This window comes from Gastrolobium bilobum, unplaced genomic scaffold (assembly GCF_033153095.1).
Source record: "Gastrolobium bilobum isolate Gb01-03AN ecotype WA unplaced genomic scaffold, APGP_CSIRO_Gbil_v1 utg728, whole genome shotgun sequence".
Lineage (NCBI taxonomy): Eukaryota > Viridiplantae > Streptophyta > Magnoliopsida > Fabales > Fabaceae > Gastrolobium > Gastrolobium bilobum.
The window spans coordinates 378,293-450,381 of record NW_026899225.1 but is presented as its reverse complement, the minus strand read 5'-3'; the positions used below and the strand labels follow the sequence as shown (position 1 = coordinate 450,381).

The 72,089-nt window shown below is 33.3% G+C and overlaps 3 protein-coding genes and 1 long non-coding RNA gene across 8 annotated transcripts; 3 read left to right on the top strand and 1 right to left on the bottom strand.

The window, feature by feature from the left end:
• The first annotated feature begins 4,992 nt into the window (after positions 1 to 4,992).
• On the top strand, positions 4,993 to 9,081 carry LOC133288593 (cholesterol 22-monohydroxylase CYP90B51). 4 transcript variants are annotated; one of them, XM_061486394.1, is made up of 10 exons: positions 4,993 to 5,201; positions 5,292 to 5,616; positions 5,724 to 5,876; positions 6,038 to 6,289; positions 6,448 to 6,540; positions 6,812 to 6,890; positions 7,066 to 7,172; positions 7,494 to 7,519; positions 7,733 to 7,745; positions 8,836 to 9,081. In XM_061486394.1, the coding sequence occupies exons 1-10, from the start codon at positions 4,993 to 4,995 to the stop codon at positions 9,079 to 9,081; spliced, it is 1,503 nt and encodes a 500-aa protein (XP_061342378.1). The 4 variants fall into 4 exon arrangements, with proteins under 4 accessions (XP_061342378.1, XP_061342379.1, XP_061342377.1 ...); XM_061486395.1 differs by lacking the exons at positions 7,494 to 7,519; positions 7,733 to 7,745 and adding an exon at positions 7,579 to 7,590; XM_061486393.1 differs by lacking the exons at positions 7,494 to 7,519; positions 7,733 to 7,745.
• A 10,473-nt stretch (positions 9,082 to 19,554) lies between these two features.
• LOC133288568 (succinate dehydrogenase [ubiquinone] flavoprotein subunit, mitochondrial) lies at positions 19,555 to 28,495 on the top strand. 2 transcript variants are annotated; one of them, XM_061486360.1, is made up of 16 exons: positions 19,555 to 19,715; positions 20,008 to 20,175; positions 20,975 to 21,062; positions 21,418 to 21,564; positions 21,652 to 21,792; positions 22,053 to 22,138; positions 22,229 to 22,321; positions 22,413 to 22,476; positions 22,595 to 22,738; positions 23,364 to 23,551; positions 24,358 to 24,532; positions 24,726 to 24,896; positions 25,027 to 25,096; positions 25,187 to 25,307; positions 25,385 to 25,422; positions 28,236 to 28,495. In XM_061486360.1, the coding sequence occupies exons 1-16, from the start codon at positions 19,638 to 19,640 to the stop codon at positions 28,336 to 28,338; spliced, it is 1,875 nt and encodes a 624-aa protein (XP_061342344.1). In that variant the 5' UTR covers positions 19,555 to 19,637; the 3' UTR covers positions 28,339 to 28,495. The 2 variants fall into 2 exon arrangements, with proteins under 2 accessions (XP_061342344.1, XP_061342343.1); XM_061486359.1 differs by having other exon boundaries at positions 19,555 to 19,733.
• A 270-nt stretch (positions 28,496 to 28,765) lies between these two features.
• On the bottom strand, positions 28,766 to 29,705 carry LOC133288594 (uncharacterized). Its single transcript, XM_061486397.1, has 3 exons — positions 29,437 to 29,705; positions 29,204 to 29,337; positions 28,766 to 29,040 (listed from the first exon to the last, which is right to left on the bottom strand). The coding sequence occupies exons 1-3, from the start codon at positions 29,607 to 29,609 to the stop codon at positions 28,967 to 28,969; spliced, it is 381 nt and encodes a 126-aa protein (XP_061342381.1). The 5' UTR covers positions 29,610 to 29,705; the 3' UTR covers positions 28,766 to 28,966.
• A 14,855-nt stretch (positions 29,706 to 44,560) lies between these two features.
• LOC133288552 (uncharacterized) lies at positions 44,561 to 46,675 on the top strand. Its single transcript, XR_009748375.1, has 2 exons — positions 44,561 to 46,195; positions 46,366 to 46,675. It is a non-coding gene; the product is annotated as an uncharacterized LOC133288552 (long non-coding RNA).
• Positions 46,676 to 72,089: the final 25,414 nt, after the last annotated feature.

Sequence of the window (72,089 nt, the reverse complement as noted above, 5' to 3'; positions counted from 1 at the left end):
CGTCACCGCCGACGACCTATGACTACTGTAACTACTGGTGTCCTCTAACCATTGTTGTTGCCGCTATTATATTATGATCGTCGCCGTTGGTGTTCTCAGACCATGCCATTGCCGGAGTCCTTCACCGCCACCGTCGCAATAATCCTCCAATGAATCTCAATTCTTTATTTTTTTCACAAACATAAAAATTATATTTTGTGATCAACTCCAATTCTAATAGATTTGGAATTAAAATTAAAACTTGAAAGCCTTTTTGAATACTATTTCTAAAAATAATTTTTTGATTTTCTAAACAAAAGAAAAATAAAAAAAAATCAGTTTGACAAAACCTATTTTGAAAAAAATAAATAAATAATTGTAACATGTTAGGCCACCAGGCCCATTTACACACTGATCTTATGACATTGAATTCATTAGTCATTTATTAAGATATTAGGTTCAAGGATCCGTGAAAAGTTGAAGCAGGCACAGAATCGCCAGAAGAGTTATATGATGTCAAGCATCGTCCACTGGAGTTCAGTGAGGGTAGCACATGTTTGTGAGACTTTCACTTGTCACCGGTGTTGGTCGGGCACTCGGAGTGAGGAAGCTGAGCCCGCGATATATTGGGTCATACCAGATTTTTGGTAGAGTAAGACTTGTTGCCTACCGGCTTGCCTTGCCTCCGAACTTGGCCAACAACCACGACGTGTTTCACGTGTCTCAGCTTCGGAAGTACATAGCAGATCCTTCGCATGTGGTGCAACCTGATGATGTGGAGGTTCGGGAGAACCTAAAGACTCCCGTTGGACCACTCAAGATTCTCGATCGTGGCGAGAAGCAGCTGAGGAGCAAGATCATTCTGATGATCAAAGTGCAATGGACCGGAAGAACTCCTGAGGAGTGTACTTGGGAGCGTGAGAACGAGCTTCTCCGGCAGTACCCCGAGTTTCGAGAGAGGTATGTTTTATAATTTTGAGGACAAAATCCTAAAAAGGTGAGGTGAATGTAAGAAGCCACACCGTTAATTAAGGAAATTATTTAATTAATTATGTTAAATTAGAAAATGATTCCATAATTGACCCTAATAATTATTAAGAGGCTTTAATAATTATGATAAGTGATTAAGAATGCTGAAAGTCGCTTTTCGGAAGAAAAGTGCAAATACCGATTCTGCTAGTCGGTATAAATGCGTAACGAAAAAATATCCCAGAAAATTATAATAAGTGCATGATAATTCCTAGAATAATTTATAGTACTTGTAAAACGAGTTTCAAGTCAAAATAATGAGAGCTGATGCCAGAAACTGATACTGGCTAGGAAAAGCGCGTACCGGAAAGGTGCTCCGAAAAATATAATAAAAATATGATAATTCTTGAAAAATTGAGTAGGTTAAGAATCCTAAGTTTGGGATTAAAATGCTAAGTGTAGCAATTAAAGTTAATACTGTGTGTTTAAGTGTTAAACCGCTATAAATAGGCTTGCTTAGCCCAAAACCCTAGGTAACTACCATTTCCTTCGTGAGACCCCTTGTGTGGCTGACCATAATACTGCTCCATTGGTCTTCTTCACCTTCTCTTGAGCAAAGTTGATACCTTTTTGCATTGATTCTTCTTTTTTCTTCCTGTAAACACTTGAGAATCATCATTGTGAGGGTGTGAGGGTGCATTTCTTGAGGCTTTGGCCACTGTTTGTAGTCAGTGAGTGTGCTGAGTTGGAGTTTGGGTTGAGAGCCACCTTGTTCTTGGCTTGTGAAGCTTCAAGGAGCTTCCTTTGTGTAGAAAGGTCCAAGCTTGTGCGGTCATTTTCGTTCCTCTTCATAGTCAGAACCTTGGAGTTGTCTAGTGAGCTCCAAGAGCATCTCCCTTTGCTATTTTGAGCTTGTGGTATGATCATCACACTTGAACTTAAGTTTTTATGCTTAAAAATGGAACCTTGATGCATGTAATGATTAAAAGATGATAACCTAACGTTGGGTAATGTCAAACACACCTAGAAATGCATGTTTAGGTTTCTGTAATCGGTAAAAATGGAACCTTTGAAGGATATCTTCGCGAAATGCAGAAACTACATTCTGTCGCGAAATATCCGGATATGGGGATCTGGATATCCGGATATTGATATCTGGATATAAGGATCTAGATTGCCAGAGAGATATTCGGATATTGGATATCCGGATATGCCCCCGAGGAATATCCGAATATTTTGGGATTTCGTAGAACAGCAGCGGTGCTGTGTGTACAGTAGGCTATTGGGGGTTTGTGGACCCTAGATTGATGAAGTTGAACTTCTGTAATTAATGAACTAAGTCAGAATCATGTGATTTGGGGCTTGTGGCTTTGTTAGAAGCCTTAAGACGTAAAACGTAAAGGAAAGACGTTGTCTTTAAGTGTATGCTTGTAGAGTTTGATTAATGATGTATTATTGGTCCATAACAGATTGTGATACTGCTGTGTTTGGGCTTTGAGATTGTGGACTCTTGGCTGGGATAGCTAGCTTGCAAGGTAAGTTTTCGTGTCCTCGGTTTAGCCATGTTGTGGTTCCACCATGTCCTATGGGGGTATGGTTATATGCATGCTGTGTTACATGCTTTTGATGTTTTGGAAGTGCTATTGAGCTGTTATATGCTAGTGCCTTTATGATATGCACGTGGCGTTCCACCTATATGGTAAGCTTGAGTATGTGGTACATACGATATGGTGAGGTTGTGGGTGAGGTGCAAGCGGTGTTCCTTGTACTATCTGTAGGTAATAGACCTATTCCTGTATTTCTCTGGCCTGTAGAATAGTATTGACACACATGGCATGAATATCTGTTGCACTACACTGAGTTTTGGAACTTATAATGAGTTACTGCTTTTAGAACTTATATTGCACATGCAAGGGAGCTTGGGGTGGAAGATCCTTGAGGACCCCTTGTCTTACTGAGATTTCTGGTTTAGAGATCTCACCCCATGTTTGGGGAATGCTTATTTCAGGTTCAGGTAATGCGGGGGTTGAGACCTCTAGTGGCAGGAGACCAGAGCTTAGCTGATAGATGTTGCATGTTTATGCTGCTATGTTGGATGCGAGATTCTGTTTACTGTCTTATGCTTTTAGCTTCAGTTTATGGATTTATATGTAGAGACCTTGTTGGTTATGCTGTTGATTTGGTGAGCATGAGAATTGTCCATGCCACATAGACTTGATTATGCCTTGTTTTATTTGGAGTAGTATTAATGTATCAAGATATTATCCGGATTACGTGTTGTAATGTCGTGACTTAGATACTCATTATATCTATATTTTGAGGTATTTCAGTTAGACGTCTTATTGCAATTTACATACATGCGATATTTTATGAAATTGATTAAGTAATCAACTTGACTAAGTATAATGACGTCATAATTGAAAAAAAAAATTGCATTTTTAATTAAGCGCAGCTTAATACGATATTATGATAACAATACCGGATATACACAGGGTGTTACAATAGGGAGCTCATGGAGAAGGACCATCATCAATATGGGATAAGTTAGACCAATTACAACAAGTGTGTCTAACAACATATCTCAACGAAAAACTTTAAAGCATTGAGTTTACAAGTCCTTCCACTTATATGAATTTCACTTAGTTCATTACCAACCAAAGTGAAACTCCATCACACTTAAATATCCCAGTAATATCAATTATTGACTGATATTTCCAATCAATCTACTTTTTACATTATCTCTCATGTAGACATCTTTGTATTTATCATTCAGATATTAATCCAAATTTCAAATTATTTGGTTCATTTTGTCTTTTCTCTGTTGACTTTATTTTTTCACATTTTACTTTTTTCTTAATTAATTTCTCGTACCGACACAATTATATTATTTCTAAGCCTTATTTTTATTTTTGATTGTACTTGATTTCAACATCTCGAAAGTTATTCTTAATGAAAATTTATAAATTATTTTATCACAAAAAAAGAATATCTCACAAGTTCAACTGTCTTAATGCATATTTGACCGCCAAGATAAAACCATCTACGGGTAGTAAGCAATTCAATTAGTGAATTATTAAAATGTATATACTTCTAACATTTCGAGGAAAGAAAGAATTAAAACAAACGCATATGATAATATATCAGCAATCTTTTAATAATATATACTTTACGGCCCTTCAAAATAATGGGAGCTAGTAATTAACACCTAAATAAAAACTGAGGAACTAATTGAAGCCCTTTCGATCATTGTCTGGGTATTTTTAGTTCCTGATATTTCCAAAAGGGCAGTGATAAATTTTCTGCCTTCATTGCGCAAACACGTTAACATAAGCCCATATCACTTTCGTAATAACGCGTTTCTACTTTCTATCCACCCAGCCATTTCAGAAAAAGGAAGAAGAAAAAAAAAAAAAAAAAAGAAGTTGAAGTAAGAAAGAAGCAGAAAGGCAAAGAGAAAGTATTCATTAATTCTTGCATGCCTTCAACAGTTCAACCTCTCTCCGAAGATCAGAATAAGGCAGAGCAAGGGGGAAAAATAAAATAAAAAGCTTCTCGGTTATTTCTAAATTAAGCATTTAAAATGAAGGTAGGGTGGGTTTAGCCTAAAGATAACTAAAGTAAAATGGAATAGAAGAAGGTAGCACATATATAGAATTAAAGAAAAGATAATTGATTAGTTAATGAAATTGGAATTAAGCATAAACAAAATTAAATTTGTAAAAGCACACTGTTTTCCAAGTGTAAAGCCAATTTGGTTGCTACTTTCCGCTGTTTTAGCTTAAAGACAGAAGAGAAGCTTATAAAAGCAGCCTATTGGCTTGACGCTTTCATTAGGTCCGATTTCATTGAAAACACCTGCTTTGGTGATTTTATTACGCCACAAAATGGATGCTCCTTTTCAGCATATGTAAAACCTTTTCTCCTTTTCTTTTCTTATAGCAAACTGCACATACCAGGCTACATTTTTTTTTTTTTTTTTCCTGCTTAGAACAAAGAGAGAGAGTTTGGTTAAGATAGATTAGAAAGATCAGACAGGGTAGCTCCATGTCTGAGACACACCCAACTTTGTGTACTCTTTCATCCATTCTTGCTCTTCTTCTAATCTTCCTTCTCATCAAAAGAAAGCAAGCCAGACCCAGGCTTAATCTTCCCCCAGGAAAAATGGGCTGGCCCTTTGTGGGGGAAACCATTGGGTATTTGAAGCCTTACTCTGCTACTACAATTGGAGACTTTATGGAGCAGCACATAGCAAGGTAAAATAACCATCACTCACAAAATTACAAAACTTCTTTTTTTTCCATTGAAAAGAGAGCAGACTCTTAACTCTCACCCAATATCAGCAGGTACGGTAAAATTTATAAGTCGAAATTGTTTGGTGAGCCAGCAATAGTTTCGGCAGATGCAGGGTTGAATAGGTTCATATTACAGAACGAAGGGAAATTGTTCGAGTGCAGCTACCCTAGAAGCATTGGTGGAATACTCGGAAAATGGTCCATGTTAGTGTTAGTTGGCGACATGCATAGGGACATGCGGGTTATATCACTCAACTTTCTAAGCCATGCCAGGCTCAGAACACATCTCTTGAAAGAGGTAGAGAAGCATACCCTTCTGGTTCTAAGCTCTTGGAAGGATAATTCCACATTCTCAGCTCAAGATGAAGCCAAGAAGGTAATTTTATTCTATTTTTTTTTTTTTTTTCATATTTAATAGATAAAGAGCACACGAATCAAAGTAAAGGATTGAAGTAAAAGCTACTTGGCTTTATTATATTGCAGTTCACCTTCAATTTGATGGCAAAGCATATCATGAGTCTGGATCCTGGGAATATGGAGACAGAGGAACTAAAGAAAGAGTATATCACTTTCATGAAAGGGGTGGTATCGGCTCCATTGAATTTTCCTGGAACTGCATACTGGAAGGCATTAAAGGTAATATTAATGTTAGAGAAGTATATAAAAAAAACATGTGATAAGAGGCACCAAATGTTTATATACTTCTCTAACAAATAATAATTTAAAGAACCCCATTTTGTTTTTCTAATTAGCTAGGAGTACTGAATTTTTAATCCTGTCCTGTAAATTTTTTACAGTCCAGGTCCACCATACTAAAGTTCATAGAGGGGAAAATGGAAGAAAGAGTCAAAAGAATCCAAGAGGGAAATGAGAGTTTGGAGGAAGATGATCTTCTAAACTGGGTTCTGAAGCATTCAAATCTTTCAACCGAACAAATTCTTGACTTGATCCTCAGCTTGCTCTTCGCTGGCCATGAAACTTCATCGGTAGCCATAGCTCTAGCTATTTACTTCTTGCCCGGTTGTCCTCAAGCTATGAAGCAGTTAAGGGTAAGCTTGTATGAAGATGCTACGTGGAATATTATCTCTTAACAGTTTTCAGAAGAATATATACATATTTTCCCAGTTCAGCTTCTAACGCAAAAGATTTGAAATTTTACTGCTAATAATTAGTTTTTTTTTTTTTTCATTTTTGTGAAAAATAATAGGAAGAACACAGAGAAATTGCCAGAGCCAAGAAGCAAGCAGGGGAAGTTGAACTGACTTGGGATGATTACAAACGAATGGAATTTACTCACTGCGTAAGCCACATATAATATAATAATTGGTGGTCCTGTCCCTTTTTTTTTTTTGAAAATAAACTATGTATTGTTTGATAAATATTAGCAATATTATATGGGATGATGGAGCCCTTTAAAGTGTTTACAACAGAACTGCATTATCAGTAAATTTGATAACACAAAATTAGAAAGAAAGAAGAAAAAATATAATTTTATGCAAAGTAATTAGATTATATACAAGTATATAAAGTATTGTATGTATAAAATTATTTGCTCTTTTTTTTTTGCGAAGGTTGTGAACGAGACACTTCGGCTGGGAAATGTTGTTAGGTTCCTTCACAGGAAGGCTCTGAAAGATGTTCGGTACAAAGGTATATTGGAGGATATAGTATTATTGTTCTTTATTAGTAGAAAGATCAAAATATCTTTTGTGGAAAAAAGAAAGAAAGATAAAAGGTAGTTTAGGTGTCAAAATATAGTAAATGTAAAGTCGCCGGAAATGCAATGCGTTTTTCCATATTGAAAATGTTATTTTGTGTTTGAAAGGTTATGACATTCCATGTGGGTGGAAAGTCCTTCCGGTGATTGCAGCCGTGCATCTGGATCCTTCACTTTTTGACGAACCTCAACACTTCAATCCATGGAGATGGCAGGTCAGTTCTACTAATAACTATAGACAGCACGCCTTGTATAATTATTATCCATCCATCCTTTTTCTTCTTCTTCTTTTCTTAAAGCCAAAGCTTAATTTAAAATATATAGCTATTAGGAAAAGGGAGAAAGAATAATAAGAAGAGGTCCCCAAGCACTTCAATTGGTCCTTGCGGTGGATCCCCACATGCAATCACTGCCTCACTGGCTTCCTTTTCCTTGGAGTTGGAGGTGTGATGTGAGCAGTTGGTGTAACAAAATTTAGTTGAATTTGGGGATTGGGATTTTTGCTAAAAATGTTAGCATGGAATAGTTACATATAGTTTCTAGTCTCAGCTCATTCAGCTTCGTAAGTTATCTTCCTTTCCAGAACACAACAGGTCTTTACGTTCGGCGTTTCAGAATCAGACCCAACATAACGTACAAACGCCGTACGGCTTTGACAAAACTGAAAAGAATGCTTCATCCGTTGATTATTGTTGTTGACTTGGTCCTATGGCTATAGCGCTAGTAGTAGTCCCAAACGTACGCTTATTCATCACCAATGCACATGCTTCTAAAGTTCTAACTCTACGGTAGTACCCTAACTAAATTATTCGGTGCGAGGTCAACATTCTGATGATTAATTAATTAACGAGTAAATATGTTTTTGGTCCTAGCAAATTTTACTATGCCCCCGCTTTAGTCCCGAGCAAATAAAAAGGCTCATCGTGGTCTTTAAAAAATTCAAAATAAACTCATTTAGTTGAGATCGTAGTTCTTCACAAATTCAAAAAAGACCCATATTAGTCCCTTAGGACCACAATAGACATTTATATTTGCTAGAGACTAGAGCGGGCATCTGAAATTTGCTAAGGACCAAAAAGAATATTTCCTATTAATTAATTAAGGGGAGGGTCATTGTGTCAAGTTTCACAAATAGGAAGGTGATAAGGGAAGAGTGCACTCGAGAGGTCCTCATGAGAGTTTTGGGGTAGCCAGCTACATACATGACCAATTACCATTACCAACGATCTGGTCGCGTGAGATGATGAACTGTCATGATCAGCGAAGGGGATGTTGTGAACAGTACGGATGTGGGTCCCAATGGATGCGATGATGATGAGCATGGCTCTTTTGTGAACGTGTGGGCAGTGCCTGAGGTTCCAGATCATTAAAGCCCATGTGGATGTGGGGCTCTCACATGCACGTGCAATTGTGCTTTTCCTTTTTTCTCAACCTGGTCCTAATTCCTCACCCAAATTTATTTATTTATTTATTTATCTATTACTTTAATCATGTATGTAGCCAAGTGGGAAAAGTGATCGAATTGAGGATAACAATATGATGGTGACAAGTAGCGTAACCCGCTCCAGCACCAGAAATCATCAATCTAAATTCTAAAGTTGCTTATCCTCAGCCTTGGGTTGTTGGATATGGCCACGTTCTCCTGATATATATATAATCTGCTACCTGTTTTCCTATGTTATTATTGTAGAGAACCATATGATATCCATGAGAAATAGACAGTTCCATAAATCAAATGCATTTTTCACATCATTATGATGTTAGTATTCCCTGTCTTTTTCATTATTATAGATAACCATAAACGTTTCTTATTCTATTATTTTATTTTGATAATTTGATATCTGATATCTGATATTGATATTGAGTTTGGTGGTGCAGAACAGTGGTAGTCTTGGAAGTTGCCCAAGTTCGAGCACAGCAAGCAGTAACTTCTTACCGTTCGGGGGAGGACCAAGACTATGCGCGGGATCAGAGTTAGCTAAGCTTGAAATGGCTGTTTTCATCCACCATCTCATTCTCAATTACCATTGGGAATTGGCTGATACCGATGAAGCTTTTGCATACCCTTTTGTTGATTTTCCAAAAGGCCTATCTATCAGAGTCCAAACCCACTCTTTGATTTGAGGTCAAAAATCCACCCCTTAATTAGTACAGCTCACCCATTTATATATAATAACTCCAAGCCAAGCCTATAACAGAGACTTCATCAGACTTAATTTGCAGCTGCCTGCTATAGCCTCTCGTGTTGGATTTGGAGACCAATCAAAAGCCAAAGCTACGTGAAGAATTTTTTAAGTTCAAATCTTACAATGGCATCCCTTAATCAAATTAAAGCCTTTTGACTTTCTCGCGTAGCGCAAATGTCTGAAGGGAAGACAAATTAAAAAAACCAATTAAGTACAAAGTCATGCATTAGGACCACTTCTTCCCTTCTCCATTTTCTTCTCCCTCTATGCTAAAGCAGAATTTTACTGCTCCCCACCCCACCCACATTGTACATTTTATATATTCCTCCCAAAAGGCCAGATCGAGTGAACATTTATTCATTTTTATCATCCGAGTACTGTAATCTACCTTTCCTACGATATATAATAATCCAATTTTCTTTTGTGTATGATCTATTACTTTCTTTCCTTTAAGCAAAGAGATGTTATTCACATTTAAATCCAAGATTGTGAATCATATTATATATATACCTTGCAAAATAGTACTTTTAAAACAATTTAAGTTAATTGTATATTTCTGAAAAGAATAAAAGGTTAAGACCAATGATACCATGAATGCTGGGTTTTTTGGGTACATATTTGTTGTAGTTTATTTTTTATTATTAACCCATTACTTTTCCTTTAATTCAATACATATGCATGGTGCGAGGTCCAAGTTGGGATAAAGGTTAAATATTCCAACGTCTAAGAAGGATAGGTTTACAATTTGGGAGGCAGTCCTATTGGTGACTAATGGCTATAAATGTTGTAACGGGGTTTTGGACGGACACGCCCCAGTCATGGAAATTTAGTACAATCGCAAACTACAAACCAAAATAAGTTCTGAACTTTTTTGCGTGAGCCATCTCCGTAATGATGGCTGTTGCGGGCACAAGTTGCACATTTTGACTTTGCTGTAATGTGATTAATTAAGTAGACAGCGAAAAGAGGAATTCATGAAGGCCCCACACAAGACTCCTCCATTCATCAACATTCAGAATGTCGGGCACTCAGTTTGCTGCTCCTTCTTTCCTTCTTTCTTTTTTAAAATATTATTTATTATTCACATCGATGTTGGATTCATGAATCTTATTATATTGAATTATGAATTTATATAATTGTTTTATAATTTTAAAGGGATGAGTTTATTATATGACAGAATAGCGATTATATATGCTATTCACGATCTATAATCAACGATCATATTAATTAACTCAAATTGAACATAGATCTAGACCTCCTTTTTTTTGTTATCGTATTGTATGGCATATATGATGAAGCATATATATTAGTTAAAATATTCATTTTAATCAACCAGTAAATCATCTTGACGGGCTCAAAAATTAGTGTTTGTCATTCTATTACAATGGTATCAAATTGGAGAAAAATGATATCTAATCTCATTTAATCTGGAATCAGTTTATGTACCAGCTAAGTAACTAAGAGAGAACAACATAATCTCCCTCTAAGTAAATAACTAATTAACTATATGTATATCCATGCTTTAATCGTAAATAGCGCCAGACGACAGCATTCTTGTCAGGTTATATTTGACATGTAGCGTCCTTGTTAGGTTAACTTTCGCTTTCAGATCTTCTTTAATTGTGATCGTATTGATGTGTCTTCGTCCTCTCTTTCAATATCTGTGGTCTATGAAGCTGCACGTTATGGAACCAAATGAGGATTCTTCGAAAAATGATGAATACGTAGTTTCTCGATGTCATAAAAAAATTTAGAAGGAAAAACGTAAAGGAAGGTTAGGACTTAGGACCCTACCAACAGTCTTCTTCAACCAGACAAAAGCCAAAAATTGGCTGTTTCGTGCTTCTACTCTTTATAGTTTCAGGAACAACAATTATCAAGTTAAGAAAAGATGGACACGGAAGGAAATTAATCTTATTTTGTATTTTAACAAGTTTTACAAAATATCCAACCTAAACAATGATGACGATGATTCTGAATCAATTAACCAAGGAAGAAAGCTACTACTGCTTCGCTCAAAATCAAACAAAGTGTTGGGTTCAGTCCAATCAGAGCATAAGTTCACAGAAAAATCCAATTTGTTAATTTGGCTGTTATTTCTAGTTAGATAATTAGATACAACTCAATGCAATTCAACTCATTTTCTTCAATGAATTAGCATTATCTTAGAGGCATAATGCAAGACATAAACGGATAAGATTTTTTGTTTTAAGTGAAAATCGCATAAGCATTTGTGAATTGACATCTGACAAGTTGTGGTATTCATGGCACACTTGTTCTTTTCTTTCTATGGTTCAATAATTCATGGAATTCACATTAAGTCTAAAGGGACAGTACCTGGCCGAACAAAGTGTGATTCAGGGGCGCTGTAGATCTATATATGATGACAAAAACAAAATCTAGATTCAGTGCTAGGCAATGGATACCTCAGCAAGAAGATTAATTCATCTAATAACAATTACCACTTTTCATTCGTTTATTTTTTCAGGGTCTTCGGCTCTAAATCTTTGGTGCTATTATTATAACAAAGATTCAGTGCATCCCACGAATGAAAATATTACATGTCAGTCAAAAAAATTTTTTTGTCAACTTCTCTCTTTCTCCTCTTACGTAATGCTCTCATTAATGAAATATATTGAATCTAGATTCAACAGTAGTACCAAAGATTTATTCACAACTGCCTCTCCTAAAAAATGTAAAACATCAAAATTGGGTTTTGAGAGGCCTTTGTTCTAATTAACAAGTTGTGGTATTCATGATGGCACACTTATTCTTTCTTTTCTATGGTTCAATAGCTCATGGACTTCTCATTAATTCTAAAGGGACACCTGGCCCAACAAAATGTGATTCAAGGGTATATGGATCCATGTCATATGGTGTCTAAATAGAGACTATAGACCTACATACGAGATATGGTGCCTACACAATAGATACCTCAACTACGAGAATATCTTTTGTTTTACACGAATACCTATTCCTTTACTAAAAAACAATAGAAAATAAAATTCAGGTGTCAATAATCATAAAAAGATGAAAAAAAAGTAAAATTAAGTATATTAATTTTTTCTAATTTTGACAAGGATACTGAGTTTTCAATACCCTCGTACTATTGAAAATATTTTCCTCAATTACCAAATTAAGTGCGTATTTGAATTAGTGTATTTCAAAATTAGAATAAATTTAATAAAAAGTTTTTTTAATAAATTAATTGTTCCTTCAAAATAATCATTACAACACATGTTATAAATTATCTAATAATGTAAAACATTAAAATTTGGTTTTCAGAGGCCCTTCTCTGCTCAACCTAGAGCCTGCGCCTTCACCAAAATACTTGGGCTTTTTGGCTAAATCCCTTTCCCTCAAACTTACGTGAAACATTAGGTCACCCCACAATGTTACCTCTAGCCTAGCCCACTCCAATTTTATGTCCCTTTTCAAAATAAAAATAAAAATAAAAATTAATCGCTGGATTTTATAGAAACCATACTTGTCATTTCACCAACAAATAATTGACAAGTAGTTCTAGATACACTGATTTTTTTTTTTTCATATTTTCTTTTTTAATAATAGAGGAAAGGAGGGGGAAGAAAGAGGCAAACTACACCTTACAAAAAAATTATATGGAAAACATAATTCAGATTTTTTCAACATTGCTGTTTGAACTCAGTAATACGAAACAATAAGATATGCAATCAAGATTTTTTCACGGCAAGTGGACATATACAACGTAACACGAAACGGTATGACTTTTTAATGAATTTATTATTTCAAAATTAGTAATCACAAGCGATATTTCAGTAGCGTAATAACGTTGACCTGATTGTAAGGGAAAATGAATTTAAACTGATTAAAAACTTTGATTTGGACCGATTTGGTTTAATAAATTTTTTTTGAGCGATTTGAATCGAATTATCTACATTAAATTCGAGTTGATTTAGGACAGGTCGATATATATTTATATTTTTCATTCTTCAAAACCGCAAGCATTGGTATAGTGATTAAAGATTTTGATATCAGTGATATAAGATTTTGATTAACCATGAGCACGACGTTATAAGTTCGAATATCAGTGATATTATTGTATTAAAAACAATATTTTCCTTTCTTGTAATAAATATATGTTTATACTTTTTTAACAAATTTTATTAATTAGTAAAATTAAATTTAAAAATATTAAGAAAAATCCTAAAAAAGTTATACTCCTAGTGAGGACTTTAACCAAAATAATATTTTTTTAACAAACAATTTACTAAAATTAAATAAAAATTTATTAATTATTATAGTTAGTGATAGGTCATTAAATTCATGTTTTCAGTTGGTTTTTTTTATTATTCTTAAATATTTTTTTTATAATGGGTGTCATTTTTTTTATTCTGGATTTTATATTGTTTGTAATGGGGATTACATATTTGGAGCTTAAATTTTGATCTTTTCACAAACCGGTGTCATGGATTTTAAAATCTTCCTGTTTAATTCATAAATTATAACTATGCCACTAATTAATCCTTCCTTTTCATATATATTATATACTTGAGGAGGACAAAGTCCAGAAACAAAAGGCTAAAGTAGAGGCCGTATCATTCATTAAGAGATTTCAGGAATATTTTGAATATAATTGTCGATTCTTGTCAAATAAGAATTGATGAGGATTTATTGTAATTTGGTCCGATTTAGGAATTATCATAATAAATAGTTCTAATATTCCATTCTTTTTCCATTTTGATTTTTAGGTAACAAATTCGGTTGGGTAATATGTCCAACTCTTATACGTAATAAAATTCGATCGTGTCTGTAGTGGAATTAAGCACATATTATCTCATTTTTTACAAATGTCTTATCTCATTAAGAGGTATAATCATGAGAAACTGATCACTGCGTCCATGAAGGACGAGGTTTATCGCCTTCTAAGGAGAAAGAAGCCTCGTCATTTCGTCCTCGACGATATCCTCTTGCCGAGAAACAAGAAGATATCTAGGTAAACTTGGCGGAGTTGGGTTCTCTTTGAGTTCCTTGAATATCACCTTCTCCCTCTAGTCTGTCACATTTTGATTTTAGAGTTCGTTTTTCTAAAGTTATTTTAAACAAATTCATCTAATATTTTGGATCAGAAATCATAATGTATTTATAATTTTTATTTATTTTAAGGTAATAATAGTTTTTATCATTTTAATTTTTTAATAAAAAAAATTCTACAATTACGTCGTTTTGTTGAACATTAAACAATTTTTTTAAAGTAATTTTAAAAATTTTATTCCCTTGATTTTATTGTTTGCGGTTTTGTTCCTTAATATTACCAAACAAATGAAATTTTTTCTTCAAGTTTTAATTATTATTAGATTCAATTGAATTTAATGTCAAATTTCAAATAATTATATCAATTAAATTCCATTGACACCTATGCATTATTATTTTGTATGTTAATTTAAATAAATTACGATTATGAACGATAAATTTAAATACATAAATGAAATTTTGTATGTTAATAATTATTATTTAATGAATTTAATTTAATAATAAAATAATAATGTCAGTTTAATATAATTTATGAGAAACGACAAGATAGTGATGGGTGAAGGAATTAAATTTAATATCTGCGACATTTGGAAAATTGTTTCCACACAGTGACATATGAGTACAAAAATTTAAGAAGTTTGGTGGTACGGTATTTGTCCAAAAATATTTTTTTTTTCGTTTGACAAAAATATTTGGCCTTTAACTTTTTTCACTCAATGTTGGGCCACAAACCTTATTGGACCCAAGCATAATGAAGTACATTCACACGAGCCCAGTTATCACCTTCAATAATCTCAAGGCCGAACAGATTTTATTCTAGATTTTATTATATCTTTTTATGATTTTTCTACCTATTCGTCGACTATCTCCCTGATCCGATATACTCGAGATATAGAATTACTATTACCCATTAGCAAAATGGAATGGAATAGTAATTAGTGTGTAACACTGAGGCGCTTTCTGTCTAATGAATACTGTTATTTTGGCTATCAAAATTTGTTATATTGAGGGGAAGGATATTGTAACAATTAATTAGGGTTACTATTAATATTATTATCAATCAATTTACCGTTAGATCGATTAGTTTAATTCAGCGGTTATATTTATTTCTATCTTTATATAATTATGATTTCCTATATTTAATACTTTTATATTTATTTTTTCACCTTTGTATGGTTATGATTTCACATATTAAGCATTAAATATGAAAAATCATAACCATATAAAGATGAAAATAAATATAATCATTGATCAAATAATCGATCTAACAGTACAATTGATTGGTAGTAACCGTAATTAATTGTTACAATATCCTACCTCTTTTGATAATAATATATTTATCTATATCAAATTTTGCTACTAGGTTAACCTTTACTTTAGGGGTGATAAGTTCCTCTTATTGCAAGAGAAAATTATCAGGTGCAACAAGCAATGGCATAGCCAGAACATATTTATAGCTGGTGTCAACAATGTACACAGAACATAAATTAATCCCATGGTTGGATAACAATGGTGGAATTTTTTTACTTTTTATTTTACTAATTTTTCGTATGTATCAAACCTAACACGAGGAAAATATGTACACGGAATACAAAAGTTGAAAACTTTTTGAGTAACTTAAGGAGGCGTTTGGTTAAGGAGAATTTTTTTGAATAATAGGTAAATGTAATTGATAGTGAAATGGTAAGAAAGTGAGATAAAGGGAGATAGATAGGAAAATGTAAAAAAAAGTTGTTTGGTGGGAAAAAAATTACTGGGGAAATTAGATAACTTTTGTAAAGTCTATGTTTGGGTGTAAGTAATATATAGATGGGAAAATGTGTGCAAGTTTACAAAATTAACCCTCACTTTACAAAGACAAGCTTCTTTCTTCAAAAAATCCAAGTGGGGGGCTGCTGACCACACAACGAGGGTAATTTGGGGAACTTCGATTTTGCACTTTTCAATTTAGATGGCTATCACCAAAAACCCATGTCCAAGTTGGCTTTTTAAACAGTGCAAATGCCCATCTTTCATCGACCAAAAGGAGACATGCCATGCAAATGGGATACATGGGCAACTCTCTGCAAGCCTGTGTACCAAACGAAGGCAAGCTGGATTGCCAAGTTCATTTTCCTAGCAAAATTATAGAATCTCCTCAACCAAATAGGGCCTAAGAGACAAACACAGATAAAAAAGTTCAAAAGTTTCCTTTTTAGAGTGAAACAAAGAGACTTACAAAAAAAAAGACTTTCAAGTGTTATTGAGTTTGCTTTGTTTGAAACATACCCAAATGGCTTGTGGGTGCTGAAAATGGAGAGTGGTCACCATGAAAGGTGGCACCCACAGCAGGTGGTGGTGGGCCAAAAGTTAACACCCCTCTGGAGTATTAAAATAGATGAAAGTTAAACAATATAGTTTAAAAATAAGGTTATTGTCTTAAAAAATACAAAAACAAAAGTTATTGGCAATCACAAAAGTAAAAGTACGCCGCTGACAGCAATATCATATACAAATAATGAAAATTCCAAAAAATGAAAAAGTGTATTGTTTTTATCCCTAAAAAATGAAAATGTTGGAGAAAAAATAAAATAAAAACAATTGTTCTATCTAGTGAGCCTTTTTTGCATTTGTGCTTTGCTTTTTCTTATTTGTACTTTGTGTATTAATTCTTTAAAAAAAATGAGGAAGCATGGATGACAATTACTCAGCCACCTTACCATCTAGGGCTTGAGGTTGAAGAAGGAGCGAAGAGAGAGAAACATCCCTGTGAGAGCAACAAGGAGGAAGTTGTGGTGATAATACAGAAGCCATAGTACTTAATGAAAACTAGTCAACTATTGTGTCAAGGAGCAATTGGTTTCAACTACGGGTGCCAAGGCACATGCTGGTACTAAAGTGGCTTCGCCACTCACAACTGGCACAAGAAAAAAAGTGGAGCCCATAAAATTAAATAAAAAAAAGGTCGAGCAGAATTCTGATGCTAATGCAGAAGAAAGAAAAAATCTCTCCAACAAGAGAGTTGTTTTCCCTTGTTTTAGATATGTAATCATTGTATATAAAAAAAAATAGATATGTAATCAAGATTCTTTAAACATTTTCACGGCTAAAAGATTTTTTTTCTAACATTGCTGTTTGAACTCCCCTCTTTAAAAGTATGCTTCAAACCCACTTCATACTTCAACCACCTGGTATATGTATCTCACTTTATTTTTAGAGTAAATATCCAATTAGTCCCTGACAAAAAACTCGGTACCCAAATTAGTCCCTAACAAAAATTAATTTGTTGGATAGTTCCCAACAAAGACAAACAACACTCACGTTAGTCCTTCTATTAGTCCAAAATTGACGGTGTCACTAACGGTGTTGAGGTGTAACATTAAGGGAGATGCTAAGGGCCACGTGTGAGGCTGAACGACGTCGTCTGGAATGTAAAGATACACGTTGCTCAGGGGCATTTCAATAAACCCAAAAAAGTCCCTCACCTAACCATTGTTCACTTTATCGTTTTCCTCTCTTGAAAGTCCGATGCTCCATTGCAGAACAGTTTTCTTCCTTCTTAGCAGTGGAGCATCGAACTTTGAAGAGAGGAAAATTACAAAGTGAACAATGGTTAGGCGAGGGGCTTTTTTGGGTTTATTGAAATGCCCCTAAGCAACGTGGATCTTTACACTCCAGACGACGTCGTTCAGCTTCACACGTGGCCCTTAGGATCTCCCTTGACGTTACACCTCAGCAGTGACACTGTCCATTTTGAACTAACAGAAGGACTAATATAGGTGCTGTTTGTCTTTGTTGGGAACTATCCAACGAATTAATTTTTGTTAGAGACTAATTTGGATTCCAAAATTTTTGTCAAAGACCAATTTAGATATTTACTCTTATTTTTATTTTAATTAGTACACGGTGCATTGAGTAATGTTGGTCTATTTGGAAAAATAAAAAAGAAGGCTCTTTTTAGCATAAAAGATGAGACTGTACAATGATGGCGTAATCCATAAGGACAAACTCCCATATATTGTCACAAAGGTTTTTCGGAGTTTCAGGCAAAGCAGATTTGTGTTAAAGTTGCAGGGAGTGTGGACCAAGGAAGCACGGACACTTGTAAAAACAAGAAGAGTCGAGTCCGACACGCTCCGACACGGTGTCGGACACGCGGTTGACTTTTTCCGACACGTTGACCATTCCGACACGCGAATTTGACCGTGTCCGACACGGTCAAATGGCATTTTCGTAATTTTTTTTTATTTTTTTTTTTAATTTTTTTTAAAAAAGTTAAAATATATTAATAAAGTTTTCACCTGATCATATCAATTTTTTTTTTTTTCTTTTTTCCCCTTAAGTAGATAAGAGATCATCTCAGCATCATTGTTGTCAATTCCTATCACGCTCTTGTTGTATCTTCTTCTCTCTGATCTCTCTCTAATATGATTTGATCTCTCTATCTGATATTATATCTCTCATCCCAGTTCTTATTTTTTTTATTAAAGCTTCCATCTTTATAACGTGTTGATGGGTATTATTAATTTAGTTTCATTTTTTTGTTAAATTATTAAATATTAAATAAAATATACACTATATAAATTAAAAATATTATTTAATATTAAAACGTGTCTCAACATGTCGAAATCCATAATTTTTTAGGATTGACGTGTCGGAGTGTCATGTCACGTGTCGTGTGTCGTATCGGTGCTACATAGGTACGGACTACATATCATATCAGTCGTCACCTAAAGAGTTCGTGTGTAACGTCACGCAGACAAAAAACATAAAATCGGACACATGAGATGAAATAAAATTGTAATGATTTGATTAAGACTTGAGCAAAGTCAAATTTCAATTTATTTTTTTGTATGGTAGAAGCGAAGTCGAATTAGATGCCTCCTTTATTGCTCCACGTGTACGGGGTTGTACCATCATCCCCTTGCCCTTCGCCGTGAAAACAAACCCGTCATAACGCCAGGAACAATAACACTATATTTATAAGGAAAAATATATTTTTTTATTATAGAAAAAAAATTTCCGTGATATTCACATATAAAATAGGGTGTGTGTCATTTTAAAAGAGGTAAAATTGTGTCATTTTAAGAGAGAAATAAATAGATAAAAAAGAAGAGAGTTGACAAAATAAAAATAAAAGTGTAGGTCTCATCTCTTTGTGAGAGTGAAAAAATATAAATTGTGTCATTTAAAATGATAAACACTCCTTCCTACAAAATATTATAAGATCATCATTCATCACTTATATATAAATGTGATAGAAAAAAAATCTTACGCAATAAAAGTAAAAATATTAAATCTATATTTATATATTGTAAGAAAAATATTTCTACATTGCGGAAATTATTTGTCTGACACACGCATATAAATATTTCATGCACCAAAACAGAGATCTTAAACCCTGAAAAAAATGCCCAGAGAGATCATAAAACAAAAGTAAACGAAGAGAGTAAAAGACTCTGAATCGGAAACAAAGCGAGCTCGGCAGAGTGTGGTGCGAAAATGTGGCGGTGCATCGCTCGTGGACTTGGCTTACAAGCTTCCAACAGATCCACTCCTAATTACCCATTTAGATCTCACGTCTCTAGATTTTTCTCTGTATGAACTCCTCTCTTTATCACCATACCAATCTTAGGTTTTCCATTTTTGTTTTGTAATTGAATTTTAATTACTTGTGTTTTCGCTTTTCCTTTTCCTTCAAATTTTATTATAAATTAGGATGACTTTGACCTATTGTATCTGTTTGATCATTGTTCCCCGCTAGAATTCATAATTTGATTGTTCCAGTTTTTATGGATTTGAATTGAATTTGCCTTGCTTCTTATAGGGTTACGTGTTTTACTGAAGCCGAATCGTTTTGTTTGTTGTGCAGAGTGGGGTAAACTCCTCATACACTGTGGTGGACCATACTTATGATGCAGTTGTCGTAGGTGCTGGTGGCGCAGGGTTGAGAGCTGCTATTGGACTTTCAGAACATGGGTTCAATACGGCTTGCATTACCAAGCTCTTCCCAACTCGTTCACACACTGTTGCAGCTCAGGTATCGGAGATATTTTCGAGTTTTATCAACAATTTTTTGGCTTGTTTCTTATGCATATTTATATGGATAGCTCTCTGTCACGTTGTTGCTTGTCTTTGGGTCGTTTGGCTGTTGTACTGGTATATTACGAGTATGCATACTAGTTTTTTTTTTTTTTTTTTAACTATATGCATATGTAGTAGAAATTATTCCATCGAGGTATAGATTTATATTTATATATAAAAAAATAAATAGAATATAAACAACTAAACGAGGGCTATTGGTGATGTGTTCAACTAGATGAAAGGGATAGTAATTTACTGTCTATTTTTATTTATCTATCTGATGATTATATTCGGAAGATTTGTATGACTTGGAAGAAACCTTTAATTGTGTTATAAATTTTATATTAGTCATTTGTTGTAGTATGTTTTGTTGTGTAATTATCCCATGAGTACAGTCTTGGGTAACTTTAACACTATCACAGCTTCACTTCGTAGTGCATCCTTGTTTGTTATTTCATCATTATTTTGGATACATGACACTTAAAACTTGGCAATGTAGAATATTGCATTTCAGTGATGGACAAGGATTTAATCAAGCTCTCAACCGTATGCTTTGAAAAAATTGTTTTGTGTTATCTAAAAAAATAAATTGTTTTGAGACTATCCCATAGTCTCTTGTTCTTGTCTGCTTGAACAGTTAGTTGTGAAATAAAAAGTATTGGATGAACCAAAGTATATTAAGCTTCAAGCGTGTCTTTTTCTTTTCTTGAATATGCTAGCAATGCTCTCATTCACGAGAATAACATTCTCTATAGGGTGGTATAAATGCTGCATTGGGAAATATGACTGAAGATGACTGGAGGTGGCACATGTATGACACTGTCAAGGGAAGTGACTGGCTAGGTATAAACATACCCAATCTTTGAAATTCCGCTTCTCATTATATCCTACAAAATTTAATAAATTATAAGTGAAGTAGTTCTGTTACAAATATTCTTACATGTAGATATTCTTTTTCCTTTAAAAATGTCTACCTCCCATGGAAGATATACCCTGGAGTTGTTTACCTAAAAACAAAAACAAAAACAAAAATTTGGCACTTTTCTATATAAAAAGCTTTAGGGCTTTTGCTGAAAATCTAGTCTCCTTTGGTGCTTGTGCAACCATGAGCAGTTGAGCTTAGCTCATATGAATAGACATTTCTCTTTAGAATGCTTTTTTATTTCTTGTTTCTTAATGCAAGCTCTTTGTTCTACAGGAGATCAGGATGCCATCCAATATATGTGTAGGGAAGCACCAAAAGCAGTCATTGAGCTAGAGAATTATGGATTACCATTTTCCCGAACAGAGGATGGAAGAATATATCAGCGTGCATTTGGTGGTCAAAGCTTAAACTTTGGAAAGGGTATACCTAGATTTTTGGAGTAGGGATCTCAGCCTTTACTTTTGCGAAATGTTCTGATTTTGGCCTCCTTTTGTTGCTACAATACAGGTGGTCAGGCTTACCGTTGTGCATGTGCTGCTGATCGAACTGGGCATGCTTTATTGCACACTCTTTATGGCCAGGCTATGAGACATAACACCCAGTTTTTTGTGGAATATTTTGCATTGGATCTTTTAATGAATAGTGATGGTAAGTTCTTGCAGAAAACAGTTTGCTTTCATTTAATTTGCAATCAATTAATATAACAAGCTCTCAGCATTCATAGGCCTCAATGCACAATTTTCGCACGTGCATCACATCACTTGTCGTCTACAGCACACGTTGTAATCTCTTCTTTGTGATGCTAATTGCTTTCTCAAACATGTATACAGTGGTGAAAAAAGAGAAAAAATATTGATATATGTTGTAGTTGATGGTGAAGTTAACTAATTTTAATATTGAAATTGCAGGCAGTTGCCAAGGAGTAATTGCCTTGAATATGGAGGATGGAACATTACATCGTTTCCAAGCTGCTTCAACAATTTTGGCCACGGGGGTAACGTAACTTTCTTGTGGATGTTTGACATTGAAGTTTTTATCGTACTTCACTTATTATGGACTGATAAGATCTTCTGTTCTGCTTCAGGGTTACGGTAGAGCATATTTTTCGGCAACCTCAGCTCATACATGCACTGGAGATGGCAATGCCATGGTTGCACGTGCTGGGATCCCCCTTGAGGTTTTTTTTTGGTGCTTTTCAATATATTAAGATGAATATCTGATGGAGTGAGTCTTTTATTGTTCACATGCTCTTGTCATAAATTCTGTAGGATTTAGAGTTTGTGCAATTTCACCCAACAGGTATATATGGAGCAGGTTGCCTTATCACAGAAGGTTGGTAGTTTAAGTTCTATTTACAACCTCGGACTTGCCTTTGGTTGCACCGACAAGGCACCTCATCCAATAAAATTGGAGTATAGTGTTTCTCATTTTCTTTTTTGAACATTTTTAGGTTCTCGTGGTGAAGGTGGAATTCTTAGGAATAGTGAGGGTGAGCGATTTATGGAACGATATGCTCCTACTGCAAAGGATCTTGCATCAAGAGATGTAGTTTCAAGATCAATGACAATGGAGATTCGGGAAGGTCGTGGTGTAGGTATGCAGGCTTTACATTGTTATATCCATGCCTTGATAAAAAGCTTATATTAACATAAGAAATCTGAATGCTACTAGAATATAGGTAAAGTGGTAAACATTTCAGCATTGCTAGGGGAAACCAGTGTTTAAGTTGTATAACTTGTATGTAATGTTTGCTTTTCTAGAGATAAGCATTTGATTTGTCATGAACAAACTCTTCCAAAAGGTCCCATCATGCATGAATGATTTTATATTATATTTTTAATACGCCCCCTCACGTAAGAGCCCTTTGCGCTTGAAACATGAACAATTGAAAGGTCTATCTACCTTGTGCTGAAATTTCACCGTTCTCATAGCAGAATAGGGACTGCAAAGATCGAACTCTAGAATCTTTGGTTACAGAGGTTTTGATACTTGGTCACTAACCAACCATCCCAAAAGCTTAAGTTGTTAGGTGAAAACACTCAAATGATTTTATATTATATTTCTAAAAAAGTTTTAAGCCTAAAAATGAGTGAGTTACCTGAGCTTGATGAGAATCATGACCTCTCTATTCGATATATTTATTCTTCCAGTTAAGTTGGACATTTGTTATTTTCTTTATTATTAAGGAAGCTTGTATTAACTGTGGAAATTATTTGCAGGACCCCTGAAAGATCACATTTATCTCCACTTGAATCACTTGCCCCCAGATGTGCTCAAGGAAAGACTTCCTGGTATCTCTGAAACTGCTGCTATTTTTGCTGGTGTGGATGTTATGAAGGAACCCATTCCTGTTTTGCCAACTGTGCATTATAACATGGGTGGTATTCCCACAAACCATCTTGGAGAGGTATGAAGTTAAAAAAAGCAGTTTGAAGTAAGACTTCCAATTGAAAGATTACAAAATATATAGTAATAAAGAAAAAGAGAAAAAGATACCTTGGATAATTAATCACACTATCCTGGCTAGATAAAATTTCTTATGTGGCAACTGTTTACTGCTATTGATTACTTGATAAAGTAGTGCTTTATGCTAATTTTTCTCCTGTCACCATTCTTTTGCACATTGTACAGCTTTGCTCATACCTGATATTTGAGCAAGATCATGTATAACACAAGTAATAAAAGTTGTTTGGGTTTGTTTTGACAACAACATTATTAATATTGGCATCTCATTTTGTAGCCGTATATGAATAATATTAAGCTGAACTTGTAGATTGGATTGGGTTTAAAATTATCTAATATTATTCTACAGTACAAACTAGATACCATTATGACAAGACCAAGACAAATTTTGGATTTAAACTAGGAAAGACCAAAGAAAATAAATAGGTTTTTATAAGTATGGATTATCAATTATGTCAGAAAGCTGAAAAATATAAATTGGTGGTAGCAGTAATTTCTCTGAGTCACTGCCTCAAATATATGATAGCTCTGACTTTGGGAGCTCTCTGTAACCTTTATCTACATCACAGTGCGAATAACAAGAGGTTTACTTTACTAGTTGTTTGGATTAGTGACTCAAAGTTTTAGCCTGTCTTGAGTGCTCTAAGCACAAGAGTTAAACTCTTCTTCTTTGTACTTTTTTTTTTCTCTATTTCATTTTTCATTAAAAGAAATGAATGAAAAACTGTAATGTGCTACTTCGTTATGCAGGTGGTTACCGTTAAAGGTGACAATCCAGATGCACTAGTTCCTGGATTGATGGCTGCTGGGGAAACAGCCTGTGCATCAGTCCATGGTGCTAATAGGCTTGGTGCAAATTCACTTCTAGATATTGTTGTTTTTGGCAGAGCTTGTGCAAATAGAGTTGCAGAAATCCATACGCCAGGCAAGATTCTTTTTTAGTTATTAAAATGGATTGTGGGCACTGTACTAGAGTGATAAAAATGCATCTTTTATTCAATTTGCAGTAGAGAAACAAAAACCTTTAGAGAAGGATGCAAGATTCTTTTTTAGTTATTAAAATGAATTGTGCGCACTGTACTATAGTGATAAAAATGTATCTTTTATTCAATTTGCAGGAGAGAAACAAAAACCTTTAGAGAAGGATGCAGGTCAGAAAACAATTGCATGGCTGGACAAATTGAGAAATTCAAATGGTTCATCGCCAACTTCAAAAATTCGGTTGAATATGCAACGAGTAATGCAAAACAATGCTGCTGTATTTCGTACACAAGAAACTTTAGAAGAAGGTAATTCATTTCTCGTCAATTGTACGTTATATCCTTCTACTACAGTTAGTTCCTTTTGTACAAGGTGTGTTTCACTCTTGCTGATTCTATATCTTTCTTCTTACTCCGAACTTCATCTGCCTCATTACAGGTTGTCAATTAATTGATAAAACATGGGAAAGCTTCCACGATGTCAAGTTGGAGGACCGAAGTTTAATATGGTAAATCCTTTTTAGCAAAATTTCAGTATTACTGATACTTCAAGGAATCTGCTTGTTCATTTTAAAAGTTTATTGGCTATATACTCACAGGAACTCTGACTTGATCGAGACTATAGAGTTGGAAAATCTTTTGATAAATGCCTGCATCACAATGCACTCTGCTGAAGCCAGGAAAGAGAGTAGAGGAGCTCATGCCCGTGAGGATTTCACGGTTAGTTTAACCCCTGTGTGCAAATTTCTTATCATTAATACAAATACTGTTATTGAATATATTTTTGGATTTTGCAGAAAAGAGATGATGAGAACTGGATGAAACACACATTGGGGTAAGTCATGTTTCAATAAGATGATTTATTAATTTTATATTGCTACTTGGTAAGGTTGTTCCCTAAGAAAAGGAATTTGTCCATTTTTTGGGATTTGGTGGGAGTTGTGGAAATACATAAGAACTCTTGCATGAAAATTGAAAAATAGATGTAACTCCAATTATTTCAGAAATTTACTAGTTTGATTCTGGAAAATAGCTTCTATGCAAAAATGCAAGGATAAAAATGTATATATTCAACCCTCACCCCTACCTTCATTAAATTTAAAATTAAAGTATTAGGATTGATATTATTTTAACAAAAAATAAATATTTATTAAAAATTTAAAATATAATATAAAATTAAATTAGTAAAGAAAGTGCAAATTATATGTATATATACATGTATAAATTATATGTATATATACATATATGAAATTTTCATGTGATTTTTATGAATATTTTCATGTGATCTTTATAAATATTATTTCATGTGATGTTAATGAAAATTTATTTCATGTGATGTTAATGAAAATTTATTTCGTATGATCTTTGTGAATAATTTTCTTTATCTTTTATATTTTAATTTGATTTGGGTCTATAAATTTTAGTTTGCAACTTGATAGGCCTTACAGATTGTATTAGATTTTTTTATAATAGGTCAGGGCAGACTTATAAATCAAGTCTTTAATAGTCTAATAGACCAGTGTAAGCTCTAAATATTTTATATAGGCTTAGGCTATCAAAGCTAAAGCCTGACCTAATTTGGCCCATTTATACCCCTAGTGAAGAACATCAACATAGAGGGACAACAAACTTCACATTTAAAAAGAAACATGGAACAATCAGCGACAAATGTCTAAAACCATTTAAATGACATTGGATCTACATAAATCGTTTAATCAGTGTTTAGATGTCTTAAAAAATTTTAAAATACAAAAAAAAAAAAGAAGTTAATGAATATGTAACTGAAATTTTCAATCTCCATATATATACATATATCGTCATTGATTTTTCTCTTTAACAGTTTTCACTGATTAATTGCCAAAATTCTTATTCGTGTTGTGAAATCAAATACAAATAACACCAAGAAACAATTTAATTCCATTACCAATAGCAATTGTAGCCCTGCATTAAAATATATATTTAAAAAAAAAAGATAAATGTAAAACAACACTCCATTTTTTTAAGGGGTAAGATATTGTAACAACCAATTAGTGTTACTACCAATCAATTTCACCGTCAGATCGATTATGTTGATCTAACGGTTATATTTATTTTCATTTTTGTATAGTTATGATTCCCCATATTTAATGTGAAAGCCTTAAATATAGGAAATCATAACCATACAAATGTAAAAATAAATTTAAAGTATTAAATATGGAGAATCATAACCATTTTAAGATGGAAATAAATATAACCGTTGGATCAACATAATCGATCCAATAGTGAAATTAATTGGTAGTAACCGTGATAGTAATAATAATTGGTTGTTACAATATCCTTTCCCATTTTTCAAAAAAAATAAAATCAATAAATACGACCACACACAAAAAAAAGTATAAAAAAAGAGGCATGAATTTCACTCATGTTAAAAACACCCAATAAACAATTATGGTCAGCAAAGACAAAAATATTTCTCTTTTACAAGGTTCAAAAATATAAATCAATTTTTTCCATAATATAATTACCAATGCATATTCCAAGAACATGTATTCCTAAAATCTTGAGAAAGGAATAAAACATCGTACCTTGTCGTAGAATGACTAGGTTCCGAGCGGTGAGTGCGAATAAGAAAAAAAAAAGGCTAGAAAAAGATCCTAATTGGAAAAAGATGAAAGAAGAAGAAGAAAGCAATCTATTATATGGTCATCCATGCAAAGCAGCTCCAAATCTTTGTCTGTTATCATTGTTATAATTTTAGCTAGGATCAACTTACAATTTTAAGTTGGGCGAATTATAATTACTTATATAATTATATATACTAAATAACATTTGTAGCCTAAATATAATGTGGGTACGGCACTGTCCCTTCCATTCCCTCCAACCAAGCATGCACCTAGTGTATCTAGGCCATTTGCTTAGTAGAGCTCGACTCTTATAATGGTGAAGCAGCCAAGCAGCTCATTTTGGTTAACAGGCTAGCGACAGAATAGTGGAAATAATAATAGTGATTTGGTCCTTCCAACTAATCCTTGCTTGCAGATCTTCAGTAACCCAAGTAATTTTTATTCCAAAAAAAAACATGAGCTTTTATGTCGTTCTTGACCAATGCTGTTCCCCTCTAATGGGCACCAAATTCTTAAGTGGCAGAATAAACCCAAAATTGAGCATGCAGTGTTTTTTTTGGTGGCAATATACTATCATTGTCTCTGTTTGATAGTGATATTTTACTTAGTGATGACAATTGACTTAGAGCTGTAAGAATAATGGTATTTTGCAACCTATTAGAAAAGTTAGAGCAGTCATTTGGTGTGAGGGAGATATTTCGGGTATATTTCTGACCACGAGCATGGTCTGCGTCAAGAGACTAACTAATGTAAATATGATTAAGATGGAGGTCTGAGAATGATTAATACTTTTAACATGTCCCCTCAAGTAACACAGCTATTTGGGCTTCTAAATACGGTTGACAAGGATCAAACTAATTTATCATGACTATAAATGCTTTGATGCAATATCAAGAAACCAAATATTCTCAAAGGTTAAGTTCTTAGGTGGAATCGGCTAACATCATAGACATGATTTTGATTTCGGTAAATTTGTTACAATGACTTTATTGAGGAGAAAATACTTACATCAGTAATAGCTAAGCTTTACTGCATTAATTTGCAGATTCTGGGAGAACGAGAAGGTCCGGTTGGATTACAGGCCGGTCCATATGAATACATTGGATGATGAAGTTGAATCATTTCCTCCTAAGGCTCGTGTGTATTAAGCTACTTACTAATGAATGGCTTAGGCGTATTGTTTCATTGTGAAACGACTAGTGCAAGTGAAAAAAGATGCAATAAATCGTTGTAGATTCATTATTTTGATTTGTGATGATAATTGTTTATTCACATCAATGTTAACTGATATTCTAATAACTGTATTTGCAGCAGAGAATACTAGCAATCAATAAATTTCAATAACTCTTTGAATGTCAAGTTTTTTTAAGTGCGTACTGTGGGCTAAGTTGCGCATTTGTATTTATGTCGCTTTTATTTTCTAAATATCTGTTATGTGATAATTTAATTTAGGGGTTGCTTCCCTCATTTAAGATGAGCACAAAATTGAGACACATAATAAAATCATTTTTTCTACAAAATAATTCTTATAAAACCCTTTAATTTATCCAACAAAGGGGTGGATGGGAAAAGTAAAAGTGGTTTTTATGAGAGACAGGTTTTTTTTCTTGCTCTTCCATAGTATGCAAACTCGCTGAATATACATTTGCTATGAATAGTACACAACACATAATATTTTGATTAATTTAAACTTAAGTTACAAGCGAAAGAAAGCAAGAAAGTAAAGTCATGAAGACTGATATCAAACACATGCATAAACCTATACCCATAATTAACTTAAGCGTTGGCGCTGGGCTGATGCCTCGCTTTTTCCTTCTCCTTCACCTCGCTTCCCTGGGTCTTGTCATAAGCTTCATGAATATACCAAGAGAAAAAAATAATCATCAGCCCAGGATTATAAGTAGGAAGGCTACTTAATTTTCACTTCGATCCCAACAAAGGGAATGAGACAATCAAAGAAGGCAAAAAACACAAAACAAAAAGGTAGTCAGTCATGTTTGATAAACAATAAACCTGGGTGATTGACATGGATGAAATTATCCGTCTCAGTCTTAGGATCGGATTGGTTTCCACCATAAATCCCACCAAATCCTTCCTCATCAGACCGCGTAGCATACCCTTCCCCAAACGAATGAGACATCACATCCCTTCACAAAATTAATCTCAGGATACAACTTAATTAATTAGAAAACCCAATAAGAAAATATATACATGATAATTAGATTAGATATATTATCAGAACTCACCCATGAGTAGTTTCCTCATTCGGTTTCTGAGTCTTGTCCATCTTATGAGCACTATCCCTATCAGGTTTGGTGCAGAATCTAACTGCGGAAGTTTCCCGACCGAGGTTGGAAGAGAGAGATCGTGGGAATGAAGCTGGTTGGTAGGTTAAAACCGTCTTGATTGTGTGAATCATCTTTTTTCTGTGTCGATATTTAAAAGCTTATAGCAAAGGTAGAGAATGGTATTATTATGATTTCGACAGGGCACGATAAGTTAAGATATCTGCAACACTGTAACAACGCAATCTTAACACTTGCTATACATGCTCCAGGAAAATCTAGTATTTTCATGACACGACATCTGGTGTCTATTGGACACATGTCCTTCCACATAAACCCTTGCGTGTCACAACGTGGCTATTGAACATTTGAGCTTTTAGCATGCATGCTACTTCAATTCAGCTTTGCAGACAGTACAGTACGCTAATGGAACAACCGAACAAACGCCACGTTCTAGTCAGGTAGCCCCTGTGATGAAATTTTTTTTAATATATACAACCGTTGCACTGATTCGGTCATATTATTATTTTTGGTAAACAATTCGTTTATTTTATAATTATGTATTTATAATAATAAAATTATTATTTTTCTCTTTTCAAATATAATCGATTTTATAATTTATTTATAATAATAAAATTATTTTTTTTCTCTCTTTTCTCTGTCTTCAAATATTATCGATTGATATGGAAAAGATATAAATAATTTTATCATTAAAAATAATATAATTATAATAGATCATTACATCGAATATTCGGTGCAATAGATGTATGGAAAATTGCTCTCCTGTGGTGGATAAAGTGTTTATAAATCTAAGGGTAACACGTGGATGAATTAAGTCAGCCACATACCGTAGACTCGTGAGTAACATTTGAACGACATAATCATATATAACACCAATAAACACGTTAGCAAAAAATTACTATGCGAAACCGCCGCTGAAATTGAGATATCATTTAAAGACAAAGAGATCCAATATCTGAAGTTTTTGTTTGTATATTATATGGATGATCCGATCCGCAGGGACCATGATTGGATCCCACGAGTGAATAGAAAATTGGATCTCACCTGAATCGCCCCATCTATCTTCCTGAGGAGAAGACATGTGATGATTTTCTCTTCTAACATTCTTCGATAATTGTGTTATTTTTTTCTTTTCTTTTTATTTTTCAGGTGATGGAGCTCACAAATTTATCTCTAGAATATGAGATAACTTATCTCCTTTAATATGAGATTAATAAAATCCTAAATATTATCCTGTTTTATTTAATATGATATGTTCATATGCAAGAATTATAATTATATAAAAATAAAATAATAATAAATAATTTTGTAACTATTTATCTATTATTATTTTTCTTTTCTTTTATCATTATTAGTTCATCTTTATATAATTACAATTTTTCAACATAATCATGCAATCTTATGTTAAATAAGACATGAGTGGATCGGGACGATGACACAGCATATTCAGCACAGTTTGTCTCAGTCTTTTCTTTTTTGATAATTTTGATCGCACAGTTCGAATTCTCACTCCTTCAAGATTTCAGTGGAAGATTACAGTTACTCTAAAGAAAAAGGTACATGACAAAGAACAAGAAAGATTGTTCGCCTCGTTCTTCCTATATTGTCAAAGATGGAACGGATAAAGCATTGCTCGAAATTTTAAGAAGCAAACGGTTAACGATTAATTCCCTTGGCTTCATGTAAGAACTGCTAATTCGAGATAAAAAAGGATGACGTAAAGTTTAAAATGCTATAAATGTTCTCTAAACATTAAATCTTTCGAAAATTAAAATATTAGGTAAAAGCACATAAGTAATTTGCTAAATGATTTGATCAAACTAGTTTTTTCACGATTCATATGGCCATATTGGTGATCTCTCATGTATGGGGGAACAAACTCTTTTGACATTTGACAAATGAGAATGTTGATCGGAAAATTCACAATAAGATAATTAACTCGAGATATATAGTCTTTTTAATTGAGTTCTAAACTGAATCAGAATGAGAGATTCAAATATGTTTCCCAAATGGGTTATAAATGAATTGATCAAACTAGTTTTTTCACGATTCATATGGCCATATTGGTGATCTCTCATGTACGGACAAACTATTTTGACATTTGACAAATGAGGACGTTGATCGGCAAATTGACAATAAGATAATTAACTCAAGATATATAGTCTTTTTAATTGAGTTCTGAACTGAATCAAAATGAAAGATTCAGATATGTTTCCCAAATGGGTTAAGCACATTGATCTAAAGGAGATAAATGAGATAATGGTATGGATCAAAGCTCTGCTAGGTCTCCGACTAGCCTTAGACGAGCTGAGGGTGCTAAAGGGGGAAGATGAGTGTGGGCTACGATTATGGCTCTCGAGTAAGTTTGGCAATGTAACGATAGTGGAGAGTATAATGTGGAAGATGAATAGTAAAGGAACTAAGACTCCTTTTTTATAAGAGGTTAGAGATTCCATCCTGGTGCATAAAGTATGAAGCCATAACCGTTTTGGTCGAGCAATCTCTTCTCTTTGCTTTGTTCAATAGAGTCTTACCAAACAAGACCGGCTTCTGACCAATCCGTGAAGGGTTGTGAAGTTGGACCGCGCGCCAAATAAGGATGCAAGAACAGGAGCTCCTCTATCCACAACATCCATCTAAAAGGGATGCATTTACCTGAGCGTTTCACCAAAAAGAAGCATTCCTCCAATCGGCTTATTTGCCTCTCTTCTGTGGCACTAGCCCTATAGACCCCACTAGGCATGAGGTAGCATGGCCCATCACGTGTCAAGGGCCATATTTTCAAGGAAAATGTGGGGGGAAACGCGTGTACAAGGGAGCTATGTACTCCACGTGTTAAATAAAAGCGAACCTTTTGGGCAGTATAGGCCCTGGCTGCATAGGTTCATCCAGCCAGACCAAAACAAATTCATAACGCAATTTATACTAACAAGAGGACTTGAATTTCATTATTTTGTAGTGACATCACCCTCAATATGTTAAGATTGGCGACAGATCTATTTTGAACAAGCCATTAAACTCAATTCGTTGACTCATTTTAGGCTTAATTCAAGGGTTTATCCCTCATTTTTCTTGTACACACACCTCACACTCTTGTGAAAGCGCTTAGTCTATACACCGGGAGGGACCATGTAGGCGTGGCAATTGGCAGAGATCATAGACTCTTAATGGCTTTGACAGAGACATTACTCGCCATAGAACACAAAAAGGAACCACTCCACCTTCTTCCTCCCTCCTCCGGTATCTCCAATTCTCCAAACTTACCTAGTTTTTATCCTACTTCTACAATGCTTTTACACACCTTCCCATCTAAGCTTAGAAGTATGGTGAGCTCTAGCACACTTAGATCTTAATTAGAGCTTTGATAGTCTATATCATAATTCTCTTGGACTATTGTTACATTAATATATCATTCTTTATGTGGGAGACAATCATAATCGCTAGACATCATCATTCTCTTAATCTTATTTAAGGTCAGGTTCCATGTAATGTTATTGCAGAATATGTTTCATATATGATGTAATGATTCCCACATTTTTTAAAGGGAGTTAACGATTATTTAGGACAGTGATTTGAACTTGTTTCTTACTTTTATTTTTTTATTTTTTTAAAATAACTTTATATTTTGTGCTTAAACGACGATAATCTCCCATTAAATGTTGGGGTTGGATCCCAAAATCTTAACCTCTTAAAAAGAATTTAAAGTTTTACCAATATATTTTAATTAACACTCCTTTTTCAATAACAATTCCTGAAGTAGACCTAAATGACTCCTAAAAAATGAATTACTCTAAAGTGAAAATAAATAGCGTTAACCCTGCGCGATTAGAAACAAAATTCTCTTACCACCATTAATTTCTTTAGATTATATTCCCCATTTTCCTTTAACTACTTTGATTACCAAGAAGGTTGGTATAAAGTTTTTTTGATCAAAACCATAAACCATTCCGTTATATCCAATCTCTCGGTCCCTGCAGAAAGGAAAAAGAATTTCACACTTTTCCTTTCGAGAAAAAAAGGATTAGGAAAAGCCTATTGATTAGAGTTTTCTCCAAACCTTCGGGAAAAGCATGAAAAAAAGTCTTGAATGGCAAAATTCCATCGTCACCCCACCGAAAAGGGCAATCTCGTAGTTCTTGGTCTGTGAAGATACGTTATTACACCATTTGTGAAGGTCTCTACTTATGCTCGCTACTTAGGACAGTTAAGGTTTCTACCGCCATTTAACGGGCCTTCCATTTAAAGCTTATAACACTTCTCCTTCTGACCTTACAGCACCGGGCATGTCTTAGACTCTATACATCATGTTACCACTTAGCAGAGTCTTGTAATTTTAATAAACAGTCGCTACCCCCTGGTATGTGCTGCTTTCCTAATCATAAGATAGGAGAGCACCCATTCTCGAAGTTACGGGGTTATTTTGCCGAGTTCCTTCGACATGGTTCTCTCAAGCGCTCTAAGTATCTTGCAACTCTCTCTCAATGAGTCAACAAGATTAGATACAGTTTAACATTTATTAAACAACTGAAAGGAAAATCATGCAATAAAGTTGAGGCAAATTGATTACATCACAATAAGGGTACTCTATCACCCAATCCTAACAATTTAGCTCATTCTTGGGTGGAAAGAAACAACAAAAAGAAAATAAGATTCCATAGATCTAAGATAAGAAAAACAGGGACGTTGCTGTAGCACTGCTTTCGCAGCAACCATGAGCTCCACCATCATCAACCTTGCCTCAACCGCCGGAATAGTGCAGGGATCCACCGTATTCAATGATGTCTCTATCAAACCCTAGCCTCACCTTTGATCTGTTAGATCTCTCTTAATAAATCCTCAAACTCTCTCTAAGTGTTTCGCGGCTTGGATCTCCTCCAAAAGCCCACCTTCTCTCTAAAAGAGAGGTTGTCCAGCCTCAGAGAGAGACTCTCCAACCCGTTTGATGTGTGTAGGCTTCCTCTTTTTATAGACTTTGATGAATTGGGCTTTAATCAGCTCTTCAAATCCATTACAAATCATGTTCAAATCTGCTCTGTTTTGCTGCAGCTACAGCTAGCTTGATTTGCTTAAAGATTCTTTCCTTTTTGCTGCAGATATGATTGAAGATACAACTCTGTATTGCTATAGCGCTGAAGATTCTTTCCTTATTTGCTGCATATATGATTGAAGATACAACTTTGTTTTGCTACAGCGCTGATCAGGGACAGAGCATAAATGCTGCTGCATATCTTCTCCAAATCTTTCCAAATATACTTCAGATTTGATTTGGATTTGTGGAATCTAATTTGTTGGAGATTTGATTAGGATTTCTTGGAGATATATCAGTGATTATTCAGATCTGAACACTTGTCTACGTCCTAAGAAGCTTCCCTCCAATAATTTGGGCTTGGGTCCATAGCTTGCTGGTGATGATATCAATCACATGCACTGCTGACCTCATCTTCAATGCTACAGCACTGATGTCCGATGCTACAACACTGACCTGCAATAAAACAACAAATGCAATAAATGATTCTAACATTCAAATTATCTTCAAATATCCACACTTATCATATTTCTCATTTAAATCATGAAAATATAGAATTTATGCATTAATCATATAAAATCAAGAGAATTATGCATATCTATGGCACCAAAACATCACATATAAGCCTGAAAATAACTCTCCACCAGAGAGTTAGTCTAGGTAGTACCAATTCATTTTTATAAGCTATCCCCAACTGTAGAGTCATATACTTGTACAGTATTTGAAATCCCTCTCTTTCGGGTGTGTATTCGATTCATTCATGTACCCTTCCACTGGAAGCCTGCGAGGAGCCACTCTTTGTACGTGCCTCTTTGCACCGACGATCACTCATCGCCCTCGTCAGCCACCGGGATATTATACCGACAGACAGACATAATTCTGTAGTCAAAGAAACTTCGTCACTTTTGTGTACCCATCGAACGGCAACCCTTACAGGGCTTCCTTAGGGATCAATTCACTCCATGTAGATTTACTGAACGCATAAAGCCTTCCACTGGCAGGAAATCGTGTTTTTCGCAAGATTTCTTATTACTCATATCAGCATTTTCACTTTTGATATCTCCGGGTGTTGTCACTAAACACCCTCCCCGATTGATAAAATGTCCCACTACAGACACTTGAACAACTTTCAAGGTCTCGTCGCTTCGGTGAATCACTTGAGCCTGATACATTTTTGGTGCCATAGAGCTAGACCAGTGAGGTATTACGCTTTCTTCAAAGGATGGTTGTTTCCAAGGCCCCCTTCCTAGTTGTCATTGTCTAGTCATTTCCTTTTCCATTAAGTGATTGCTTAGGGACCTTAGCATACGATATGGGTTATTTCCCTCTCGACTTTGGATCTTAAAATCCTTAAAGTTTGTCTGTACAAACGATTTAGGCTTGTATTCAGAGTTTCCCTAGGGTTGGTAAGGCGAAATGGGGCTACCCTAACCCATTGAGTGCTCTACCTCGGGTCATCGACATCATACACTCTACTGAAATAGATTTTGTAGAAAACCAGCTATATTGGTTTGGCCTTTCACCCCTAGCCACAAGTCATCCCCATAATTTGCCACATACATGGGTTCGATCCTCCAAGGCCAGTTAGAGCTCTCTTCTACCTACTCATGGGTAGATTGATCGATTTCGGGTCAAATAGGAAGAATGAGAAAATTCCACATCTGAAAGGCGCCTACACCTAATGGCCTTAGCAGTTGTTCCCATTTTCTCGCTGACCTATCATGCAAAACGTACGCCGTTAGAGTGAGTGCACTTTACTAATAGAACCTCAAGTAAAGGCTCTAAGCTCCTTCGACTGATTGTTCGCATCGGATCTCTGGTTCTCTATTGCACTCCTTAAATAGAGTTCTTTTCACCTTTCCCTCATGGTACTTGTACAATATCGGTCATTGAGAAATACTTATACATAGAGAATGGTCCCCCTTTGTCGCATAAAAGTGATCCGAATTCTAACACGCCGCATTTTACTGGGAAAGATCGAACCATGGGAATGAATATACAAGGCTATCACCTTCTTTGGCCAGATCTTCCAACCTTTTCACAATTATAGTTCACTGCTTCCTTTAAATGGAAGGGGCCCTCTGGTTTTCCCATCATCCAATCCAAAACAAATCGAATGAAACCTGGCGAAAATGAAGTGAACATTTTGTTGCTGAGGAATTTCTTATACTTGAAAGAGAAACAAAGCTTCGTGTTTGTTTTTCTTCAAACCCTAATCAACCATCGCTCTCCTCTACTAACATGGTTTTGGCTGATTTTCCTTCCTTTAGCTACTAAGATGTTTCAGTTTGCTTAGTTTAAAAATCCAAAGAGCGAAGACTAGTCGCGTATCTTGGTTACGATTTCCCGATTAGAGATCCATGGATCACAGATGGTATCTCCCCATGGCCTTTCGCCTCTGAAAGCGTCCTTCTTTCTCAATGCACGACATCCATCCAATTCATTCTTGTCGTTCTTGTACCCAACAAGAAAATGCGGGAATGCGGCTTTTGCTTCAATCCCTTGCTTGTTCGCTTTGTGTAGGCTACACAAAGGGTACACTTCACACCAACCGAATCTCAATGAGAATCAGTACACACAACTACATCTCCTTCGAACCTTGATGTGAGCTGACACTTTCTCATTAGAGTGTTATAACTTATAACCTTACCTTAAATAACGAGAAAAACTTTTTTATTTGTTTACTCAACTCATAAAGGCAAACAAAAAAGCCTCAAATCAAAACGATTTCTCCTCTCCCATCAACGGAGGCCAAAGGTAGAAATGGGCGTTGCTTTCACATTAGCTCTCTCTCGTTAGCTGTTGCTTGTTTGGGTCGAGCTCAAACGTTAGCACAGCCTTTTCCTCTCTACGCTACGACCTTTCTTCTCTTACGAAATTTCTAGTTACAGAAATAGACCATTTCCAAATCGAAATCTTAGGATACCACCACTAATATAAGGATAAAGACCGGTGACTTGAACACCATCTAGGCATTCACCAAGCCTAAAACAACGCTTACTGATGAAGTCTACTGGATACACCATCCCTACTACTGCTGAATTGAAGAAAATAACGATTCTGATAAATATTCTTTTTTAGGAGTTAGGGAATCTAGGCCTAATCTATTAGAATAGGTCTAGGCTTATTTGGCAGGTCGAAGCCTAAAGACTTTCAAGGTCAAAACCATTTCACTCGAAAACCAGCTTTCAATACAAAGCTTAGGACAATTAGAGTTACTTATTTATTGCAGTTTTTGCAAACCACTCCTTAAAAACTCGATATAATTCTTTTACTAAACCTTTTTCTTCGTAAATACCTTCCTGGTTTTTAGATTGGTTTCCACAAATGAGACTGGTTAGAGCAATATTTCCTGTTACGGTAGTCCAACTTTCTCATAATTACAAAAATTAAACACCTAAATTATGCTATCATCTTAAATTTTTTCAATTTATACTCACAAATAGGAGTAAGTTGGCTTCTTCAGAATTTATATGAATTTCATCAACATGCGCCAGAATTTAGCTATCCCAACATGTTGTGTCTAAAGATTAAGGTTTTTCGGTGGGAGAAATACAAGATTGAATTTCTTAAAGAAACAATTAAGAATTGAAAAAATGGACATATGATTTCTCCTCCAGCTCCTACAAAATTTAAAGCTGGTTCGTCAAAACCATCCAAGTTTCAAGTAAATGTTAAAGCAAATACTAAAGAAAAGTACAAGAAGTTTTTGCAAACAACATTATCCTCCATAAGATCAAATTACGAATTAGAAGATATAGAGGTCGAAGTTGAGTTCAATCCTTACATAGAAAATGAAGATGACTATTAGAGACTAGACATGGACCCCAATTTGGCAGTCTTTAATTAAAGAGAAAAATATTATGTCCCTCAACAATGCATGAAGACAACTATTTTTATTAAAGAAAAAATTTCTTTAGAAAAGCAGAATATTTTGTCCCTTGCCGACGCATAAAGATAGACATGTTTGTCAAAAATTGTGGATTCAAGAGGTGTTGGACTCCGAAGATGTTTGAAGTGTGTTTTCCAATATTATAAGTACCCACATCTCCCTCTATGTAAGGCATGAGTTATAAGAGCTAGTTTAAAATGTGATAACAATATTGTCATCCCAAAAATAATTGTTTTCATTGTTTTAGAAGAAAGAGGACTTTGTGATCACCTTTTTAATTATAAGTTCTCGACTCTCTTTAGAAATATTGTAATCTACATATTCAAATATTTCCTGAAATATAAATGAACATTAATTATGTATTTAGGGGTGTAAATAGGTTAGGTTAGACTAGACTTTGGGTTAAATAGGTCAGGCCTGTGTAAAAAATATTGAATCTGGTCTGACCTATTAGTTTGTGTAGCCCCAAATTACAAGTATGGTTGACCTATATTTTAAAAATAAAAGCTTTGGTCTAGGTCTGTTAGCCTGTTTAAGCCTATTAAGCATTCAATAATTAAAATAATATTATTTATTATTCAAAATTATTAAAGTAATAATTTTATTTATATTATTTTAAATAAATAATATAATATAGGCCAGCTTGTAGGCTCATAGACTGATATGTATAAAAAAAAACCTATGACCTGTTTTCTAAATAAGTTTTTTTAAAAACTTAGGCGTGTTTTATTTTATTATTTGTAATAGGCCAAGTCTGGCCTAATATAGGTTAGGCCATGGGCCCCTATAAGCCGGCATACCCCATTTACACCCCTATGTATTTTATATCTTCATATTCAATATATATATATATATATATATATATATATATATATATATATATATATATTGTAGGTTAATCATACATTAGTATAAGGATAATAAATATTATATTTAGTTTTGGTCATTAATTCACTTGTGCCAATAACTCGTAGAGTTTAAAATTAAAACCATTAGATATAAATATAATTAATGATCAAAATTAAAAATTTAATTTACATATAAAAATAATAAAATGATCACAATCCCCCCTCCTCCCTCTCTATATATATTGAAATAAGTTGGGGTTAAAATTGTATTTAAACCCAAGTTTTTGTCAGTTATTGCAGATAAGTTATATGCATTTATTCTCAAAATGACATCGTTTTGGTATTGAAATCTTAAAAAATTATAAATATAAAGACTATCATAACCCTGAAATAAATTAAAATTACAAAAATACCTTAATTTTCGTTCCAAAACAACGTCGTATTAGACTTATAACAGATAACTTATCTGCAATAACTGCACAGAAAAAACGAACCTTATTTAAAATTGACCTATCGCAAGTAATATACAATACATTGCAACTTTCTTGCATTGTTCGTCTAGACTTTACCTAATTGGAACGTGGTTGTTCGGCTTTCAATGCAGCTACCTCGATTCCCTTATCCGGGGAGTGCAAGCAGGTGATAATATGGTTTGCTTACTTTATTTTTTTATTTTTTTTAAGAGAAAGCCAAAATAATTTCGGTTGTTTTCGTCTGAATCGAAAAACATTGGATAACGAATGAACTGGGTTGCATCAAAGAAGCCCAGGCCCAATTAAGTATTCCTCAACGAATTGGAAACGAAACAAGTCCAAATTAATATTTTGCACAGGTTGATAACCTTTGATGCGATAATGATGTATCAGCTAGACCTCAGGATGATGGTCATTTCCGCATTATAACTTAATATAATAGTGTTTCTTTAGCGTAAAACTCGAAATGTCATTTAACAAAATCAATCATATTATATGTTAAGAGTTATCGGTATGATCGATTTTATGTATCCAAAGATAAGATAATGGGTTCGATTTCGGAAGATGACAACCCCCTAATAAAAAATGGAGAGACTTAAATTATTTATTGAGATCCATTAGAACTTTTAATACGTGTTAATATCTACCCAAAATAAAATTATCATAAATTATTATTATTATTATTATGAAAAAAAATTACTTTTTTAAATGATGGTCATTTTAGTTAAATTAATTTTTTTATTTAAAATTTAAATTAAAAAATACTCACTTTTTGCCGCAATAATTTTCATTGTTTATCTCTTTCTTTCATTTAAAATAATAATAGGATATAACCCAATGCCAAGTTTGATAACGTGTGGCAAAACACAAAATCCTATTATTATTGTTGTTGCTATTATTTAATAACATGAGGATATAACCGAATGCCAAAGTTTGATTGCTTATAGTGGTGGCAAAACGAGTCTAACCCATCGAGTTGGCATGTTTAACATGCACAAAAGACAAGTTGGATTGGAATTTCTAACCCGTCAACCCATTTGAATCCAATTTATATAAGAGCGAGTTGAAACCCAGGTTGATCCATCGGGTTATTTAAAAAAAATTAAATTAAAAATATTTTTATACTTTTTTGTCTTTACTTAATACCTTTAATATTTATTGTGAGTATAATTTTTGAAAAAAAAGTATTTTTAATATTTTGGCAATTTGGCGAGATAGAACGGGTTAAAGAGGTGAATGGAGAATTTTAACCAACTTTCAAAATTGAAACCAGACGGATTGAGGCATTTTATGACAAATTGATGGGGGACGAGCGAATTAGCCACTTTGTCTAACAGAACTTCAATACAACCAATGTACTAAAAGTGCATAGATGGTTCATTTATTTTAGGATATCTAGGCGAATCATAGGATTCTATAAATTTGTGTATAATTCACCTACGTATCCTGGAATAAATACAATAGTAGAGCCACATTGGGTGGAGTGAGTGCCTTGGTCCTAGATTATTTTTAAAAATTAACTACATTTTAAATATGGCTAAATAACCTTTCACATTTTAATATTTGACACTAATTAAATTCTCTTTAATCCTAACTGAATTGAGAGTGACACTCCAAGAATAAATGAACTACTGAATGCATTGGCTTCACCAAGGTGTGTTTGGTACATGTTTTCTTTTGGGATAAATGGGGAAGTGTGGGTGGGTATTGGAAAATATCATGTTTGGTACAAGTTTATGAAAAAAAATATATACAAAATAATGTTGCCTAGAAAACTATATCTGTGTTGATTTTGTGCTGAATGTCACTGTTCCAAAATACCACTTGAGATGTGGTATTTTGAGAAAATCGAAAAAGTAGAAAACTGATGGACCAAAGTGACCCTGGTGAGTTCTCAGAATATTGCTCCTCATTCTTTCCTTACGAGGAGAGAGAAATAAATTAGGAGAGAGAAAAATAATGGTGTTTTCTATATCTTTCCTATGGTAACGTACAAATCTTCCACCTCATCTTCTTTTTTATGGCCCTTTTTCTTTCCCCTCATCAAAGCGAGAGGAATTAGAAGAGGAAGAAGGTTATGGAAGATGCTATATAATTTTGTTGAGCTTGAGAGAGTTGTAACCATGTATTCATCGTCTGTCTCCAACGATGTCGCTTCTGGGTATGAGGATATGGTTGACCATTTCTTGGTTTAGGCAATGAATCTTTTAAAAAAATTATAACGTGGTGTTTTTGTTAATTCAACCTATTTTTCCATTACTAATTTACTTTCAACCAAACGAAGACTTTGCAATTTTAAGGGAATGTATTGGATTGAGATTTCAAAGGATTTTAATTTATTGTTTTTTGACAAAAAAATCAGTTGGTGTTCGATTAGGATTTTAATGGATTGAAAAAAAGTCATGTGGTATTCGATTAGGATTTTAAAGGATTATTTTAGAATATATCCAAATCTGTTGGTATTCAATCAGGATTTTAAACAATAGAATCACAATATCATGGTATTCAAAAATCCGACGATTTTAATGGATTTTCTATTGGTGTGGATTTCGTGAGTCTTTTTAGTGAAAAATATAAATAGGATGCCTCTCTCACAATCTCACCCTAACCCCTAAGATTTCTTGAGATTCTTCTATTGCAGTGTTTTATTCTTCCTTTGGCAGATTGACTGCTCGAAATTGAGTTCCGCCATGGGTGTTTCGTCAAAAAACATATTTTGAGCGATTTTCATCACAAAACAACCAAGAAACAACAAATTAACGAGAAATTTTGAAAGTTTAAAAAGTGATTTTTCAAGCTATGGGTCGCAGTTTTTCTTGGCACTAAAACGTGTGATTTTTGTATTAAAAACAACATAAAACAATGACAAAATAACAGGGGAACTAAAACCCCCAAACCAATCTTCGTTTTACATCAATGAAATAATATAAATTTAAAGAAAGATTGAAACTTTCATAATATGAACCCTATATTTCGTAACAATACATTCATGAACGAAATTTCTTCACTATAGGAAACGATTTCAAACAATTTTATGTCAATAGATAACTAAAAGCTTGTTTCTCAAAAGTCGCAAAGCAATTTAAGGTTTCAATGTATCGATTGAAAAAATTTGAGAATTTTTCTAAATTTTCATGTAATTAAACCTAATATACGATTAGAAAACTCTCATCACGTAATACAAAAACCCCAAGATTTTCAAGTTCAATTGAAAAAAATTCCAAAAGAAATTTTATCATGAACTTTAGGTTCTATATGATAATTTAGAATTACTTTTATAATTAAAAAAATTGGGTCTTATAATCATATATGTAAAAAGCTGTTGTTTAGTAATTTTGAATGTTTGTTAAAAATTATATTATGTTTTACTGATTGAGAAAATTATATTAGATTTTACTTTTTTTATTAATTTCATTGCATTTCTTTGTTATTTTTTTATGGAGAAGATTATACTTACAACCTATTTTAGTTTATAATCTTTTACAACCATATCTTAACCGTTGATTTCCGTCAATCAATGATTATTATTTTCGCAAATCAAACTCATTAATTAATATTTAATTTGCAATTAATGATATCCGTTGATTGAGGGAAATCAACAGTTAAGATATGGTTGTAAAATGTTGTAAACAAAAATAGGTTGTAAGTATAACCTTTCTCTTTTTTTATTGATTTTTGTAATTTTGAATGTTTGTTAAAAATTCATATGATTTTTTAAGATCTTATAAATTCGTATTGTCCTTTCAAATCTTATAAATTCTATTAAAATCATTTAAAATCCAATCTTATGAAATCTTGATTGTAAAAAATATATTTAAAAAGTCTTTAAAGTTTCTCCAATTTTAAGTAATCTTTTAAAATCTATAAGATTTTTTAGCTCAAAAAAGTCTTTTACAATTCTAATCCATACATCCCCTTAAATAAATTTTTTCGATAATATTTTGATCAATCAAATTATTTTTTTTTTAATTTTTTTTATCAAACTTATTTTCTTACCATATTTCAATTAATTATGATTTTTCGGTAAAAGAAAATATCTCCTCAAGTAAATGCTTCCAAATTTTTGTTCCCACTTTGCCACCCTTCTAGATGTTTGAACGTAATGACCACGCAACCTTGAATTGTATCTTTGCCGTCCACACCTCAGAATGTTTGAACGTAATGACCACGCAACCTTGAGTTGTATCTTTGCCGTCCACACCTCAGAATGTTTGAACGTAATGACCACGCAACCTTGAGTTGTATCTTTGTCCATTCATACATGTAACAAATATTTCGTGCATCAAATATATCCAATTAATTATATATTTTTCATATTTAAAAAAAAATCATTTTTTTTTAAATTTCATCTCATTGAATTTTTTTAGAAAAAAATATATTATTTTAAATGATGTAAAATTATATTATTTTAAATGAGAAAAAGAAATAAATCATGAAAGAATTGACAAAAATAATAAAAATGTAAGTCTCATCTATATCTATTTATGTGAGAGAAATGACCCGAGATATATAATTTAAAAAGATAAATATTTTTTTCAAAATTTTATCTCTTTGAAAAAAATATACACAATTAGACACATCTGATGCACCATAAATTTCCTCTCAAACACCGCCATGACTCTACTATTTTACAAAATTACCCTCTATTATTTAAAAGGAAATACAGCTAACAAACAGCAACGTCTCACCGATAAATGAGCCGCACCTAACGTTACACGTCACCAACTTTCCACCGTCACGCACAAGTAATCTCAGCCGTCCATTCCACAAAAAATCCATTATAAAACACAGGTTAGGGTCTCTTAATTTTTCATTGAAGCTTCTCCTAGGGTTTCCCCCTTTTGTTATTCCTTCTACATCTCTATTTCTCCTACAAATAAAGTTAGATCTTGTTCTGTTTGTGTTTCTGTTACAGTTTTCTTGATAGGATCTGATCGGATCAGATCGAGATCCTCAAACCGATAATGGAAACGCTTGGGTACGACTTACCTTTGATGTATTTTTATTTTGTTATCAATTACTTATTTTGCAGGTCTTTCAGAGATATGAAGTCTGGCGTCTCAGATCTGCGGTCGAGAAGTGTGAGCTAGTTGTATGGTATCACGGATCTTGAGGTTTTGTTTTGCAGGTATGACGGAGAATCGTGTCTAGAACGCGGATCTATGAATGAATCGAGGTGCTTCCACTTTGTGGATTGATATGTTATCTCAACCGTAGATCTGTCGTGATTGTTCGGTAATTCGCTGCGATCAACCGGCTACATATGTTGCAGATCTCAGATGTTGTAATTATAGTTTATGGTGTGAAGCTGCGAGGAGGAAATTATGTGAATGTAAGATTTTGGGATGAAGTGGCTCAAGGTTCTTGTCCTGAGCGATCTTGTCATCCGACCTTTGCCATGTCAGGTGCGCTTGCATGGCAGGTCAAACACAATCTTAATAAAAAAAAGTTTTATTGTTTTGGGGGTAGATCGCACGGGAGTTTCCCGGGATCTCCCCGTCGTGTGTTATGGGGGAGATCGCACGGGAGTTGCCCGGGATCTCTCCCTCGTGTGGTGTGTCCTCTGCTCCTTGCTCTTTTTCGTTATGCCCTTCACTAAACCCTAATTGTCGCTCGACTCCATAATACAACTCTGGACGGGATGGATACATCATCAGACTCGCTTCGCCTCCAATCAATTAAGGTATTACCTATTAATTTACATTTTGAAGGGTTGCCGTTATCAATTCTATAATCGGTATGAGGCGTTATAAATGACAAAACCAACAAACTGCTCTCATAATTGTTTATGGCTATTAGGCATCATCTAATTTTCAAGTTATGTCTAATTGAATGATATGGTAATTTCTAAGATTTGGTAATTTGTTATTGGCAGAAAATGCTTAGGGGAGTTTCTTCCATAATTTCCATCTGAAAGGTAATAGGGTTCCAAGTAAAATTCTGAATTATATTATCCCTTAATAATTATCTAATGAAAAATAACAGGGTGTTCGGTAAATTTATTTTACAAATTATGCTTCTTGGGCAAGCTAATCGTGACCAAGCTCTTTTAAAATATTTAAAAGTTTATTTTCTGCGACATTCTTATTTACGGTGTAGCTGCAATGGTTATGTTCATTTGGGCAAGTAAAAGAACTTATAACGGTGTCATCTTTTTCGTTGTACGTTCGTGTTAAACTAGTCTTTTATTTCCATTAAAGATGGAGTCCACTTTGTACATGTACATATGTAAAAATTCAAATTCCGCCCCGACTTTCAACAGCTGTAAAGCAGCCATATAGTTTTGAAAGCATGTATTGCCAGGTGAAGATCATAAGCCTGTATATTATCGGTTTTGCTGCTGGAGATAAGCTTGTATATTATCAATTTTTTTGTGGACGCAATATGGCTTGGGAGCTCTTGGGGATATTCTTCATCAAAATCTTATTCCACATCTACTGTTACGGTGAAGATATCTTCGGTACTGCTTAATTTCAGCAATGAAATATTTCATAGTTTTCGTTGTTTCTGTACCGTTGTTTTGTGTAGTTCATATTCAATTATTTTTCGCTTCAATTCTGTGAATTGTGTAAATTTAAATTGCTCATGTCCATTCATGTGATGCATCTTCTGGTCCTCTAATCATTTCAGTGAAATTGTATTGGTAGCTCGAGGACAAAAAATATCACGGTCGGAACTATTGACGCTTTTACTTTATTTCACAATTTTCATGTTCAAGTATAGCAGCGAATTATTTTGTAATACTGAGGTATTCTGTAAAATAATATCACGGTCGGAACTATTGAGCTATACTGAGGTATTCAAGTATAGTGTTCAGAGATGTTCCGTGTAATTGTGGTAGAAATGGAAGCTGTACTTGTGAGGTTAAAATTTCAGATACGTGGATGTCTTTGTTTAAGATTATTTTCGTTTTTTGACTGCATGCTTTTTACTGTTCTAATTCATCAAGATTAGTCTTTGAATTATTTTGTTAATGTATTTGAAAGTTTTGTTCGTGTGAGATTTATCTAAAAAGTTGCCGTAGTAATTGTAAAAAATGTTCATAATCATGCAGTCTTTGTTCGTTTATTGTTATGTATTTGAATTATTTCGTAATGTATTTGTGAGATTTACCTAAAACGTTGCCGTAGTAATTGTAAAAAATGTTCATAATGATGCAATCTTTGTTCGTTTATCTCCTCTTAAAGCTATGACAAATATCTCGCTTGAATCCCTCTATTTTGCTGCTTATGATATTCACTAATTGATTGGATATTTTGTTTGGAATTGATATTCCGAACTGGACCCGCATGTAATGTCTTGTTGAAATTTATCGAATTTTAATTTAATTTGCAGGCCCATCTAGGCTCATAAATTGTTGTTTCGAGTCGTTTTTTCGTTAGAAATAATCGTGTAATTCGAATGATTTTGATGTGGCGTCCAATTTCTCAGTAATAATGGCCAAGTACATCTTTCTAATCTTTTTTGAAGTGTGTTTTAATTACAAATATGTTTCTTCAACGGGGTTATGAAATATGGTTAGCATCCCAAAAAAATAGATTTAGGATATTGTTACATCAAACTTTTCAGCAATTTTTCTTTCTTTCAGCCTAATTTTTTTTTTATTCAGATTAGAGTTATAGTGGATTAATAATAGTGAAAAAAATGATAATATGAATATTTTATCTAAAAAAAATGTGGTTTTTTTTTTTGAGATAATAAATCGCATTTTTATGCCAAATTTACAATATTTAAATGTGCTTTAACTGTTTATTGATTGATTCTCAGGGCTCTGTCAAATTGAATGTAAATGCAATGCTGAAGCATGTATATTACAGCAGAATGCATAAATCATAATCGGTCTGGGGGGCGAAATCAAGGTATTTTTTCCTTCAATTTTTTAATATTATATAATAGATCTGTAAGCTCAAAACGGTAGAGCGCTCAGAGCATGTGTTTAAGAATTATTCCAAGCTTTGAGAGGATGGTGGTTCGAATCCACCCAGATCTGCAGTTTGTTGATTCCTTTACTGATTTTGGAATGGGGGTTTGAATACAGGCACATTGATGTATAATTTTATAAATGCTTCTGGGAACCGTAGAGTGAGTATAGTTAAAATTTTATGTAATTTGATTTTTTGGGAAAAAAGGAAAATAAAACTACTGGAATGTATTATTATTATTTTTTTAAATTCAGATGATGTAAATTTACTGCAGTGAAGACAGCAGAAACTGTGTCATGAAAATACGGTATAAAAATTTATATTTTAGTGATACGAAAACTAAAATAATCATAAAATTCTTTTAATATTTTTATAAATAGGATTACTGTTTGTCTTCATGTCATTTTAGTAAAAGAAGTTTTAAAAGATCAAGGTTAAATATAATTTTACAAAAATAACTTTTCTTAAAAATTTATTTCCGGAAAAAAGTGTAAAATATATGGGAAAAATGTTTATGCAATTAATGCAGATAAGTTATCTGCATTTATTCTCAAAACGACGTCGTTTTGTGATTGAAATATTAAAAACTTATAAATATAAAGACTATTATAACTCTGAAATAAATTAAAATTACAAACACCAGGATTTTCGCCTCAAAACGACATCGTATTCAGATAACTTATAATATTGGCTTACGGCAGAAAAAATGAACCTAAAATATATTTACAAATTTTATTAAAAATATATATTAAAAAACTGGTACGTTACAAAAAAAAGAAAAATCAACGTTATAATATTAACTGAAATGTCTCTTAATTTATTCAGATTCAAAATTTGATGGGTTTACTTTTTATCATTATTAATTTTGTCGAAGGCTATTACTAAAACTCAAGTTTTCAACAATAAAAAAAAATGGCCTAGAATTCAATTTTATATCGGCCTTTTGCATCCACTATATTTTTACATTTAACTCTGGTTGAAAAATTATCTGTACAACTATATTTTCATTTACTTTTGTAATTGAAATATTAGCACATTCATGGTTTATATATTTATCTTTATAATTTAAATATTGAATAATTTGTGTTAAATTTTGGTTTATTTTTTCTTAAAAGGTGCACGATGTCAATATAAACAATAGTGAGGCACAAGTTCAGGGCTGTTGGTATGGAGATTGTTTTAGAAATCCTGAAAAAGTGGGGTAATAAATTTTTTTTCAAACATTTAATACGAGAAAATTGAACATATTTCTAGAGAATTTTTTCCCCCATTATTTCAGTTTTAATTATAGAATTCCAAACGAAAATATCATCTTTATTTTTTCATAGCATCAGTATAGTTAACTCAATATTTTTGGAAAAATTTTGAACCTACCAAATATTTTTTCATAATTTACCTGAAAAAGAAAAACTTCTCACTATATTTCTGAATTTTTTTTTTCTCGATAAAAAAAATATTTTCTCTACCAAACATGTATTAAGTTTAACAAAAGACACACTACTAGTGGGTCTTAAGCATAAGCTGAGAAACAATGGGAATATGCTGACCACGATAAAAAAAAAAAATATAGTTTAATTTTAGCTAGCAAGTTTCTAGACAAACTAGATCTTGGATATTGGTTAACTAAGTTGGGTCTTGTTAGGAGAATTTCTAGCCGAGCTAGGACTTTGAGAAATTTGGCAACCACCCAACCACGTTGGGACTTCCATGGAGAATGTCCACGCCGAGTAGGATTTAGGGGACATTTGGTATATGAAAAAAAAAATTATTTGAGAATCACGATTACTAAGAATATGGTAAAAAAATGAGTTTTTCTATAATATTACCAAAAAACTATTTGGTAGGCTAAAATATTATCAAAAATACTGACTAAGTTTCCTGGATATATGTTTGGTTGATTATAAAATATTGTTAGAAATATAGGTAGAATTTATGAAACTAACAATATTTGAAACACGATTAAAAACAAAACAAAAAAAATCAGTGTGCAAAGAATGACTTATTTCCTTTGGACTTCTTCCAGCACTCTATTCATCTTCATATTGCATATACAGAGCTTATTTTTGTACAATTCTTAGTAGTGTGAGCTTGAAATGAGAGTACTTTTAACCTGATATTAAAATTGAGTGTCGAACTTCTTACATTTTTTAGGGTTCATTTCTCGTCCCTTTTATACTCCGGTTATCTGCATCAGAAGTTTGAAGTTACTCTTTCTATTGTTTATATTTTATTTCCCCCCATTGTCCTTGCAACACCTGTCACTGACTTGTAAGCAATATGATCTCTAGATAATGGGTCATAGCTGGAAGCTCATCTAAATATGTTGCTTATTTCAGCGAACATGTGGAGTATGCTATAAAGAGCTATAGACAGGCACTGATTCTTCGTCAAGATTTTCCTGAAGGAACTTGATATCTCTTGCCAGCATAAACGATCAGATTATGGTCTACTTGAAGGTAACTTTATATTTACATGCTTCAATTAACTTTTCAAGATGGACCCTGCAATATTTAATATAGCAAATCGTACGAACCAAGCAAAGGCAAGTTTCCGTGGAAATCGATTTGTTTCGGTGCAATGATATGTTTCAGAGCAACTATGTGTTTCACAACAATTCGATTTTTTCACACAGCTGATAAGATAGGGCTCAGGGTATTTTGGTTTGAGAAATGTGTGACTACTTTTCCACTGCGTGGGAAAAATAAATACCATGCCTTGGATGGTATTTTCAAATGGGAATCGGTAGTGTAAACCAAAATCATGGGAATAAATATTTCTAGAAATATTTTTACTATTCCTTGTTCCAAAGTGAAAAAATAATTTTTTCAATCCCACTTTTCCAAGATTCCAAAATAACCTCATGTACCAAACTGGCCCTTAGAGTAGGGCTGGCAATACGGCTGGCACGCCCCGGCCCGTCATTGGCCTGCCAAAAATGGGCCGGGCCAACCCACCCCGTTTTGATAAAATGGGCCAAACTTAGCAACCCGCCCCGTTTTATGAATGGGTTGACGGGTTGCGGGCCAGCCCGCTCAAAATAAAAAAACTAATAAAATTAAAAAAATCAATACAAAAACACAAAAAACTACATAAAATATAGGAATCAAAGCATCGTACAAATTCTGCTTAAAATTGATTCTACAAGGCAACCCAAAAAATAAAATAAAAATATTAATTCATGAAACTAGTTATCAAGTTTAACTACAATACACACAAATGTCCATTCAAATTGAAAAAAAAAAACACAAACTAATTTTTGATTCATTGCTTTGAAAAAGCTCCAACAAAACATTAACTGCCATCGTCATCATTCATCAATCTTCTCATTAATCTTCACATCAGAGGCACCTTCATCTATATAAATAATAATTGAGGAAAAATAATAATTAATTTTACAAACAAGTATGGTTCAATATAAAATGAATTCAAATTAAATAAATTACCAGTCCCGGAAAAACCATTCTGGCAATTACGGGTACAAAGCAAAGCTTCAACACATTCAGGTAAGAGACTGCTTCTGTATTTATTAAGGATCCGTGACCCAATGCTGAATGCAGATTCATATGCAACAGTGGTAATAGGAATGCTTAATAAGTCACGAGCCATTAGTGATAGATTTGGAAGGCGTTTAGCTCTCCCTTTCCACCATTGTAATATATCAAATGTATCATGATCAAAATCCAAATTCTCCTCTCCCAGATAAACATCAAGTTGAGATTTTCCAATCTTTGCTGCATTGAAGGGATGATTGTGCTTTTTCAATTCCTACCATATTTGACAAGTTAAACACATAAAAATATAAGTTTTTAAAAAATACAATGTTAGTAAATAAATTATTATTTCAAATTAAAATAAACTTACTTGGAGCATGATTTCTGAAAATCCCTTCTTCTCTTTTGATATTGACCCACTTGAAGATGCACTTGTAACATCACTGAGACTTTGACTTTGAGCATTTGAAGAGGGAGGAATGTGACATGCATAATTGTCAAAGAGATTGTATGCATTTTTCTTTATTTCTTCTACTTTTGCTTCACTTGTCAATGGATTAACTTTGGAATAACAATAAGACAAAGCAGAAGTCTTCATCCGTGGGTCAAGAAGCGCTCCTAGTGCAAGCACAATACTATATTCCTCCCAATATTTGTCAAATTTTTCCATCATCCTTTCAGCCATGCTCTTTAAAATCTCATCATCATCATGTAATGTGTTCTTGAGACTATATTGAATTTGCCAAACTTGCAAAAATTATAAGTTGACAGTAGGATAGGATGTGCCAGAAATCAACTCAGTAATATCATAAAATGGCTTCAAGAACCCCATAATTTTTTCTCCTCTATCCCATTCATCAAGTGTAGGACAATATTTATAATTTTTATCACTGAATTCAAGAATAGAAAACACACACGTCGGTATATGAGAGCACTTTCAAGCATCAGATAAGTTGAATTCCATCTAGTATGGACATCTAGGCATAAGCCTTTTGAAGTGTTAATTCCTCCTACTTAATTAATGCATTCTTTAAATGCTTTCATTCTGCCTTCCGAGCCCCTTAAATATTTGACACTTTCTCTAATTTTGCTCAAGGCATCACTAGAAACTTTCAAACCTTCTTGAACAATTAGATTCAAAATGTGAGTAGAACAACGAACATGAAAAAATTGTCCATCACATAACAACAATTTTTGCAAACCAAGCTGACTTTTCAAATTTCTCACCATATTGTCATTCGCAGATGCATTATCCAAAGTAATGGAAAATAACTTCTTCTCTATTCCCCAATCCATCAATAAATCAAATTTTTTTTGACATAATTCAAAACCAGTGTGAGGAGGAGGCATATGACAAAAGTTAAGAATCTTGCTATTTAACTTCCAATTCCTATCAACGAAATGAGCTGTTAAACATATGTAACCCTCCGTATTACAAGCTGTCCACAAATCAGAAGTTAAGCAAATACTAGTTGGAATGCTAGCCAATATATCTTTAAGGTTCTCCTTCTTTCTCATGTAAATCTCTAAGACATCGCTCTTAGTAGTATTTCTTGTAATTGGAATTGCATCAGGATTTAAGTAACTTATCCACCTCCTAATCCTTTCATACTCAACGAAATTGAAAGGCAAATCATGCTCAATAATTCCAAGGGCACACATCTCACGTGATACCATTTGATCTATTTTCTGACTTTTCAATTTACCTTGCATATCTATCATCATTTGACCCATATCTTCAAATTTAATATTCTTGCACTTTAGAATGTGGCGTTTCAGATGCGATGTTCCATAATTTTTTCCACCAACTTTGTATTCTTGATTACAACTATTACATTTTGCCCTCTCAATTCCATCATCCGCTACTCCTATCTTGGTAAAAAATTCCAACAATATGAAGTTTCTGTTTTTGCCTTCTTCTTTGTGGATTCAACAACAGATTGACCTTCTTGATTCTCACAACTTTCCACATCAATAGGTTCATTAACCTCCATTTATAACAACTATAAAGAACAAGGACAATATATATCATTAAACTACTAGGCATGTTCAAACAGAATCATATTTCAACCAAATGATGTTTTAATAAAAGGAAGCCACGAAAATTAAGAAAAGGCATATATTATAATAACAAGATGAAGAAGTTTTTAAAATAACCACATGCATAAGCTTCATTACAGAAAGCAACTCATACGAAATGGGTTAAGCCAGAACTATAATTCCCAATTTATATTCACATGTATTCGGTATTTGAACATGAAAGGTTGTAGGAAATTAAAAATTTAACCGGTTCAATAATTTCCAAATTGGAACACCATATGACTAAAGCAAAATGGGTAGAAGTGGGTAGTTCAGAATGATATAAATTTGTTTTCCTGTTGATATTTGTATGATTGTCAAGTAACCATTTATTAACTCAGAGGAAAGGCATACAAAATAATATAAATATGCGTGGCATCTAACCATTAATTATGCAACGAGTATTGTGACAATAAGATCCGTTTAAAATCAAAGCATTCTTGTCTAACACAAGATCCGTTTAAAATAAAAAGAAAGATTTGAAAATTTATTATAAATGAAAAAAAAAATTTGCTTTCTGCCCTTCAATCCTACATACGGCTTATGATGCTTTAAAAACTTCAATCAGTTACTTACTTTGATTCACATAAATATCAAGATGATGACAAAGAACCCCAAAATTAAGGGAATGACACGTTTAGGTACAGAAAGTCCTTTATTCAAGCCTTTTCTCTTCACAAAGTTTTATTTCCAGTCCCCGACAAAAATATAACTGGTTGAAGAAGATCACAGTTTCAGTATAAGATTGTGAATGGAGTCAGTCAGAAACAAGTGTATTACCAAATATGGGGCTAACAAGAGTTATATCAAGCTGGATTACAGATTGCTGTGTGATCCTTGATATTAAGCAAATTTAACCGGTTCAATAAAATTGATTCTTACATGTATTTTGTTCCCCTGTAAGAAAGAAAACACGCACACAAAGCAATGGAAAATCTTGAAATTCACACAGAAAAAAAACATGTGTTATGTTCTATATAACAAAGCAAAAAAAAGAAATGGTTAGAAGTGCATACCGACCTGTTGGTCTTCGGTGAGGAAAGAAATTAGAGAGAGTTGCAGTGAAATGGGAACCGAAGATGAAGACTCCTATCTCACAAATCGCGCGGATGGAGCCAAGAAAAATGAAGAGAGAGTTGAACCAAGAAAAACCTAAATGGAGCCAAGAAAAATAATCCCATTAGCAGAAGGAGGATCCTACACAAAGAAAGGAATGAGAAAAATGAAGCAAAAACCATGAAATCAAACTTGCTGCAAGCTCTGGTTGTCCAACGTCGTTCTCTTTGGCTTCGCCTCTGCGCTCTGCCGACCCAGCGTCGTTCCAAAATGGCAAAATTAGACTTAGGGCAAATGATTCTCTTATTTTTCATTTCAACATTCAATTATTTTATTTTTGTTAACCCATCGGGCCAACCCGGCCCGTTTTCCTATCAACCCGTTTAACCCATTTGTAAACGGGGTGGGCCACATCGGGTTAATGGGTTGGGACGCATAACCCAGTCCGCCAATTTGAGCGGGTTAAACGGGCTGGCCCGTCGGGCCTGGCCCATATTGCCAGCCCTACCTTAGAGATTGACTTAGAGAATTTGGCGAATGTCGAACAAGTTGGGACTTCCTTGGCAATTTCCTAGCCTAGCCAAGACTTTGAAATTGCCTAACTGAGTTGGGATTTTCTTTGTGATTTCCCCATTTTGACAGGATCGTGACTTTTACCTCATAAGTTAATCTAAACTAGTTTCGTGAGTGTTGGGTGTGTGGTCGTTCTGTACCTTTACAAGTCATTATCTAGATGCTCAACCCACTTGTCTTTGAGTTCTTAACCTTTTTTATTGATGCCATTAGTTAACATTTTGATTGTTGATTCTATTTATCCATTCATTTGGGGTGCTTGACTAAGGATAGATGATGTTTGATCTATAAACTTTCCATGAGTTCCTAGATGTTGGAATATGTAAATTGTGTGCCATTGTAAATGATCAGGACACCCGAAATACCAAAGTGTTACACCACAAACTTCATAAACAATGTTCTAACAGTTTTCAAAATTATGATGGTGATTGATTTTGCTTTTATCCACCTGTGAAATAGTCAGCCGTCGTGGGAAATAGTTTCAAGATGTTATTCCCCATTTGTAGAAAGATCAAGGGAAAGTAATGGTTGTCATTTCGTTCGGTGGAGCACGGTAGATATCAATATAAATTTAGCACTTGTGGTTTTTCATATATTCAATACATGTAAATGATCAGGACACCCGAAATACCATAGTGTTACACCACATGCTTCATAAATAATGTTCTAACAGCTTTCAAAATTATGGTGGTGATTGATTCTGCTTTTATCCACCTGGTGAAATAGTTGACCGTCATGGGAAATAAATCCAAGATGTTCATTCCCCACTTGTAGAAAGACCAAGGGAAAGTAATGGTTATGATTCCTCCGCTAGAGCACAGTAGATATCAACATATATTTAGAACTTGTGGTTTTTCATTTATTAGTCTGATGCCCGATCAAAGTATTGTGAGATCCTCGAGGAAATTAGTTGCATGTATTTGCTACTTTATGGGCAAGATAAGTCTTATCAACAAAAATATTGTTGGTCTCCATAACTAATAAAATAAATTTGTATATATATTATATATGTTAGAGAAACATTATTTTGTATAGGTCCCTTGGACAAATAATAGATCTTGGACCTTGGGATAAATAATAAATATTTACTGATTGTAAATAATATATTTTAATAGTGATGCAGGTAGGTCCTGAATACATACAACCTTCTTCTTAACAAATCCTTTATTATATGGTGAATTTTTTTTTATAATTAAAGCCCTCTTATATAATATATGTGATATATTATACATCGACTCCAAAACAAATTCAACAGAGTGTTTTTTTTAAAGAGCAATTATGATTAACCAATGGAGAATATAAGCTAGATTGGACTAGTCATATCCAATCAATTGATTTCAGATGGAGATTAGGTAACCTTATAAAAACTTTCAGTAATCATGGCATATCAAATAAATAATACATGTCTATTTGGAGAAGTAAAGTTGTAGTTCTAAAGTGGAACATATGCTTTTGTATTATTATGAAATACACCACACACTCATTTATCACTTTTCATATCTCTAAATGATGCAACTAGCCAATTGTGGAAATCTATGTAACAAATCTCAACCACACACCGTTTATTATCTTATTAGTTCAAATTTCAATCATGCTAGTATGTTTCCTTTATTAACCATTCTGTAACATCCTCTAAAGTTTGAATGGTTATCTAAGTTTGACCATCATTTTGAGGATGATATGATGTACTAAGTCTCAACTTAGTTCCAAAGGTTTGCTATAAAAATCCCCAAAATTTAGAAGTAAATCTAGGGTCTCTATCTGACACAATACTTAGAGGTACCTCATGAAGTTTGAAAATTTCTTTTATATATAGTTGGGCTAACCTCTCAATAGAATATTGAACCCAAATTGGTAAAAAAATGAGCAGATTTGGTTAATCGATCAATGATTATCCAAATTGCATCATACCCCTCTTGGATTTTTGGTAAACCCATGACAAAATCAGTAGCTACACTTTTCCACTTCCACTCTGGTATGTCTAATGATTGGAGTAATCCTGAAGGCTTTTAATGTTCAATTTTCACTTTTTGACAAACTAGACATTTTGAAACGTACTCAGCAATATCCTTTTTCATTCCTGGCCACCAAAATAACCTTTTCAAATTTTGATATATTTCGGTGGAACCATGGTGAACTGTGAATTTACTGCTATGTGCCTCATTCAAAACTTCTTTAATCAATTCTTCTTTCTTAGGTACAACAATCATTTCTTGAAATTTCACCAAATCATCTTCCTCTTTGGTAAATCCTTCATGTTTCAAAGATTTTTCTAAACCAGAATCTTCCTACTGAGCTTTCTTAATTTTATCTATCAACTCATTATCTATTTTTACTTCACTAATACCTAAACTTCGAGGCATTACAGTCACAGATAATTTCATATCTCTAAATTTTTCCAACAATTCCATTTCTTTGACCATTAAATGTGACATGTGAAGAAATTTTCAGCTTAAAACATCAGCTACCACATTAGCTTTTCTTGGATGGTATTTAAGTTCAAAATCATAGTCTTTCAAAATTTCATACACCTCCTTTGCCTCATATTCAATTCTTTTTGGTCAAATAAATATTTAAGACTCTTGTGATCACTAAAATCCTCAAACTTGACTCCATACAAATAATGCCTCCAAATCTTAAGGGCAAAAACTACTGCAGCTAATTCTAAATCATGAGTTGGATAATTTTTCTCATAAGGTCTCAATTGTCTTGATGCATAAGCTACAACTTTTCCTTCTTGCATTAAGACACATCCTAATCCCTTAATAAATCTTCTATAATATCCTGCCAATCCTAGAAAACTCCTGATCTCAGTGATAATCATAGGTCTTTCCCAATATATTATAGCCTCAATTTCACTAGGATCAACTGTCACTCCTTCTTTTGAAATAACATGCCCTAAGAACTTAACTTTTTCCATCCAGAATTTACATTTTGAAAGTTTGGCATACAAGTGCATATCTCTCAAAATTTGTAATACTATCCTTAAATGCTCCTTATACTCCTCTTTATTCCTGGAATATATTAAAATAACATCTATAAATATCACTACAAATTGATTTAGGTAAGGTCTAAAAATGTTATTCATATAATCCATAAATACTGCTGGAGCATTTGTCAATCCAAAAGGCATCACTAGATACTCATAATGTCCATACCTAGTCCTAAAGGTTGTCTTTGGAATATCTTCAATCTTAATTTTGATCTGGTGATATCCTGACCTTAAATCTATTTTAGAAAAACATTGTGGCTCCTCTCAAACGATCTAAAAGATCATCTATCTGAGGCAATGGATATTTATTTTTAATGGTGACTTTGTTTAGTTGCCTGTAATCCACACACAACCTCATACTTCCATCTTTTTTCTGACAAAGAGCACTGGTGCTCCCCAATGTGACACACTTGGTCTGATGAACTGCTTTGATAGAAGTTCTTCTAATTGTTTCTTTAGTTCAACAAGATCTACAGGTGACATCCTATAGGGTGCAATAGAAATTGGCCCTGCTCCAGGTATTAGGTCAATGGAGAATTCAATTTCTCTGTTAGGGGTAAACTTGGAATTTCATCCTGAAAAACCACTGAGTATTCAGAGACAATAGGGATACTAGCTTCATCAGGTTTAACCTTTGCTTCTGAAAAATTAAAGAGAACATATCATTGTTCTCCATCTAACAAACTTTTCCCAAGTTGGAAAGTTGACAAGAATAAAGATTCATTAGGAAGTTCTTTCTCTTTTGTGAAAATTAAATTTGTATTATGACAATCAATGACCACACAATTAGCAGACAACCAATTTATACCAAGAATCACATCTATATCAATCACAGGCAAACAAACTAAATCTACCTCAAACAATTTCCCTTCGAGTTGAAAATGACAATTTCTACAGACTTGAGATGTGATTATCTTTTCTTCAGTAGGAAGAAAGATTTCAAGATAAGAAGGTAAAATGGAAATTGGTAATTTTAACTTTTGAGCAGAAGATAAGGATATGAAAGAATGAGATGCCCCAGAATCAAAAAGTACAGTTATAAGAGAATCTTGTATTAAGCTCGTACCTTGAACAAAGTTTGAAGCTTGAGCCACTTCCTGACCACTTAGGGTGAAAACTCTTCCTCTTGTTGTAGTTTGGTTTGATGAATTATGACCTTGATTCTGAGGACAATTCCTCAACATATGTCCTGATTTTCCACACTTAAAGCACACACTTCTTCCTGCCAAGCATTCTCCAGCATGATTTTTCTTGCATTTTGGATATACCTGAATCTGGGAATTCGTCCGATCCGCATTCTTCTTCCCTCCATTGCTAGCAAAATTGTTTCACGAGTTTTGCGATTGTGGAAACCTTTCTTTGTTGTTGTCAACGTTCCTTCTATGATTTGAGGCTCTGTCTTTCTCTCTTGCATCATCAGTCTCTTTCATGCTTGCTTCAATATCTGTGCACCTGTTTATTAATGATGAAAAATTCCTGATTTGGTGTCCTATTATCATGCTTTTTAGTTCAGGTTTTAGTCCAGATTCAAATTTAGTTGTCAGCCATTCCTCGTTAGGTTGATTCTGTATATAATTAGAATATCTAGATAATTCCTCAAATTTTGTCACATATTCCCCAACAGTCATGTTTCTTTGTTTCAGTTCAAGGAATTATATTTCTTTTCTGTTTCTTACACTTTGAGGAAAATATTTTTCCAAAAAAGCATATTTAAATATTGTCCAAGTAATCTTTGTTCCCTGGCTTTGGAAATATCTTTTGGTATTTGTCCACCAATGCTCTGCTTCTCCAATCAACAAGTATGTGGCAAAGTTTACACGATGATTATTAGGACAATCCATTACCAGGAATATTTTCTCAAGTTCTTTCACCCATTCCATGGATGCCTCAGGGATATAATCTCCACGGAAATTGGAAGGTTTATGCTTACAAAATTCAGTAAGTCCTTTATAATCAGAACTAAGTCCTCCCTGAGTATTTGCAGTTCTAGATCCACTTTCACTTTCAGAATTATGGGTGTGATTTCTGATTGACGGTCCTCCCTCAACTCCTGAATAATTTGCTAATTAGTTACAGTCTGTTCTCTAAGAGCTTCTGCCACTCGGGTAAACACATCCGTTGCTTGGTTAACTTCTGGTTCAGAAGTTGAAGAATATATCTGCCTTGTATCTGCCATAGATATACATATATTGTTTCATGATAGTGAGTTGATAAGGCTCATTAAAATAACTGAAAATATGCATGATCTATGACAAAATACCAAGCAACTATCATAGTTTATGTCTTTTATTTACCTGAACCGCTACTCTGATATCATAAAATGTAACATCCTCTAAAGTTTGAATGGTTCTCTCAGTTTGACCATCAGCTTGAGGATGATATGATGTACTAAGTCTCAACTTAGTTCCAAAGGCTTGCTGTAGATATTCCCAAAATCTAGAAGTAAATCTAGGGTCTCTATTTGACACAATACTTAGAGGTACCCAATGAAGTTTGACAATTTCTTTTGTATATAGTTGGGCTAACCTCTCAATAGAATATTGAGCCCTAATTGGTAAAAAAATGAGCAGATTTGGTTAATCGATCAATGATTATCCAAATTGCATCATACCCTTCTTGGATTCTTGGTAAACCCATGACAAAATCAGTAGCTACACTTTTCCACTTCCTCTCTGGTATGTCTAATGATTGGAGTAATCCTGAAAAAAATTTATGTTCAATTTTCACTTTTGACAAACTAGACATTTTGAAACGTACTCAGCAATATCCTTTTTTATTCTTGGCCATCAAAATAACTTTTTCAAATTTTGATACATTTTGGTGAAACCAGGGTGAACTGTGAATTTACTGCTATGTGCCTCATTCAAAATTTCTTTCATCAATTCTTCTTTCTTAGGTACAACAATCCTTCCATGAAATTTCACCAAACCATCTTCCTCTTTGGTAAATCCTTCCTGTTTCAAAGATTTTTCTAAATCAAAATCTTCCTGCTGAGCTTTCCTAATTTTATTTATCAACTTATTATCTATTTTTATTTCACTAATATCTAAACTTCGAGGCAGTACAGTCAGATTATTTCATATCTGTTGTGTTAGAATTTCACTTAAGAATTAATGTGATATCCTCTATTCTAATAAGTTGTAGAGGATGTTACACATTCAGCTAGAAGCAATCAGGACAGCCACAATAGGAAATAAGGGGAATCTGATATTTTTGTTTGCTTCATTATTAATCTGTTCGTAGTTTTTATAATGCTGCAGTGATTTAATGTAATCCATTTAGAGACTTTACTTTCAAGACTAGAGAAGCTTCTATTAAAGTGATTTTATTTCATATAATCTAATTTTGACAGACTTAAATATGTTGTTCTCTTTTTTCACTGTAGTTTTAAAACAAAATTATTGAAAATAAATGTTGCTATGTTATGTAAATAATGTGTTACGTGCATTTATCTTGTGGGCTTGTAATATTATGACAGCTATAATGAATATGATTGCATAATTAGTCACCAATATCTTGAATGCAATTTTGACATTTCACATACTCCAGCATAGTAATATTATGGCCTTGTGTTTTTTTTTAAGTTGTGCTATTTATTTTTACGTTATATAATATGTATTTCTTTTATATTTGACCTAAATAATGTTTGAAAATAAGTCAAATTGATATTAAGTTTGATATAATTTTTTTAAATAAATTTATAGATAACAAAGATTTATTCGTAAGCTTGCAATTATAAATTCAATCATCCCCATCAAGTCTATAATTCTGCATAACTACATATATTCATATTTCAATTTATAGTTTTTCTTTTATAAATATTGCATATATATGATTGTGGAAGAATTTATTATTATTACTAAGGGTGTTCACAGGCCGAGTCGAACTGAGTTTTGGTCTTAAAAAGTTAAGTTTATGTTTAAATGTGTCAGCGTGGTCTAGCCTATTACCTGTTATGAATATAGTTATAGGCCTGTGGCCTCGCAGATTTATAAAAAACAAAAGCCTGATTTAGCTGTTAAAAAAAAAATAAGACAACAAAAATTTATCCAAACAGAATATACGATCAGCAACACTAATAATTCCACAAAGATTGATAAATTTAATGTATATTCAAACAGGATAATGTAGAACAAAATCATTTAAAAAGTCTGTTTAACCAATAAAATAAGGTGAAATGGGTTGAGGAGAGAGATATGACTATTATGAGTAATATAAAAAATATAAAATAAAAATAAATTAGTATACTAGGCCAGCCTGAGAGACTCTAAGACCGGACTTTTGAATTGAAACATTGGGCCTTTTTATTAAACGAGTTTTTATACAAGTTTAAGTCTGGTTCCAACAATCAATTTTAGGCATGTAAGCTCAGACCTTCACGAGTCGGGTCAAAGGCTCCTGAAAGACCTCTGGTTCATTTACCACCCCTAATTATTACTAAGAAAATATAAATTTTTAGGGTATCACAATGGTTATAATTATAAGAATAATTTCAATAGCGTAATATTGACTATCCTATCCTTGTTTTTCAAAAAAACTTGATATAAACTGACAAAATGCTTTGGTGTATGATACATACGCAACCTATGTCCAATCCTATGTACAATCATGCCACAACAATAATATAAGTTTTTATTGGTCAAACAATGTTTTTTTTTTTTTTTGGTTTCCAAAAGTATCCTCCAGCCGACAGCCGAAGACTAATCCTTTCAAGGCGGGAGATCACATTAAGTGGGTAAACATCTCCCAACAAAGTCTTTTTCATACGCACGGCCAAGGATCGAACCCCTGTCAACATGCTTAAGGAACCCAGATATTTTAATATCATTATTTTTTAGGAGTAGTTCGTTGGTCAAAAGCTCAAAAATTAGTTTAGACTATCTGACAAATTAGTGCTGCCGATATTGCTGTTAGTATACTATTAGAAGCATAAAAATATGGAGAAAGTTTTTTCTAGCAATTATGCATCAGTGACCTCGATGTCAAATAACTAAGTCGATAAATAATATCAAAAAAAGTAGAATTATAATAATATGCGATGTAGTTAGAAAAGATGTCAAAACGGGCGGCCCATATAACCCTAGCTCGTATGGGTTAGGATCAAAAAACTCACAATGATATAAGTTCGCAGGAGTCAAAAGCCCTATAGGTTAGGGCTAGCCCACTGACCTTCAAAAAATTTAATATGTACTTTTTTCCTTAAAAAAATAACCTCATTCCTATTTTTTATTAAGCTTTTTTGTAATTTTTCAATTTCAAACAACAACCTATACTATGTTCCAACTTGATTTTCCAATCAATTTGAATTTTATTAACCTAAATTCTTATAAAAATAATTAGATTCAAATACCAGACAAAATAAAACAATTTGCTATAAAAAAATTCAAATAATACAATTTGGCCAACAACAACTATAATTAGATTCAAATTCAAACATGCTTCAACCATTATCAAAGAGATATCACCAAACAGATGTTCATTTAGGCATTTTATCAAATAGTTGGAATACACACGTAAAGAACTTAATAATCTATAACAATTGCATATGTTACCACCATCCCAAACAGAGAAACAGAGACAATATTTTCAACATTACACATATAATGAGATTATAAGTAGCAAACAAAAAAATCAGTACCCACGAATTGTCTTCAAATTCCTCAGTTAATCACATCTTCAAAATTGGGGGACTTAGGAGGTGAGATTCATCTGCAATTAGAGAGGATTAATCAAGGTAACTTTTGTGCTTACTTTCTCTTCTTGCATCTTGGGTATCAAGTTGAGGGGGCAAAAAAATATCAACGATAAATCCATACATCTAAGAATTGTGTCTGTTGTATAAATAATTAAAGACGATTTGCACATTGAAACATTTCGTGTGGCTTAAAGTAGACAAATGCACAGAACAATTACCAAATTATGACGCATTTTTTGTGCATTTTAATGTTTTGTATTGATACGAATTGAAGGCAGCAAAGAAACATCCTAAGAACATCAAAAGAAACAAACACTCAAATTCGAACTTATTGTGACATCTTCGCTGTAATTTGCGTTTGAAATCTCAGAGATCGAAGATAAATTCATGTAATGTTAAGAAACGGATATAAGCAATGCATTCAAGTTCTTCTTTGCGATCTAGCGCAAAATAGAAAAAAAATAACAGAATTGATTATGAAAAAAAGGGATAAAAGAATAGAGTGAAATTAAGGTTTAGAAATTGTGTTATGACTTGTTATATTTCTTGAATTGTTGCAAAGCAGAACAAGGATTTTCCCGAAAAAGTTTTGCATTTTCGTGGAAAATAAGGTGGGTGTATTAATTTAGATTGGGATTTCCAAAGATTTGAATGAATTATTTTTTGATAAAAAAATTCATTGTTATTCAATTAGGATTTTAAACGATTGAAAAAAAAGTCGTGGTATTTGATTAGGATTTTAAAAAATTATTTTTGAGTCCGTCCAAATCCATTGCTATTCAATCAACATTTTAACCAAAGGAAAAACTTGTTTTTCAAAAACCCCAAAACAATTTAAGGTTTAAATGAATCGATTGAAAATATTTTGAGAATTTTTTTGAACTTTCATGTAATAAAATTCAGAAATTCAGATTCAAAATTTTCTTGAAATACTCAATGAAAATATGCATATGATATACGATTAGAAAAATCTCATCACGTATAACAAAAATCTCAAAGTTTACAAGATCAATTGCAAAAAATTCCAAATGAAATTTTACTAATTGAGAAAATTATTTTAGTTTTTATTTTTTTTATTATTGAGTCTTGAATTTTGAATGTTTGTTAAAAATTCTTATGGTTTTTAAAATCTTATAAATCCATATTTTCATTTCAAATATTATAAAATCTATTAAAATCATTTAAAATCCAATATTATGAAATATGGATTGTATAAAAAGTCTTTTAAAAAAGTCTTTAAAGTTCACCTAATTCTAAATAGTCTGTTAAAATCTATAAGATTTTTTATTTCAAAAAAATCTTTTAAAATCTTAATTCAATACACCCCCCTAAGTTTGTACTGGGGAGGAAAAATATAAAATGAATGGAATGGTTTTAACTCGCGGGCCAGCCCCAACCAAACCCAATAAATAAAAGGGTCTTACAGGGTTGTGGTTAAGATAGCCCTATCAAATAGAGGGCTAAATATTAATAGGGTTTTGAGAGGGCTGTATAGGTTGGCTCTCGGGCTGTAGCCCTTTTGAAAGCTATAGTTGTAGCCCTTTTGAAAGCTATAGTAGTCAGTCACATTTTGCTTGAGGAAGGATAATAGTCTTGTTATGATCATACCCATCATTCAAACTTTTCTACAATTTTTTAGGGTCTTGAAGGGATAAATATTAAATTTGTGCACTCTCACGCAAATGATTACAAACAAAAATCAATACATTTTCTTTATCATTTTTATCTGAGGTTTCAGATTCGCTATTTCCACTTACTTTCAAGATGTAGATTTTGGGCTTTTTAATATTTTTCATAATACTAAATGAAAAAAATACATAAATTAAGTAGGACAATTGTCAAATACACACTGTCACTTTAGAAAATATAGGATATTTTAGACTTAAAATTGGTTTTAGATTAAGGGTGTGTATGACAACCACTGTTCCTTGGCATTATTTATGGAAATAAATAATTCTTTTCTATTGCTGTGCTTTGAAACAGTTTATGAGAAAAAAATGTGTTTGATAATATGTTCTATTTTTATTCCGAGAATGAGAATTGGGTTTGATAACACAATAAATAATATAATAAAAAATAATTCCTGTTAAGTATAAAAAAATTTCGAATCTTCACTTTCCTTTTCATATGGTGTTGTGGTGGCGGCGATGACGACGATGGTGTGGCATGTTGATGGTAATGTGGCGGCGACAGTGGTGGTGATGTTGACAACAGTTGTTGCGACGATGATGGTGGAAATGTAGGCGACAATGGTAGTGGTGGCGGTAATGACATGGTGGTGGTGGTGACGACAATGGCTGTGACAATGGTGGTGGTGGTTGGTGACAGTGGTGACGTGGTAGTGGTGGCATGGTGGGGATGGCAGTGACTGCGACGATGGTGGTAGTCGGTGACGATGATGGCAGTGATGGTAGTTGTGACAATAGTGGTGGCAGTGGCGATGGCGTGGGGATGGTAGTGGTGGTGGTGATGGCGGCGGTGGTGTATTATCAATTTTCCCATCGATAACTGAGTATATACAGAAAAAATGTTTCTCCTATCACAAGAGATATCTTTATTTGCTGCAACCCTAAAACAATGTCATTTTGGTGTTTAAGATTAAAAATAAATGTATTTTGAAAATTTTACTTTCTCTCTAGAATTATGAATTTTACTAAAATACCTATTGCGATTTCGACAAGTATACTGATCGTTTCAAGTAATAAGAGTGTAAGTTGAGTATCGTCTCACGGGGATTAATACACTAAGTACTATTATGACTATTCCCTCTAATTTGAACAAATCAATTGGTTTGAAAAGTTATATTAAATTAGAATAAAACTAATTCAAGGTAATTGTAATGAAAATCAAGAACACTCAAGAACACAAGAATTGAGAATTAAGTTCAGAATATAAAAAACGAAAATTGCAATTAAGACTTATTTGACCTCTGATCCTCCTTAAGTGGTTTAATCTAATTTCAATAACAACTATCCTAGATATCTCAGACAATTTGTCTTCTTATTAAATTGTTGCCTAAATCCTAATGTCTCAATGACTTTAACCCTTTAACCTTATTAGAATCCTAATGTCTTAGTGATCTTTTTCAGATTAAGCATTCAACTTGACAAATTAGTAAGTCTACAACTAAAGCAAGCCTATGTCTAGATCATACAAGAATATGTATTTGATCCTGTTAGGATTAAAACCTCGATATGTCTATTGTAAGCTCTAACCCTCAAATCATTATAAGAGTGATCAATTAATAAAAGGATATAGAAATTACACTTACGATAAAACACAAATAAACTAAGATAATTTATTACAAAAACCACAAATGAGATTCACGTTGGATCCATAATCCTAACTAATGTTATTAAAACCGACCCAGTCATTGACCCGGTCGAGGTACTGAGTCACTGGTTCAATCGCATGACCCGATAATTATATACAATTTTATAATTTATATTAAAAAATTATAAACATACTCAAATATCTAAAAAAAAGATAAAAATTACAAATATTTTAATATGAAAAATAATAAATCACATATTATTATCCAATAAAGGATTAAAAAAATATAATAATTGTGATACAGGGCTTCAAGTTCAGTAAACGACATCTGTAACTATAAATCAAATCAAAATTTTTTTGCATAGTGCATAATTGAGATAATATTAGTGTTGTATGTACATATCTTATGCTAGTTAATAAGCAAAAAAATTCAAATATGTCCATTATGATTTTTTTTTAAATAAAAAATTTGAATTTTTTTTTTGGATCGGGCCGGGTCACCGATTTTCATGAAATCGGCCTGGTCGCACTGATTTTGATACATGGCCGGTCCGTGCTTCAATCGGACCATTTATATTATCGATTTACCGGGTCGGTCCGATTTTATTAACATTGATCCTAACTACAAAAGAAAAATTAGCTAGACACATATGACTTAACTAAAATAAAGAAATAATAGAAAACAGAATTTGTCATTTAGAAGAAAGAAGAAGAAGAATAAGAAAATCATTGGTCTTTAATCTTCAATTTCTTTGAAATCTTGATCTTCAGCATAAGTTTTTAAGAACGCTCTAAATTTATTGATCCTTCAAAAACTCCCTAGCCAAAGATAGCCAATAAGGGTTTACATTTCCCTTTTATAGCTTAATTTCAAATCTGTCCATATCTTCATCAAATTCTTGGTGTAGAATACTCCTTGAAATGTAATTTGTTGTCCATTTAAAAAGAGTCACGTGCTTCCCGCGGGAGTAGCGCCATTCTCGCGCTACTGGCGCGGTGAAGATTATACTGGGTTTAGGCTTTGGCGCTGCTGCGTGGGTTTCGCGCTAATAGCGTGGCAACACTATGATTTTAAGATCTTCTGGCGCTATTAGTGCCAATCTCGCACTAACAGCGTGCCACTTCTAGACTTTTCTTTCTCTTGTGCTTATAAATGAGGTCTTTTCTTGTATTTTTACCTACAAAAACACAAGATATTTAGTGAGAGGATATCTAAGCCTGGTTTATAAATTTTATAACAAATATAAGCCTTTTTACTTCAAAGTGGATTAAGTCCTTACTCTTTTTAGCTTAGAAACTATATATTGCAGGCATATCAATACCTTTTTATTTTTAATTTTAAATCCCAAAATGACGTCATTTTGGAATTGCAGGATATAAAATCATCTACTCTGAAACGAGAAACTTTAATATATATATATATATAGTTAGCAAGTTATTCTTACACCAATGTAAGAATAAGAAGTTTTACACCAAATCTTGGTAATAGATTTACTTGCATCCAACGACTCACATATCTAACAAATTAAAACCTATAGATATAAGTAATATCAACGATCAAGATTGAAAGTGTAACTTACACTGGTGTAAAATGATTATTACCCTATATATATATATATATATGAAAAAAATATTTCTACAGCCACTTTAGATAAGGTTATCTACAGCTACCATTTATAACTATGTTCTCCCGGAAGAACAAAGTTATAACATTAAAGTTGCTTTTTTCTCTCTCTCCACGTCAGCAAACAAGTTCTGAAAAGTAATTGAGGAGAGAAAAAAAAACTTTAGTGTTATAACTATGTTCTTCCGGGAGAACATAATTATAAATGGTAGCTGTAGATAACCTTATCTAAAGTGGCTGTAGAAATGTTTACCACTATATATATAGGTAAAATCATTTGTGCAGCTGCTGAATGTATAATAATTAATCTTAAGTATTGATTCTCCACATTTAATGCTTTTACCAACCTTTGTATGATTATATCCCTAAATTTAATTGCTGTCATACAACATTTGTAGAAATGACAACCCTATATATATATATATATGATAGGATATTGTAACAACCAATTAATGTTACTACCAATCAATTTCGTCGTTAGATCAATTATGTTGATTAACGGTTATGTTTATTTCTATCTTTGTATGATTATGATTATCCATAATTAATGTGAAAGCATTAAATATGGAAAATCATAACCATATAAAGGTGAAAATAAATATAAAGTATAAAATATGAGAAATCATAACCATACAAAGATAGAAATAAATATAACCGTTGAATCAATATAATCGATCTAACCGTGAAATTGATTGGTAGTAACATTCGTAGTAACACTAATTGATTGTTACAATATCCTTCCCCTATATATATATATATATAAATTCCTATATATATATATATATATTTATTTATAGGGCCTATAAATCCCTATATATATATTTATATATATAGGGCCTATATATATATATATATTTATAGATATAGGGAAGGATATACTTACCATAAAAAACATTTACCACCTTTACAATCAACTTAATCACCGTTGATTTCTGGCGATATAACGATTATACTTATTTGGAAATTGTGTTTGTACTTTTTAATTAATTATTAATTCTTAATAAATTATAATCGTTAGATTCACAAAAATCAACGGTAATTAGATTAATTGTAAAAGTAATAAATATTTTTAGTGGTAAGTATATCCTGCCCCGTATATATATATATATATATATATATATATATATATATATATATATATATATATAAACTGACTTTATTTAATTACCTTTTTGAAAGCGAGTCTATCTCTAAGATAATCTCATAAGCTTCAATTAATTGAACTGTCTATAAAACTATTCCCGAATTGATATTTAATCACAATTAAAACTTGTTATCTCTCTTCCAAACACATTTGATGAGAATTGAAGAGGCATTCTCTGCCACCTACTTAATTTGTTTTGCTACTGAGCTATACACATAACAATTATATTTTAATACGTTATTACTGTTTGGTTGTATGATAAATCAAAACTAATGAGAAAACAGAAAAAAAATCATGAAGCTTGTAAAATATCTTCATGAAAACTACTCGAAATCAAGTCAATCATAAATATATTATTTTGCATTATTATTTTATTTAATAGCGTAAGTCTAACGCAATGCAACTTTGCGCGTAAAGACCACGCCACGTTAAATAGTGTCATTGCCGTCCATGACGTGGGAAACACCGTCATGAAGCTAGTATTTTACCAAAATACCTTTTTTTAATTGAAAGGAAACACAGACAACAAACAGCAACGTTTCACCGATAAATGAGCTGCACCTATCTAATTAAAAAAAATAAAAATGAGCTGCACCTAACCTTCCACGTAACCAGATCTACACCGTCAACACAAGTAACCTCAGCCGTCCGTTCCACAAAATCCCTTATAAAAGTAAGGTTAGGGTATCATTCTCATACCATTCTGCGCGTTCGATTGTTTTACTCTGTTGTATTATTTATTTCCATCGTTTCGCCCTACAATTAAATTCTAGTTCTTGTTCGTCTTCTTTTCTGTTACGCTTCTCGTGATCGTATCTGAATGGATCTGATTGAGATCTGCAAGCCGATGGTGGTTATGGTTGGGTATAACCGTACTCCGATCGGTTTCTTGCTTTGATTATGGTCGTTATATTGTTATCTGTTTTGATTTTGTTATTGTTAACTTTTAATTGTAGATCTTTGCTTGATTCGAAGCTTGGTGCCTCAGATCTACGGTATAGAGGTGTGCGATTCACGTTAGTCTTGCCTATGGACTATGTTTTGCTTGGTGCCTCAGATCTACGGTATTGAGGTGTGCGATTCACGTTCGTCTTGCCTATGGACTCTGTTTTGTAGGAGCTCTTGCCTATCTCAAGGATCTTGAGGTATTGTTTTTAGGTATGGGGGAGAATCAATAAGCGGAACGTAGATCCAGGTCTGATTCCCGACGCTGCCGCTATTTTGATTGTTATGGATGCTTAAACCTCAGATCTTTCCTGATTTTTTTTTTGGAAAGTTTGGTGTATGGATTATTGTCGTAGTCCAGCTACATATGCTGCAGATCTCGGATATTGTAAATTTAGTTTATCGTGCGAAGCTTTGAGGATGAAAGTATGTGGATGTAAGATTTTGGGATGAAGTACCTCAGGGTTTGAGTCCTGAGTGATCTTGTCATCCGACCTTTGCCATGACAGGTGCGCTTGCATGGCAGGTCAAACACAATCTTAATAAAAGAAAGTTTTATTGGTTTTGGGGGAGATCGCACGGGAATTTTCCGGGATCTCTACCTCGTGTGGTGTGTGCTGTGCTCCTTTTTGTTTTGCTCTTTACTAATACCTAACTTTCGCTCGACTCCATATTACAACTCTGGACGGGATGGGATTCATCGGCAGAATTGCTCCGCCTGCAATCAATTAAGGTATTATCTACCAGTTTATATTTAAGGGTTACCGTGTTACAATTCTCTATATAATATCCGGGTGTTATTGGTGCGGAATATTGAAATTAGTGGCAAAACCAACCAACAGTTCGCATAACACTGTACAGCTATCAGGCAACCTCTAAATTTGAAGTTCTATTGAATTGATTTAGTGATCTGGTAACTAAAATGTTAATTCAAAGTTTTGGTAATTTGTTATTGGCAGAAAATGCTAGTGGAGTTCCTGAATATTTATCTCTGAAAGGTAATAGGGTTCTCAGTTAATTTATTTTCTTAATTATATAGTTGTCAATAATTATTTTCTGAAGCTAATCGGGTCTTGAGTTAATTTATGTTTCGAATTTATATGATTCGTGAGCAACTGCTTTAAAATGAAATCAATATCATAGGATGCTCTGAACTGAACTGAAGCGAGCCAAGCTTTGGCGATGGTTATATATACAGTTTTCGACCAACATATATGCGAATTTCATAGTGGATATATTTATTTATCCAAGGATTGAAACTTCATTGTTATTCCATTAATTTTATATGTTCTTTTGAACTCTGGGGTTGGTAAGCCCTGGTGATTTATTTCCGTTTAATATGGATCTCCTTGTAATACCGGGTTTTGCAATATATCTGTATTCTTCTCTATGTAAGATACATACATAGCTATGGCTGTTAACTTCCGGAGTGAAGAACTATATAGCTATGAAAGCATGAATTGTCAGGATGTAGCTTTGTAAGTGCATGCTTGGAACTTCAGGAGATGATTGAGTTGCTTCATACTATCAAATTCGAGGATGAATTGTGGCTTCAGAAGT

Excerpts from the sequence above, each read along its gene's own strand:
- LOC133288593 (XM_061486394.1), top strand. The coding sequence starts at position 4,993 with ATGTCTGAGACACACCCAACTTTGTGTACTCTTTCATCCATTCTTGCT. Across the intron at positions 5,617-5,723 it reads CTCAAGATGAAGCCAAGAAG|TTCACCTTCAATTTGATGGC; the intron begins GTAATTTTATTC and ends ATTATATTGCAG. Across the intron at positions 6,541-6,811 it reads GAATGGAATTTACTCACTGC|GTTGTGAACGAGACACTTCG; the intron begins GTAAGCCACATA and ends TTTTTTGCGAAG.
- LOC133288568 (XM_061486359.1), top strand. The coding sequence starts at position 19,638 with ATGTGGCGGTGCATCGCTCGTGGACTTGGCTTACAAGCTTCCAACAGA. Across the intron at positions 24,533-24,725 it reads TGCAGAAATCCATACGCCAG|GAGAGAAACAAAAACCTTTA; the intron begins GCAAGATTCTTT and ends TTCAATTTGCAG. Across the intron at positions 25,097-25,186 it reads GAGGACCGAAGTTTAATATG|GAACTCTGACTTGATCGAGA; the intron begins GTAAATCCTTTT and ends ATATACTCACAG.
- LOC133288594 (XM_061486397.1), bottom strand. The coding sequence starts at position 29,609 with ATGATTCACACAATCAAGACGGTTTTAACCTACCAACCAGCTTCATTC. Across the intron at positions 29,338-29,436 it reads AATGAGGAAACTACTCATGG|GGATGTGATGTCTCATTCGT; the intron begins GTGAGTTCTGAT and ends AATTTTGTGAAG. Across the intron at positions 29,041-29,203 it reads CATCCATGTCAATCACCCAG|CTTATGACAAGACCCAGGGA; the intron begins GTTTATTGTTTA and ends ATATTCATGAAG.